At 41.1% G+C, this 58,576-nt stretch overlaps 2 protein-coding genes across 3 annotated transcripts; both read left to right on the top strand.

The window, feature by feature from the left end:
* Window positions 1-4,561: 4,561 nt before the first annotated feature.
* Window positions 4,562-19,331, top strand: UBXN2A (UBX domain protein 2A). Its single transcript, XM_042822657.1, has 7 exons — window positions 4,562-4,632; window positions 7,050-7,102; window positions 8,353-8,488; window positions 9,301-9,410; window positions 10,903-11,043; window positions 16,096-16,260; window positions 18,076-19,331. The coding sequence occupies exons 2-7, from the start codon at window positions 7,071-7,073 to the stop codon at window positions 18,377-18,379; spliced, it is 888 nt and encodes a 295-aa protein (XP_042678591.1). The 5' UTR covers window positions 4,562-4,632; window positions 7,050-7,070; the 3' UTR covers window positions 18,380-19,331.
* Window positions 19,332-22,523: 3,192 nt separating this feature from the next.
* On the top strand, window positions 22,524-57,221 carry MFSD2B (major facilitator superfamily domain containing 2B). Of its 2 annotated transcripts, XM_042829293.1 has the most exons (14): window positions 22,952-23,010; window positions 27,042-27,158; window positions 30,647-30,771; window positions 34,537-34,660; window positions 36,089-36,167; window positions 38,918-39,096; window positions 43,549-43,639; window positions 43,734-43,855; window positions 45,544-45,627; window positions 46,200-46,280; window positions 51,339-51,448; window positions 52,563-52,706; window positions 54,485-54,661; window positions 55,496-57,221. In XM_042829293.1, exons 2-14 carry the CDS (start codon window positions 27,051-27,053, stop codon window positions 55,551-55,553), a joined length of 1,482 nt encoding a protein of 493 aa, XP_042685227.1. In that variant the 5' UTR covers window positions 22,952-23,010; window positions 27,042-27,050; the 3' UTR covers window positions 55,554-57,221. The 2 variants fall into 2 exon arrangements, with proteins under 2 accessions (XP_042685229.1, XP_042685227.1); XM_042829295.1 differs by lacking the exons at window positions 22,952-23,010; window positions 55,496-57,221 and adding an exon at window positions 22,524-22,588 and having other exon boundaries at window positions 54,485-54,665.
* Window positions 57,222-58,576: the final 1,355 nt, after the last annotated feature.

Raw genomic sequence — 58,576 nt, 5'->3', positions numbered from 1 at the left:
CAGATTCAATTTCAAGATTTGTAGTTTGGTCTTGAAAACAGATGGGTAAATGCTTCTGAAAATAAATGCCATTGGGAAGGACTGTGTTTCAAATTGAACCAATTTATAAGGTGCTGAAGCTTGCAGCAGAGTTCAACACCCTTTTATCTCCCGTTATTAGAAAAGAAGATGAAAATAACCAAAACTTATATTGAAAAGAGGCCAGGACATCTGCTGTGGCAGGTACAGCACTGAGAAATTGGAAGACCATGAAGAAGTGCTGGAGCAAAAGAATCCCTTTTGCTCAACAAGACTTGGGGAATTAAGTCCTACTGGGACTCAGTGACATAAAAAGACATTAAAAGATGAGCCAGGATAAAGACGAATGGAAATCCTTGTTTATTCCATAAGTAATATTTAATGTCATGGGAAGTACTTGGAGATGGAAGATTTTGTTATCACCTGTTCCTGTTTTACAAGGAAATCAGGAACATATTATAACAAAAGAAAAAGTGTTTTGTCATTTATGAAGAACTTCTGTAGAGAGCTTCTTCCCAGTAAGGACCAGAGGGCTTTTTTCCAGTGAAATCCTATTTGCTTCAATCATAGGCAATTTATCAGAGATTACTTTGTAATATCTCTGAATAGCTGTAACATCCCAAAGAATGAAAATTAAATCGTCTTTTCAGGACTCTATTTATAAGCTCTTGTGTGCTTCTTTCTGTCATGCTGTCAACTCATCCTGGTTTCAGCTGAATCTCAAAATAAAGGGATTCAGAAGAGATTATGCTTTTGTACATATGCTCTATGTCCTTTCTGGAAAGAATTTTAGGAAACTGAGTTGGAGTGGCTTCTCTCTTGAGAACTGTCCACTATGAAGACAGGCCTTTGGGAAACATCAAACAAGGAGGGTCTGCTGGCCCGGATTGGTCCCACCTTACACTTGATTGTATAAAGTAAGTCCCTCCACATTGCACATGCTTTGCAGTGATATCAAGGTGACCCATTCTTAATAATAATGTTTTAGAAACTAACTTTGAATGTTCAGTTCTAATGTTCAGCTGAATATTGCTTTCCAAACTACAGTGGGTAACATAACTGTAACTTGAAATGGTATCAGAGAGCAGATTTCTTACATGACATTAAATAGGAGCGATAAGAACTGCCTCCTGATATTTCAAAATTAGCTGCACATCACATCTAGTAATCAGCTTCCATAACATGTTTCCTGTTGAGCTAAGGTTACATACAGTAGATGGTCTGATACTAAAAAGGCTGACGACACTGTAAGGCAGGAATCTGCAGGATCTGTTTTTCACTATCATTCTGTGCTGAAAATTGCTTCCATCTTGGAGAAAAATGGCATATCATCTCACTTTGGTGTTTATGATCATTAATCATATGAAAGTAGTACCCCAGACTGTTAGTATGCTAAAAGTAAAGCTTTTTCTATAGCTTTGTCATAAAAAACAGACTCTGTTCTAAAATGCTTACAATAAGCATTTATTAACACATTTGCAGATAAGCATTAGGAGTATATGAATGCATTATAAACATGATTAAGGTCACATGGAGAGTCTATTGCAAACACTATTTGCTCATAAATCTCCCTACTCCTCACACACAATCTTAGCTTCAAAAATAAGTTTTCTCGTTATGCGTCCAAGAACAATGTTATAAATTATGCTACCATATCTCAATTTCACTTGAAAGTGCCTTTGTTTTGAGAATTCACGTCATGTGTTATTTCCAAATGTGCGTTATCTGGTGCTAGCTCAAGCTGTCTTGACTTTTTCATGGCTTTGTACATTCTATGGAATTTTTGAAATTGAAGCTGTATTCACTTTGCTGTGGATTCACACTCCAACGGCCCAGCTGCATGTGTGGATACTTCACTGCGTGGGGGTAACAAACACCCTGTTCATGAATGCTGATTCATGCAGTGCCATAAAACGATGACTCGCTTTCCCGTTGCACTAACTTTCCAGCAACATGAGCTCCCAAAGCTATTTCTGCCATTGTGGCAGCCTGGAGCATTTAACATCCCTGATAAACATTCCTGATCTGAATGTGTGTGTTTGGTGGCCCTGCTAGGCAGGGGGGTTGGAACTACATGATCCTTGAGGTCCCTTCCAACCCGGGTGATTCTGTGATTCTGTGATTCTGTGATCCCTGCAAGGAGCATGAGGGAAAAGGACACCACGCAGAGGAATGTGCTGTCACGTCAACAGCACTGCGAGCACAGAGTGACCTCACTCTGTTCTATTTTACAATCCCTTTTCCCTCTCAGTCTTACAGCTCTACAGATATGTGTATATTACTCCAAAGGCTTCAGGCAACAACTGCTATCTCAAGCAAAGGTCAATCAATATAGCTGATGTGTTGATGTTTAATTATAGGAAGTTGCTGTTTTGCTCTGGCATGGGTTAACCTTGGTTTAAAATATTCCTTCAGTTAGATTTCTTATTGTTTTTAGGTACACCATGTGCAGTGGTTCTTCTACAACCCTGACAGCTGAGTAGTGACAGCTGGAACAGTGCTTTATTTTGTCATCATTGAGATTCAATCCTACATTATAAAACAAGTTCAGGGGTTGTTACTGTCTTCCACACCAGTGCATCTGATCTCTCCTGACAAAGGGGCATGAGATGGTTGTATTCATCTAATGAATACCCTGTTACAGTGTTTTTCAGTGAACTCAGTCCGGGCTGTTTGCTTCTATTCACCACGCTGTAAGAATAGGACCATTTGCTTCTGTTCATCTTGTATACTGTTTCTTGCCAGAGAATAAGCTTTATATAATGCGTAGTCTAAAAGGATTTCAGTAAAAGCTTGATTGTAACAATGCTAACTTGAAAATATCCACTTTTTAAGAAACGAAGATTTTTTATGCGATACTGGAACTGAAGATGGATTTTCCCTTTATTTTCCTTGCTCTCATGCTTTGTCAAGTTTCAGTCCTGAGGGAAAACAGCTGCACTTAGAAGAGCTATTAAAGAACCACTAAATTCACTAGGACACCAATTCCTATTGGAGTAGGTCAGCATGTCTCTAGCTGTACTCTGATTTGCAGTAATAGATCTAATCTTCTAAATCAATACTTGATTGCAGTTGAGAAGCCTGCAACATTACACCAGGTAAAGTCCAATCTTGCCTTTTCCTGTGCTTACCTTGGGTCTAATACAATCTTTGCAGAAAGGGCCCCAAGGCAGGTCTTGCACTTATTATTAAGCTTGTGTGTTCAATGAAATGGAGCAAATGTACTTAAGATATTGAAAGTAGAATACGTTCAGCACTGCAGAACAACTTTATGACATTTTACCAAGCAGAATTTGTAAATTCCTTACATTTCTTCAACAGTGATATGAAAGCCATCCAACCTGAATCTCTGCTGGCACATCCTGAGGCCACAACCTCTCCTCCTATGGAGAAAACAGCTCCCCCCAGCTTCTTACTACCTTCTCTCAGGTAGGTGTAAAGTGATAAGATGTATATATGTCTATGAGGTCTCCGGGGAGACCTCACTATGGTCTCCTCTATTTATATGGTCTCTATGAAGAGAGCATATAAATAGAAGAGGAAGGGCTGTTTACGAGGGTGAATAGTGATAGGACAAGGAGGAATGGTTTTAAACTGAGACAGAAGAGGTTTATTTTAGATATTAGGAGGAAGTTTTTCTTCCTCCTTTCTAACACAGAGGCTGGTGATGCCCAAGGAGGCTGTGGATGCCCCATCCCTGGAGGCATTCAAGGTCAGGCTGGATATGGCTCTGGGCAACCTGGTTTGCTGGTTGGCAACCAGGAGAGTTGAAACTGGATGATCATTGTGGCCCTTTTCAGCCCAGGCCATTCTATGATTCTATGGTATGTGAGAGCTATAAAACTGAACAGAATCACAGAATTGTAGGGGTTGGAAGGGACCTCTGGACATCATCTCGTCCACCCTCCTGTTAAAGCACATTCCCTACAGCAGATACAGAAGAAAGCATTCACAGCAGTCCTGAATGTCTCCACAGGAAACTCCGCCATCTCTCTGGGCAGTCAGTTCCAGAATTCTGTCACACACAAAGTAAAGTTGTTCCTTGTGTTCGTACGGATCTCCCTATGCTTAACTCTCCCCTGCACATTTGTAGGCAGGAGCCACAGTTAGATGTCATCCAGCTCAAACTGAAGGCCAATTGCCTTCAGGTGGCTCGGTGTGATGTAATGTATAGCAGCACGAAGGGGAATAAACTCAGCTGCCAGGGGTCAGGTGTCAGTGCCTCAGAGGTTAAGCATCTCATTTCAGTCATAGCTTTGAAAAATGTCATTTTGTTTGTTACACTTAAGGGACTGCACAACACGTGAAGAAAACACCGGGTGACCTTTGCTTGTAGAATTATCATCGATCGCACTTCACTCATGGATTTCCTATTAATTAAAGCGAATTAGGAACGAGCCGAAGGAAGGCGAATTCCACTCCCACTCTTTCCAACATGGCGCCCCGACACCGCCCTCCCTGTGGGCGGGGCGCAGCCCTGCTCCCCGCCCGGCCCAGTCCAGCCCGGCCGTGGGTGCCCGGGCCGCCTCTGGCCGCGCATGCGCAGTGGAGCGCGGGACAGCGAGGAGTTGGTGCGGAGCGGAGGCCGCGGGCGGTGCTGCGCTGCGAGGCCGGGTGAGTTGGTGCGGTGAGCCGGGGGAGCGGGTCCTACCGAGCCGGCGGCCCCTCTGCTCCGAGCAGTGCTTGAACTTAGCCGCCCCGCCTCAGCGCGGGGTGACCTCAGGAGCTCTAAATATAGCCCTGCGCGGGCTGCCCTTGGGGCGGGTCGGGGTTCGGGGCAGCGGAGGGGAAGGCGCCGCTGGAGGCTTTCCGCGTTTCTTTTCGATATGCGCGGAGTCGCGTTGCTGGCTGGCTGGAGATCTTGGAGCCGCGTTTACCTGGGCGCGTCGGCTTGGCGCTCTCCCTGCGTGCCCGTCTTTCTCCCGTAAGTTATTCCCCTTCGCTGGGCGCTGCGGTGCGCTCAGCCGCGTCCGTCATTTCTGGGCGCTGCGCTGGCGGAGCGCGCTCAGCTTGCGGCTGGAGAAGTTGTGCTTCTGCCGAAGTTAGCCGGCGAGCTTTCCTCTGGGAGCCGCTGGGAGGCTGGCAGCCCCGCATTCCCCTTTATTTTGTTTAATTTCGGCAGCTGGAAGCTCAGCTCTGCGATACGTTTGTCACAAATGTTCCGTACCGAAACTCCCAGCGCTGTGGGTGACGTCTGTCAGAAGTTGGCAGGAGGGAGCTGCTCCCCCTGCAGCACCGCGGGCTCATCTGGTCGCTGTGCCCGAATGGCTCCTTGCTCGTGACCACCAACACGCTGCATTGTGCTTTCCGTGATATTAGCATGTGTCTTTCTTCTGATTGCAACCCAACACCTTCTAAAGGCTGTTAAGCTTCAGTGGGAGCGGCGACTTTCACAGCTGAGCGGTTCTGAATGCTGCTGGTGGGGGCTGGAGGCCTCAGAAATCCTCTGAGCTCCCTCATTGTGCCGTGTGTCAGCAGCTCTGCTGACAGCTCGCAGAGAAATCAACAGAAGCAGGCACTTAGAGGTGGCTCGGGGGCAAAAGATACACGCAAACACAGATTTAATCCAGGAAAATTACTTAGTTGTGTTAAAAGTTAATTTGAGAGAAGCTGATGAACATAAAAATATTAAGCCTCTTCTTATGCTGGTTACAGAAAGTTCCTGTTTTGCAGGGCAGGTGCAGAGTTCCAAGTGCAGCAGTCAGATACACTCATGAGGTTGCAATGTACCGGCACAGGCTTGGCCAACTATAATTTTCTGTTTGTAAGGGAAAAAAAAAAGGCCGTACCACATCTTTTATATGACATGTCAGAGGTATTCTAAGAGTAGTTTTCTGACCTAGCATATAGTAGAAGCAAATAATCTGAAGGCTGCCTGAGCTTTCTCAGAGTAACACAGAGTGAATCTTTGTGGTTGTTAGGAGTGTTTTCTGAAGGCTTACCTACATTTCAGCAGAAAGTGTGTTGCAGAGTTTTGAGATGAAGGAACATCAATATCAGCATCCCAGGAGAACATGAATTAGTACTGAACTGGAAGCTTATGTGTTGGTTGACTGTTTTTTTTTTTTTTATCATTTCAGTGAATTTCCTCTAACATCTCTATCTTTTGTTAAGTTAGATGGTTGGAGCATTTTAAATTTATTTCCTGGGAGCACATGGGCTGTTGCTGCTTAGTTTGATGTTGGTATCTGTGCACAATATGATGATTTTGTCCTAATCCTGCCAGGAGCAGAGCGTGATCTGTGTAACCTGTGTCCAGAAATACTTAAACAGTTGCCGTTTAAAATTTATGTCCTTCTGGAAGCTTGTTTAGTTTTAGGGTGGTTTGGGGGGTCTCTAGCTTTTAGTGACTCTCTGTAAGTTCTCCTCAGAGAGCTCAGAAGATTGGTATGGCATTCTCTGACTTGGCAAACTAATCCTGTAGTATATTTAGTACATCTGAATCCAGGATTTTCTTTCCAACTGGGTGATAGACTAGAAATGATAATTGCACATTATGCAGTTGTTTGAATGCTGCACTAACAAGTTAAGGTACGGTAGGAAGAGGAACCTGACAAATCTTGCACCTTTGGGTAATGTGCTCTGCTGAAGTGAAGGTCATCGGAGTGCCTGCAGTGGCAGTGCAGTTTTCCTGTGACTGCCTCACAGCGTTGCTGAGAATCAGGGGATTTTAAGTCATGCTGATGAGAGAAGGAATGTGATCTCCTTTTCCTCAGCTGGCGTGGCTGTGGATGTGTATTTGCAATTCACGTGATTACTGTGGAACTTATTTCTTTATGTGAGAGTAATTTTCATTTTAAAGGTCTGAAAGCGATGTTTGGTTCGCATGTCATCAAATTAGAAACAACCATCTGGAGACTGGGGGGGATTTGGGGGACAGGGGAAAGGTTCAGATTTCTGGTTAAATTCACTTTCAACACAGAGAAACTTACAGACCGTTTCAGCTTCAGCAGTAGGCAGGAGTGCCAGGCGTGTGGTCTGCTGTTGTCTGTGTGGGTTTTGTTTTGTTAACTGTCTCTTTTCCTAATTAGGAGGAGCACCAGGATGAAAACATGGACAATGTCAAAACTGTGAAGGAAGAATGGTAGGTTCTCATCTCCCTGAGCTGTTTTCTTTTTCCTTCCTATTTTGTCCTATCAGGACTTCTTAAACTTTCTCTTAAATTTCAGAATTCAGTCTTTTCTTCTGTACCTTCTGTTCCACATACACCGAAGTTTAAAAAAAAAAAAAAGCCACAGATTTTTGCTTGAAGATTTCTCAAATACCCAGAGTGTTTCCTAGATGCTAGAAGTGGCATAAATATTTTACTTAAATGGAAAGACAGGGTTGCAGTTTGCTAACTCACTGTGTACTTTGACATTTAGTATGGAGGTGTTCAGTTTTCCAGATATGCTTGTGAGATAAAGGAAAGGCGGCTTGTTGCTTCAAATAATGCTCCAAGTTTGTTTTGTTCTCTGAGAAAATGAATATAGGCATTGTACAGCGTGCTTCTGAAGTCTTTCTTAATGTCACTGAGTTTTTCTTTACCAAAATACATTAATCCTTAGGGATTCCTACTGTTGTGTAGAGGCACTGCAAACAATTCCTTTTAATGCAAATGTAGCTCATTACTGTTCAAGCATTGCTCTCCTTGAATTTATTGCAGAGTTCTTCATAAAACTGGATTTTTTTTTAAGAGCTACATTTTTTTTTTCCTGAATTGCTTAAAATAGACATCTGAATCTCCAGTTGAAATAACTCCTGCAATGTTTGCCAAAACCTGCATAATCCTCTTAGTATGTGAAGAATCTAAACTGCAACATAATGGTTCATTCACCTTGCATATATCTGCATTGTGATTGGTCAGAGTCTAACAGAGGAATAACTGTTACGTATACAATGTTCTACAAAAAGAAGTGGCTGATGCATCTCTTCTTAATATTCTGGCCGTCTTCAAGGTATTAAAATCTTCAGTTTTCCTGTATGTGGCTTTTAAAGCTGAAGTCACTGTAGCCTGTATCATGGCAGTGCTTTAAGGATCTTTCTTTTGGTTGCAGTGGTCTGAGTTCCATTCCAAAGATGCATTCCTTGCTCTGATACCATGTTTAGAATCTTTTCATATATGGGTTTGCCTTTCCTATTGTCGCTTTTTCATTTGTGCTTCTGAAGTGCAAATAATAGCAGTTACAGGTTCCTGAAGCTGCAAAAGGCATGATACAAAGCTGACTTGATGTTTTCTAACAATCAAGTAAGCTGGTGTAGAGGAGCATGTATTTTAATACTGAACTTCTAGGGTAACTGCTTGTCTTCTGTGCTGTCTGGAACATCTTTGTTATTTGTGCATTTGTTCTGCAGGATGTGTAAGTCAAGAACTGATGGCCAGATTTTGAATGGTACAGAACAAAACCATGACTATTTTGTCAATGACCTTTTTGAAGAAGCTCAGAAGATTGGTGCAATATGCGTGTCTCCAACTACAGTCAAGAACCAGGTAGATGTTGATAAAAAAAATACTAATTTAACATAATAGCACTCCAGGAATACTCCAGAAAACAAATGTAAGAAGTTCAGCAGTTTTATCCAATACGCCTGTAGGAAGAGGTATGCAGAAGTCAGACAGCAGTAGGAGCAGTCTGCCATCTCTGGCTGAACCAAACCTGTAATTCTGCTTCTGATACCCAAAAACCACTATAGAACTCTTGTTCTGGGACTTAGCTCATGCACTTCTGATTAATTGCTAGAGAGAGAGAGCTTCTGATTCAGTGCAAGGAGTGACAACTGCCATCTCAGGGGAAGTTTGTAAGAGTTGTAGCCTTTCTATGAAGAAATAGTCCAGGTTTTTTCACTTACTCTCTTTTATATAGTTGTGGTGGTAATGGGATGCTCAGCATGGCTTTGTAAGAGGTTCTGTCCTTTTTATGTATTTCTGTTGCTCCCAAAGATTGGTGGAGGAGAAGCTGGACATGAGCCAGCAGAGTGTTGCTTGCAGCCTGGAAGGCCAGCTGTGTTCTGGGCTGCATTAAAAAAAGGGTGGCCAGCACGGAGAGGGAGGTGATTGTCCCCTCTGCTTGTTTTTGCCCAAAGAAAGCATAATGACTAGAGTGAGGTTTACTTCTAACTGCTTGATGCTTAGAAATCTCACTTCCCCCTTGCTGTCAGTCTACCTGCCAAGACAGGGTCAAAACACATTACAGTGAGTGTTTTTATTCCATGCACTGGATGGTTCAAAATCATAGGTACTGGTTGGTTATATAAAGCTAGTTTTAAATCAGTGTTAAATTGAAAATTGTTCTTGCTCTGCAGGTTGATGTGATCATTAAACTTTGGAAAAATGGATTTACAGTAAATGATGGTGAACTTAGAAGCTACACTGATGTTGGAAATCAGCAATTCTTGGACTCTGTTAAAAAAGGGTGAGGGAGTTTTTTGTTCCTCATCTGCCTGAGTTAACATGCTTTGGATTACAGTTTGCTCATACTCCAAATTTTTGGCATTGCTTCACTCCAGTAGCCCTGCAGGAGCGCGGTCTGCTGACTGTCATTTCCTGCCATGCCGATGATTTCTCACATTCACAAGTTTCACATACTGCAACTGAAAGCAGTCAGACAGTTGCTGATGGAGTAGATAAAAGTGAGTGTTGGTAAAAGGCACAGCAGACACAGAATGAAATAAAAAGGAAGTCATCGTGCCCAGTAATAGCCAGTGCTCAAATGGTACTTCTGCTGGCAGTCTGCGTGCAAGTGGTTAAGCACGTCTGGTTTGCTGGTCTTTGTTTTCCTCTCATTGATGAAAAGCCTTTGGTGGGCGCAGTTGCTGCATTGTAATTCCGGGAAGCTTCAATCAGCCTTCAATTGCAGTCATCTTCCCTTGTACAAACTTACTATTTCACTCACTTGTGTGTGTATGTAGTGATCTTATTTTATCCAACTACTGAAATTGAGCATGCTGGAATGATTTCTGCTAGTGTTTGATGCAGTCTTACTTTAGAAAAGCAGATTGAACATAGAAACCAGTATAATTTGAGCCTTTCACTTGTAGTTTCCCCATCCCATACAAATAAAAGGGAGAAAATAATTTTGCACCATATTCTTTTATAACTCATTTTCATGAATGGTGTAATTAATTCACATACTATTTTTCATCTCTTCTGTGCTTTACAAGCCCATCAAAAACTACTGATTTTACATTTTACCTTATGCGTGTCACCTGCATTGGTTCTAATAGCAGTTGATTGCGTTGTTGAGAGCCCTCTACTTTCTTTGTGGAAGTCAAAAGTTTACCACCTCCCTTTCTCTGTTTCCTTATGGAGATGCTAAGTAACTACCAGATGGTTCCTGCATAATTGGTGATGGTAGGCTAGCACTCAGCACCACCCAGACAAAGGCCTTGTGTTCTGCTTAAGGCAAATAAAGCACTGGTGAGTGATGTTACTCCACTAAAGACTGTAGCTGTTAGGGATCTGATTTCTTAAAGCTGAGTTTCCTGTTTACCAGTAATTAAACACATTGTTTCTAACCTCAGTCTTTCTCCTTAAAAGTTTATCATTGTTTTCTGTGTTTTTTTGGGTTTTTTTTTATTCCCATGAGTTACAAAAAAAAAAAAGAACTTGCTGTGTATCACTGCAGTAATATTAAACCCTCTGCATGTACTTTGGTGTGGTAACTGGTGGGTAAATTTCAGTATCATTCAATGAATTACATTGTCTTATTTTATTGTTCAAGTTGTATTTAATTTGCAGCTGAAGAACTTGGAGTTATTTGCATATCATGCAGTTAGTATGATTATTAATAAATTATTAAAGCATGATCTTTACAAGAGTAAACACAGCTGGTATTAATCATTAATGTGTTTTTGGATACTGAGACAGTATAATAATTCTTTTTCTGATGTCTTTTTTTTCTTAAGGGAGCTGCCTTTTGAGCTGCAGAAAGTATTTGAGAAGGAAGAGGTAGATGTGAAAGTGGAGGACAAAAAAGATGAATTGTATCTGTCATCAAAAAAGCCAATATTTCATCCCTTTTCTGGTCATGGTTACAGATTAGGAAGGTGAGTAACTTGATGTAATCTGTGCTTGAGTAGCTGAAGGAAAGTATACGTATGGTAAGGGGTCGTATAACTCAGATTGGAGGCTACCTCTGGAGTTCTCTAATCCAGGCTTCCCTGTGAAACAGGCTCACGTGTGGGGACAGATGAGATTCCTCAGGCCTTTATCCAGCTGGGCCTTGAAATTCTGCAAGGATGGAGGCTGTGAAACCTGATTCAGTGACCTGACCTCATGAGGGAGAAAGTTTTTCCTAATACCCAATCTGAATTTACCTAATTTCAACTTATATCCTCCGTGTAGAGCCCGATAACCTCCTGTAGGTACTGGCAGGTTGCTGCGAAGGCCCCTAGTACAATTTCTCCCACAGGCTGAACAAGCCCACCTTCTCCATCCTCTCCCCCCAAGGCAGATGCTCCAGCCCAGGCACATCTTTGTGGCTCTCCGTGGAACCCCCACCAAGTTATCAATATTTTTCTTTTACTGGCCTTTTATCGGGGGCCAAATCTGAGTTCAGTATTTAGGCGTGTCTAATGAATGCTGTATGGGGGATTATCAGCTCCTACGATCTGCTGGCTGGGGTCCTGCTCACACAGCCAGGAGTTTAATGACTTTCTTTTCTCAAAATGTCCATGTGAACAGTACTTTCTCAAAGAACTGTTCCCAGTTTCTTTTATTCTGTGACTTAATAAAAAAGCTTTGCTGTTAAAAGTTTATGTACAGTACTTTCTATGAAAAAAGGGGAATTTGAGTGTTGGAGCTGAAGAAGACTATTTTGTATTCTGCTGAAGTTTTTCAGCATTTAACTATGTGTTCATTGCAGTTTGACTTCCCACTCATTCTTTCCTTTATTCTGTGTGGGTGGATAGGGTCAACCAGCACAAAAACTGGACGTGGTTTATGACCATACAGCATTTTGGATATCCTTTGCACAGGGGCAAGCCAGGAGTTCACCTGTATAAATCTCTGCAACTTTAGCTTACTTCTGCTGAGTCATCTTTCACGTATTTCTGTCATGTAAGATTTGCATGCATGAAAAAGAAGATTTCAGCCTTGGGAATGAAACACAGTGACCAGGAACCTACAGGAAACCTTCAGTGGTAGATCTGCTTGGTGACGTGTAGGCTGTGCTGAAGCCTGAAGTGAACAGCTTGTTCTGATGCAGAGGAAAGGGTTTGCTGTTCAGGCTCAAGCTGAGGAAAAGCATCAGCTGGGTGAGGCTGGGGGAGGAGGTGGGTAACAGAGTAAAAGGCTGATGGGGCAAAGAGTGAGTGGTTTCTGGATGCATTAGAGAAGCAAGCATCTTTGATCAGTTTCATCTGTTTCAGTAGCACAGGCCATTCATTCAGTTGCTGTACGCTTGGGTTGATAGGGTCAATAGGGAGAACTTCCCTTGAGAGGTGGATGAGAAATGCCTCAAGTCTCGCTTCTGGTAGCACTGAAATCCTGAGCAAAGGTCAAGAACTGAATCGTATTTCATTTACCAGTAGGCATGTAGATAGCGGAAGCAGAAAGATCTTCAGCATACTGGGTTTCTGCTGCTAAGCAGGGCTAAGTGGCAGGTTGTTCAGTTGCTTGTCGTGCTCTGTCATGCCTACAGCAAGTAATGATCTGGCTTCCCAGTAGGCGCGTTAGGTTCTGGAAGCGCGCTATTCTGTGACTTTCGCTTGAGTGGTTTTGCACACTGAGACATCCCACAACTTGCTCAGCAATTTTGTTCTGTATGAACAGGATAGAATGCGCTCTCCTGCTGTTGCTAGTCTATTCAGTGCTACGGTATCAGAATGTTTTCTTTCAAGACTACTAAATATTTTTTGCTGGTGGTAGAAACATGAGCTGTGAGTGTTTTGTAAACTGGTCCTCGCTTCCTGATGTTAACAAATGTCCATTGCATCCATATGCTACTCTTGGAACAGAAGAGCTTTTTGGGGAAATAATAATACTGTCTGAGATGGACATGCTGTGGTTTAACCCAGCAGTCAGCTTGGAACCACATGGTCTTTTGCTCACTACCCCTTCCTCTCAATGAGCTGGGGAAAGAATTGGGAGGAAAAAAAAGTTTTTATCTCAACCTGCAATTTCTTTTATTTGCTAAGACAGAAAAGGAAGAGAGAAATGGTATCAATGGTGATCACAAGTGTTCACACTTACAGAACAAGTGATGCACAACACAACTGCTCACCACCCACCAACTTACATGCAGCCAGTCCCTGAGAAGCAGTAGCCCTCCCTCCCCCCAGCCAATTTCTTACAGTTTTATTGTTTTTTAAATGATGCCATCTGATATGAAAGATCCCTTTGGCCCTTTGATCTCTTGGATCAGCTGTCGTGGTTCTGTCCGCTGCCAGCTCCCTGTGTCCCCTCATTCACCTCCCTTTGGCAGGACAGTAGGAGAAGCTGAAACGTCCTTGGCCCTGTGTAACCTCTGATGAGGAACAAATGAAACATTGATGTGTTATCAACATTGTTTTTCTCCTAAAGCCTAAAGCATCATAGCATATGCTATGAAGAAAATTAACTCTGTCTCAGCTGAAACAAGGACAACATAACAAGGTTGAAGCTGTTGAACTCCCTGTACACAGTTGCGTTCATGTGCTTAACTAAAAGAGAGAGACAAATGACTGAATGATTTACTTAGCTTATGACCTGCTTACCAGTTAAACTTCATAACAATCTCTGTAGATTTCTCTGCTGATGCTCCCAGGTGAATGAATTACATGAGTGGCTGCGTTATGGAGTCTCACTAGAAGCTGGTCTGTTGACCACCTCATTAAAATTTGCTTGGGGGAAAAATAGAGGAGCTAGAACTGTTTTCATTTGTTATTTTTAATGCAACCCAAATGAGTTTGATCCTCTCCATTTATGTTGTACAGGAGAAACAAAGACTTTGCCAATATACCTCAGGTACCTGCATAACAAATGGATATATTCAGGTTTATTTACCCCACTCAGGTTCATTTAATGGCTTGACTCTCACAAGATTTGCAGCTGAAAATCTCTGTTAAGTTTAACAAGGTATTTTAAAAACAGCCTTAGAAAGGACCTTAGCTGTGCTGTTGACTGAAATCACTTGTAGCAAAATGGATTTGCTGTATAACATTCTTAGGGTAAAACAGTGTGCTTCAAGATTCTTCCCGTTAGTCTGGGTAAGCACTATATTTAAAGAGATAAAGCCCAATATTTGAAAAATTGCCTGGAGACTTTTGTATCTCTTCAATCTTTGTAAGATTATCAAGGGAAGATGTAAAAGGAATGAACTGTTAGAAGGAATGATGATGGTTCGATGTCAGACTCATAGAAGACTTACGTTTTTGGTTTGTGGCTTCGGTCAGAGCTCCCACCACTAGATGGCTTTATCTGTCAGTGTACAGGAACAAATTTAAGTGTGGAAATGCTTTAGAACTTGGTGAGTAGAGTTCTTCGTTCTCTTGCAGCTTAGTTTAATGTGTTGCCTTCTGTTCTGCGTATGTTTGCTGAAAGCTGATCACTGCTGGACTTAAGTATGATTTGCACTTTATTTTTGTTTTTACTTCCATTGCCAAGATTGTTTAACTTTATCTTGCTCGTGCTTAAGGGCTTTTTTTTTTTTTCCAAATCTGGACTGCAGCTAGGGTTTTTTGTTATTGTTGTTGAGCTCAAGCATGACGAGAAGCTGAGTGTGAGATAAGTACATCAATAGGGCAGATGGATGATAGTAAGTCACCTGTATTTGGACTGCAGCCAGAATGTTGTACAGGTGCACATCTTGAAATCTATTGCTATTGCTTCCTATTTCTTGCACCCCACATGGTTTCTGCTTATTGCCTTCATTTGTAGTGAGTATCTCTTATCGTTTGAGATTGCTTAACTTTTTTTTTTTGGTCAAGTTTCAGTGGAAGAAATCAAAAGTGCCTCTACTGGCTGATAGTCTGGGAGTTAGAACACTTATCTGGACATGAGTGGTAGAGAACTCTTGAAATGCTTCAGATTGAGAAGACTGTTAGCTTGAATGTATCAAATCAGTAGATATCTTTGTTTTTAATCAAAAATGACCTGTGGTTGTCCTGCATTATGATTAAACTAACACAATACAAGAACATAAGGATGCTGTTTGTCTGTAACAGTATTGTTAAGATCTGTTGTTCTATTGTTTAGTGAGTTCTCCCTCAAGAAACAATAGGTGATTTTTTTGGTGTGTGGAGTGAGCTTTGTCTGAAACCACTGTGAAGCACTCATGTAGTCAGTAACCACTACAGAGCTCAGAAGAAATGGTAACTCCTTAAATCATTGCTGTTGTTTTGCAAGCAAACATCTGCTCATGTTTATGTGCTGAGGATGTGCCCGATGGATCCGGCCTTAGTGATGACTTAAACAGTACATACTGAACGAGCTTGCTCCTGAAAGCAAAGGAAACCTAAGCTCTAGATGTTTCAAAACCAGTATTTGTGCCAGTAATTTTTTTTTCCAAAGACCATACACTTAACTGAAGCCTTCTGTCAAACTATTTTATGCATCTTTCTTTGCCCTTATGGTACGTTGAGCTGTTGAAAGTGCTTTGCAAATCAAAAGCTAAGTGTATGCACAAGCCTGGGTTTCCACATTAAATCAATTTCTCTAAAGAGTGTCTCTAAACTGAAAGAAATGACGCTGGAGTCTAAATCAAGGCTAACAGCTTTCAGTTAAATTGAATTACTGTAATCACATTGCACTGAAAATTAACATTGAGTATGCAAATTCGAACTTAAGCCCCTTATAGTTTCACCTGTGTGATTAGAGTACAAAAATACACAAAGAATCTCTCTTGTGTGCTTTAATCCTTTGACATGTCAGTTCCCTGGCTTGTAAAATGCTTACTGCAGACAAGCAAATTCTTCAGCACGTTGAAGACTTCCATGTGGAATTATTAGCACAGTTTTCTGTTTTTTTGTTTTTGTTCTAGTTTTTTTAATGATATCAAATCCCATAACCTTTTTGCTCTTTGACACAGGGCAGACAGCTCTAGAAGAAGAGATTTGGACGTGGGTCCAAATCTTACTTATGGGAAGTCTTAACTTGGGTTTGTTTTGTTTTTTTTTCAGTGCTACTCCAAGGATAATCTCTAAAGGAACAGAGGATCATCAAGCAGCTGCTGATAAAAGACGTCTTCCTGTAGTACCCTTAAATGATTTGGAGCCAGTCACTAACATCCAGATCTGGTTAGCGGATGGGGAGAGGATCATTCAGAAATTCAACGTTTCACACAGGTAATGCTGTTATTTGTGCTCACATCTGAATTACTTGTGCTACAACTGTACGTATGATGCGTCCAATATCTGTAACTCATCTACCTCTCCCGTTCACTTAACGTTGCTTTGCTCTTTGGCTCTATCTGGAGTATCTTTTTGAAATTATTTTAGAGAGAATTCATTGTTTTTTAGCAAATAAGTAAGAGGAGTATGAGAGAAACGTGAGCTGATGCTACCAGTCAGCTCGTAACTGAGTGTAAATCAAAATCCATTGAGGAAACTTGGAGGTTTTTAGGTTAGTGGAAGTTAAGGTGTATGAATTGTTCACTGCTGGAAGAAACAGTTAAGTGGATTTATGTGGCTTTTATGATGACAAGTCTCTTACAGAATGACTACATCTGGAGCAAATCACTTACTCAAAAAGGAAAACCTGCTAGTTGTTGAGCAGACAGCAGCTGTTGAGTTTCAGAAAATCCACTTGTATTTCTTCCAGCATGTAGAAGGAAGTGGAGGATGTGACTTTGAGCTGAGCCAGAGGATCATGCAGGGAGGGCCAAAGTTAAGCAGGCGAGCTTATTCACCTGCACGTCTGTCCTGTCAGCATGGTTGGAATAAAATGCATCTAGTGTGCTTAATTCTTAATTACTACAGTTTCCAGTTCCCAAAGAGGCTTATAAATAGGGGTGAAGTCAGAAGGTGTCAGCACGGCAGATGTATGAAGGAACCTTGAGAAAGTAGGATTAATGGCTTAACATTAAATTTTGGAACTGCTGTCTTTAGGGACCATTCTCCAATTTGTAACTTGCTGTCGCAGTACCACACAGTCATGTCATATGCAAAGGTTACTTTGCCTGTGTTTCTCCCTGAATCACTTTAAAGTGATCGTAGGTTTTAACACAACCCAGACTGCTGTCGAGATAAACTGTAAATAGAGGCTGCCCAGAGAGATTTTGGAGTCTCCTTCTCTGGAGATACTCAAAAGCCCTTCTGGATGCTTTCCTGTGCTACCTACTGTAGGGAACCTGATTTAGCAGGGGGTTGGACTGGATGATCTCCAGAGGTCTTACTCCTATCCTGACCGTGCTGAGATTATGAATGGTTGGAAGAAGAGCTCAGGTTTGACTTGTACTGATTTATTACTCTTAGCAGCCTAAAGTATGATGCAAAATGTTGTTGTGATGTACTGCTGAAAGATCAATTGCTATTTTAATTAGAAGCTCCCAAATAAAGGTTTTATCTTTGTTATTCCAAGTTTAACAGGTTTAAGTATATTAAGGAGTTTTTTTCTTTGTGATAAATAGTATTATTTACAACTGTACTTCAACAGGGGAAAAAAAATCCTTGGGAACCTGTGTCTTGCTTACTCTTGAAAGATTCTTTGCATGTTAGCGGGCATCTTGAATTTACTACTGCTCCTACTTTGGGAGACAGAGGCTACTGTAAGACCTAATTAACTAGTTATCCAGGCAAATTTTGCAAAAATCTTTGCAAATTTTGCTTTTTCTTCTATGGTTCTGCTGCATGTACCATATACTAAAGGCTTCCTCATTCTGGCTCTTGGCTATGGAAACATCAAGTAGAGCTCCACCAGCTGGTTAAGAAATAGCAGAGTGGTGTGACAGCCGTCCGTGAGCCATGGTGAAGCATTTGAATCCTTTTTATTTTCTTGCTCTCAAGTGAACCAAGCATTAAGGATAACTATTTCTCCATTTCTGTGCCATCAGCTGTTATGCCTCATTCTGTTCCTGAGGTTCCTTTTTTGTGTGTGTTGTGTTTGTGTTCTGTGTTAAGGCTAGAGCACACTGATGCTGAGTCTTCTTTTTTTCTTCTCAGAATAAGCCACGTCAGAGACTTCATAACAAAGTATCAAGGATCTGAGGGAGGTGTTCCCTTCATGCTGACTACTTCGCTGCCCTTTCGAGAGCTGCAAGATGAGACGCTGACACTACAGGAAGCAAAGTTGCAAAATGCTGTTGTTGTTCAGAGACTTCGGAAAACAACTGAACCTTTTAGACTCTCAGTGCTGAAAGCTCCTGACAATGACTGTAAAACTGCTGCTGCACCTAATGGACGGCTCAGGAATGAGCAAAAAACCGCTATCAAAAGCACAACTTCAGATCAGTTTATAGCTAACTGAAAGCTGCACGCAGGCAGAACTAGACAAAACGTAACCAGCAATATCTGGATGCACTATCATTCTTACCTAGTGTGATCTTAGGGAGCAGGTGTGTGCTGTGCTGTAATTTGCTGTGACAAACATATTTTCAACTAATTTTGGTGATCAGAGCCTGGCTGAATAATGCAGCAGAGGTAACTGTACGACAGGGGTTATCCTTGTGATTTCCTTGGCTTTGCTAGCATGTTCTTTAATGAGTGTACTTAGGTGGAATGGAACTCTGAGACTTAATTACTACTGGTAACACTTTAGGGAAAAACAATATTTATTTTTGCACTTTGGACTAAAGAGAAACTGAACTGATTGATTTAATTTATACTTCAGTATAAGTTGCTCCAGTTTCCCTTCTTGTTTTAGTAACAGGCAATAGATGCTGCAGGGAAGTTCACATTTGAACTCCTCTAAGTATTTTGAAAATCAGTGTAAGTATCATTAGTATTTAATTAGTATTTCATCACAATATCTGCAGTGTGAATGTCCTATTAAGTCTTCACATGATGGTAGGTGCATGTGTGAGAAGATTGAAATTAGGTAGCCTGGTGCATACTGGATATGAAGTGCCTCAAAGTAAGCTCTGAAGGAATTGTTATTCCTAATGGTTGAAGTGTTTTCTGTCTCTTGTGTTCTGCTACAGGTATCTTACAGACAGGGTGATGTTAAACTACCTGGCTCACTAGGATACAGATCTGCTTTTAGCCTCGTCACAGACAAACTTCATTTTTCTGTAGTTTGCCATGTGGCTGTAGTGGCTTAGAGGGACACAGCTGTTTTTATATTACATATCTGTCTCTGTCCTGAGCTAGCCATCTGATGAGATGTCAACAGCATGTAGGCAAACTTCAAAGATATGTAAAATCTGTATTTGAAAACTGAGGCTTCTCCTCTACGCCTTCACCCCGTTTCCATCCAAATCTTTTTTTTCTTTTTTTTTTTTTTTTTTTTTTTTTTTTTTTTTTTTTTTTTTGTCCTTGTGCTTTTGGCATAAGATTTGTACCCAACCATCCCAGGTTTTGCTAAAGGAGGACATTAAGGACTAAAAATATATATATTTTGTACTGGTTGTGTTAAATCACATATGGGTTTGTGTATGGACCTAGAGTCTCTCGGTAAAGACTTTCTTGGGGCCTTCAATAAATGCTGACTTGTTTGTGCTACCTACACAAATGGGTGGTTGTCAGAGTTGAACTTCTTTTGCGTGGTTAAAGATCATTTTGGGCTTCTCTGTTCTTCTAAATAGAAAATTATTTAATTGAAATGACTAATTCTTTCTAAAAGTCCTGTTACTTCATGCTAAGGATGGACTTATTTCATTTACAGGAACATAAAACTGCTAGTTTTGTTCCAGAGTCTCTCTCAGAGTCGCAGGATGGCTGAGATTGGCAGGGACCTCAGAGGGTCCATCTGATCCAACCAGGGGAACTCAAAGCAGAGTGCCAGCACCACATCCAGGTGGCTCTTAGAGATCTCCAAGGAGACTCCACAGCCTCTTTGGGCAACTTTGCAACTTTCTCAATGCTGGAGCACTGAGGACATTTGAGGACAGTCAAATTGAAGTCAACTGCGCAAATAACTACTCCCATGTATTCAAAAATTGAATATCTGTAAGCTATGCAGTACAGTATGCACTGCTTTCAGTACTATAAACTTGCTGTGTTACTGCATCATTCAGGTTTGTGTAGCAAATTATACAATTGCATTTTGTTTGCTCTTCCATTCTCTTTTCCATTACATGAAAAGCCTGCGAAATCTCTAGCTGTAGGAAAAAATATCCAGACAAATTCCTTGATAAAACTGAAGAGACAAGTCACCTGCAGGCATGTATTCTACCCTTAGCTTGAACAGTGGCTTTAATTCATCAGTTCTTTTGGATTAGTCTTAATGTAAAACCAAATGTTAGAGAAATACACATGCTTGATTGTAAAACACAGTTATTCTTATCTGAAAGGTTCATGTAACTTCAAAGTAGCAGTACACTACTCCTGTGTTTACAACAGAAATTAAATGAAAAGATTACAAAGTGTTTATGTAAAATGGAATTTAAAAGGAGAAAATAACAGTGTTTAGGTAGGTAAGGTTGTTTTGCTTATTGTCAGAAGATTAGGTTTTTGGAAAGGAGCTTAATATTTCAACATTGATTCATTCCTGCTACCAGTGTTTTAAGAGATCAGGTAGGTTGATTCTCTCTTGGCTATACAGTGTGCTTTCCAACTCTTTCCAGCTTTGGTAGACTTCAGTGTGTTTGTAGTCTGAAGTGCTGCAAGAAATTGAATGATCTTAATTACAGAATCATGGAATGGCCTGGGCTGATCATCCAGTTCCAACCCCCTGCTGTGTGCAGGGACAGCAACCAGCAGACCAGGCTGCCCAGAGCCACAACCAGCTTGGCCCTGAATGCCTCCAGGGATGGAGCATCTATAACCTCTTTGGGCAACCTGTTCCAGTGCTGGGAACAGAATTGGGAGCAGATATCTCAGAAGTCAGGATTAGTGCAGTCAGCACCATTTAATATTAGACTAGAAAGTACTTTCAGGAAATTTAAAAAAAAAAAAAAAAAAAAAAAAAAAAGAGCAAGAAACTGTGATTGGGTAACACTTCCTAACTGAGAGAAAATGCTTGGAGTGAATACAGAGCTGTTTTAAAGCTAATTGGTTTTGGTCAATTTGTAAGACTAATGAGGCTGTCCAGATACTACGGGCAGCTCATCTGTTGCTCAGTGCTGTAGACACCTATTGTGCTTTGGCCAGGGAGAGGAAATATTTTATCTAGTTTTTCCTTTGTGAATAAGTACGTAAATGTAGCTAAGAAAGATTTCACATATTTTGGATATAATGTCTGAAGTGAAAGAGAAGAACCTATGTGTTGAGTTTGAGCTAAGCATTCTGATGTTAAAAATATTCCAACTTGCATCTAGCTTAGAATTTGTTCCAAAAATACCATGTTGGGATAAGGCACTGAGCAGTTCAGCATCCACCCTTAGCCCTTAAGGACACTTTGGGGTCTAAATGCTTTTAAGTGAAACCTAGTAATTTATTAGCTGGATTGATGAGCTGAGTGCAATGGGATGGAGTTCAGCAAGACCAAGTGCTGGATACTGCATTTTGGTTGCAAAAACTCCATGCATTGCTACAGGCTTGGAGCAGAGTGGCTGGCAAGCTGTAAGGAGAAGGTTGTGGAGGTATTAACTGACAGACAACTGACTGTAAGCCAGCAGCGTGCCCAGGTGGTGAAGAAGGCCAACGGCATCAACGGTAGCAGAAATAGTGTAGTTAGCAGGATCAGGGAGCTGGTGATCCCACTGTACTGCACTGGTCACAGGAACGGACCGATGGTTGGATCTCATTGGTCTTTCCAACCTTAATGATTCAATGAACTTGTGGTAAAGCCAGGGTTTCGACTTTCTGCTAAAACCAACTGTAGTGTTGTGATAGAATGACTTTTTAAAATTCTTCCTTCTTTCAGAATTTTCCTACGTGGTTGTGATGGTCCTTATTACCGAGTGAGCATAGCAGATAATGAACCGCAGCAGCAGCTCTATCTGAAGGGGAAATGCTGCATGCGTAGCTTAGCCACCGCCTTTACGAGATGCTTGTTGGTGTGTTTAAACCCTCTTTGACAAACAGGAAAAGAACTCATCGTTGAAAATGCACTTCTTGCTACGGACTCACTCGCTGAGGGAAGTGCTGTCGGTGGTGAACTTGTACTGCCTAAATTAAGGCAGCAGCCGTCGTGCTTCGCAGTCTTGCAACAGGTCCGAGCGCTCCGTGGCCGAGGAGTTGCTGCCCGCTCCTCAGGCGCGGGGCTCTGAGGGGAGCGGCGGGGCGGGCTCGGGTTCAGGCTCCCTTTGCCGCGGGCGCTCCCGCTGTCCAGCGGCTTCGGGTAGAATAAAGCCTCAGTGTCACCTCTCGGGGCAGAGCGAGGGCGCGTGTGAGGGCACGGCAGGCCGGAAAGGTACCCGCAGCCCTCGCGGGAAATGCCTCCCCCCGAGCACGGAGAGCAGAGATAGCACCTTCGGCTCCTCACGAGCGCTGCGGGCGGGAAGGGGGAGGGCATCGCCCGCGCTGTCCCTCTCCTTCCTTCCGCCCCGGGCACGCAGGTGTCGGACAGGGCTGTGCTGTCCGCAGTACCATGGCGGGGGCTGCGAGGGACAGCCCGGAGCGGGAGGAGGAGAAGGTAAGCGGCTCCCGAGTGGGGGTAGGTGACTGCCGGGTCCCCAGGCGCCGAGAGGTGGTCTGCAGCTTTCCGTCCTCGGCGAGAAGGGAGTGTGCGCGTCGGAGGGGCTGTGAGAGAGCTGAAAGAAGGAATTCTTCAGCTCTTCGATCTCTCCTTCTCTGTCATCGAGATCGATGTACCTCTGATGCTTTCCCTCGAATAGAAGACAACCCTTGCTGTCCCGTTTGGCGGCTGGAGAAAGCACATTCACGCCCTGCGGCTGTCCTTCCGTCTAGGCACATGTGTCTGTAGCAGGAGAGAGCTGCGAGGGCGCTGAGCTCCTCAGGCAGCCGCTCCCCATCGGTGCTGCAGGTGTGAGGCGGTTCCAGCGCTGCCATCCATCCCCGGTGCTCGTGGGGCCAGCAGTGAGGAGCGGTGGAAGGGTGCGTGCAGCCGCCTGCGTGCCTTTGGGGCATCGGGTAAACCTGGATGCTTTGTAACAGTCTGAGGTACAGCCAAACCATGGGGTTCGTCAGCGTTGGATGCTTTGGGGCGTGTGCAGTTCTGGTGTGAATTTAGGGGTTTACAAAGCAAGGGTGTGTGTGTGTGTGTGTGTGTGTGTGTGTTGGGGTGGGGGGTTCACAGAAGAAATTAGAACATTTTGAACAAAGATAAAGCACCTTTGGCTCGCACAGCCTCTTGGCTCTATGCTGCTGGCAGCTTGAAGAGTACCCCAGAAACCTCTGCTGCATCCAGCCTTGGTGTGCCCTTCCCAGTCATCTGCAGTTGAGCCCCATTCCTGCTATTTCCTCTGCTCAAGAATGGGCTGATCACAGACTGCTTTGGGCTGGAAGGGACCTTGAAGATCATCCATTTCCAACCCCTTTCACAGGTAGGGTTGCCACTAAATCAGGCACTGGATCAGGTTATGATGTCTCTAACAAACCAAAGAGAGCATTCAAGACAGCTAACATGAGAGATTAGGGATCCCACCTGTCACAGTGGCACTCCTGCTTTTAAGAGGACGTTGTATGGTCACTTACAGAACAGCAGCTTTGACTATTACAACTACATTGAGAGAAAAGCTGACTCAAAAGCTTCTCCTCGTTAGCTGCATTGTCACTGTTTCTCAGATAAAGCTGCATTTATCTGGGGCTTCCAGGTTTTGCCTTCTCTTCTCGTTACTCTTAAATTACATGTTGCCTTGGTTCTGGACAGAACAGATAAAGAATAGCTTAGGACCAAATGCCTGCAGCAGACCTTTGTGCCTTTAATGTTTCTGAAATATCTTCACGCCATTGCAAAGTGTTTTCAGTGTGGTTAAGACTTTCTTTTTTTCCTAAAGTAAATAAGATGAACTGTTATGCTATTCAATTCCCATTCTGTTGGGGAACAGAAAATGTAAAGCACTGAATTTGGTTTTACTCACAGAAGACTTGAAAATAAAGGAGATACAGTGCATTATTTATTCTGCAACAATATATTTAACTCTATTTAAAGAGCAATATCAAATTTCTCACCTATTACACTGTCTTGGTTTACCTTGAAACAGAGTGAACTTGGATATGACTGGAGCATCTACAAGTACAACATTTTCAAGTTAATCTGAAAATAGAAAATAACATATCTTAATATCACTTTCCTTTCTCTTACCTCCTACCCCATCCTCTCACCTTCCTTCCAAAACTCATAGAAACAATTGGGTGTTTATGTAATTTGTATTCAGCTGCATTCTCACAGCAGAATGTCGAGTACAATCTCTTTGTATTTTTCCCCTTGATTACTGCTCACACATTCAGCTCTCTGTTTTCTGGAGTACTTTAAGCTTACAAACAAACTTACACAGGTGGAAAAGCTTTCACCAGCTTTCCCAGAAATCAGACAGCCTCTGCTGCTCGAGGTAGCAATGCAGCAGGGACTTCGGTCATCAGAGTAACAGAGAAAACCTCCCTCAGCTGTTCACAGCCAGGCTGCTGGTTGCTATCACTGCACAGGTGCCATTTCAATGTTCTCATCCTTTGGGATGAGAGGTAAGGAACTTAAGCTGCACCAGGGGAATGTTAGGTTGGGTGTTAGGAAACATTTCTTCTCCAGAAGAGCAGAGCTGCAGTGCTGCACAGCTGCCCAGGGAGGTGGTGGGGTCCCCAAACCTGGAGGTGTTCCAGAACCGTGGGGATGTGGCAATGAGGGACACAGTGGGCAGTGGGCACAGTGGGCTGGGTTGGGGTTGGACTGTTTGAGGTCTTTTCCAACCTGAATGATTCTGTGATTATCAAGACAATTTCTGGCATCATGCAATCCCAACGAAGGCTGGGGAGGCTCACTCACCCAGATCCTGTCAGCTTTTCTAGTTTTAACTGTTGGCCCCAGAAGTTAGAAGGAACAGTTTCACTCCACAGGTGCAGAGACTTGCTTTCATTCCTACCAGTGCCTCAAAAATATTGAGGCAGAAAACATAATGATTACAGTAAAACTTAAACAGGAGTTTGAGTAACTGGTTGATTATTTACAGTAGGGGGGACCAGGCAGCAAGTTTAAAATGAACCAAGTTCCCTCCACACTACGTGTGATTCGTGTGTAGATCTTCTGTAGTGTGTGTAGGTTGCTCCGAAAATAATACCTCCTATTTATTTCCATGGAAACGACAACAGATACAAGGAGCACAGTATTTTGATAGATCAAATTCTCAGCTACAAAACACTATTTTTCAATATAGTCACCACCATTTGCATTTTCACCAGCCATGAACAATCTGCACCAGTGGAAATGCTTCACCCACCATCTTGCTGAGCTGATATCCACTCTTTGGTCTCCAGACATCCAGGAAGCATTGATTAATGTCAGTGGGTGTCATTTTTTCCACACGTGTGGAACTGAAGTCCACACCTTTGCTTCATGCACACTTCCACATCAGGCCCTATTCTGTCAGTCTGCTCCACTGCTGCCATCACCAATGTGGAGTAGAAGTGAGGTCTGCTGTGGTGTCACCAATTTGCAGTAGTGTCCTGATACTGTTTGCTTGACTTAGGCACAATAATGGGATGCCACCTCTAACAGAAGTGGTGTACGTGTGACTAAGCCAGTAATGAGAGCTGTGATTAGCCTGAGACTTTTTGCTCTTTCTCTATAGATGCAGAAGAAGGGAAATGTCCTGACACTGTGCTCACTTGCTCACACCCACACAGATAGAACAGTTCAAAGGAGAACAATCAGATGATGAGAGGCTCCATCTGGAAGTCTAAAACTGATCAAAACTCTATGATATAGTGAAGGTGATGGCACTAAGTACATTTTATAGCATTCAGAATCAAGGCAATGCATCCAAATATTATCATCATTTGGGATCTCATTACCATATCTCTATTATTATCTTGATCTAATGAAAGAATTTAGGGCTTGTGTATTCAGTTCACAGACATAGCAGAGGCAAGATTAACACGGCTGCTCTCCTGGTTTCTCTTGACAGAAGTCTTTAAGACAGAAGTCTTTAATATGTGTGAAACTTCTCAACACTTGAGTTGGATGTGCTGTCCCTACGAAGGGAATACAGGATTAATAGAGCCACTGGCTTCTGATACTTTGAGTTTTACATAATTAAATTAATTCTGAGATATTTTTAAAAGCTTTCTGGTATTTTTTTTACTAGTGGAAAGCACGGCATTCTTCATTAGAATTTCTATTAGACTGTACATATTTTGTCTTTTAATTAAGAATTTTAAAGCTTCTTTTCAACTTTTATCATACCTTTATTGGTCAGTTTGATTAAAGAATATTCTTGGATGCATGTGGTACTTTTCAAACACATCAAAATGCAGCTGAAGGAGCACAGTTTCTCTGTTATGTCAATTTTCATTGTTTAAAAAAAAAAAGATGATACAGAGTCAAGTTTTTTTCTGCAATAGCCTCACCAGGAACCTGTGGCAAATTGAGGAAGGATTGGGACACAAATCTTTGGAATGTATTCAGTCTACCTTTAACTGTAGAAATTTTCCACCTCTTTGAATGTCATCTAATGATTACAGTAAGAAAACACATATCAGTTATCGTGGTCTGAAAGGTTCGTACAGGAAATTATTTTAAAAGGAAAAAAAAAAAAGGAAAGATCGTGGTGTTTTTAACATTTGAATTGAGCACTCTGGTCCACATCCGTTTTGGTTCTTCTTGCTTGTTAACGGGTTCCTTTTTAATAGCTTATGAGAAGCAGGTAGGCAAACCTATGGCATTGTAGGAAAACCATGGTTTGTTTTTAGATGCTGAATTAAGAAGCAAAACTATTTAAAAAAAAAAAACAAAACAAAAAAAAGAATGAGCATTCCAATGATTGTAGGGGTTTAGGGCACGCGGCTTTGTTAATGGAATACCTGTGAAGCAAATACATGATTTTGGTGCTAGCCTCAGACTTCAACATTCGATTTCTGTAGTTTTTCTGTGTGTACCTTGGTTTTCTCATCAGTTTCTGTTTGTTCTTGCACAGGAACACGGCATGTCAGTTTGCAGCAAGTTATGCTATGCCATAGGAGGTGCCCCGAATCAAGTGGCAGGGAGCGCAGCTTCCTTCTTCCTGCAGATCTACCTGCTGGATATAGCTCATGTAAGTAGCATAGGAGACCCTTACAAACTGTAGGTTTACCTCAGCTCTGATGTCATTTACAGTGTGCCTAGAACTATGGAGGGTAAATCAGCCAATAATGCTTTTGAATTTTCTTCTTAGCCTTGCCTTTAGCTGTTCAGCATACTGGAAGCTGAATAAACTTCTTTGGAAACATTTCTTTATTTTCACTAGTTTCCTTTCTGCCTTGAAGTGGCCAACATTTTTATGATTATTAATTATTCTTTGTAAATAAAACTGAGTGATCCTTCCTGAAGGTTCCCTGCTGCCAGTTTGTGCAGAAGCAGACCTGGTGAAACAAAGCAGTAGGAGTCATCCCATTCATATGACTTTCAGCTGCTCCAGCTAGATTCTGGGACAGCAGGGAAGCAAAGAAAATGATTCTATAAGCATTTTTTTAATTGTTTTGAATGGTCTTGTATGGCTCCGTGGTAACGAGGTGAGATAGATGATGTTTCATAGTGTAAAAGAAAAGACTTTTAAGGAGATGAGGCCAAATTGCAAGGGCTGTGAGAAAGCTGTGGCTTAAACTGTCATAGATTTCAGCATAAATGCCAAAGCTTATGCTTAATGGTTTTCCTATACAGGTCTAATATCAGAAGCTGAGGTTATAAAGGAAAAACTAAATTCTGTAAGTTACTCAGTACAATTGGCCACAGAATGAGATAGGCATGAAAAACTGAGATCCCAAATGTCTGGTTAAGGCTGAATTCACAGGATTTGGAAAGTGGGGCAGATTTGGACAGCAGTGTCAAAGATGTCAAGTGTATGCTGTGGAGTCTGAGGACAGCTGAATGTGGGAGATGCAGCAGCAGGTGGGAGCAGCTCTGACCTCTCTTGATTTTTACTTACATCAAGGATGGCAGTATAAGTCATTGGAGATGATGAAGCAGGAACTGGGTGAGAAAAACACGAATATGATTTTCCCAGCATGCTTATAAATACTGGAATTTACCCATCCTCTGCAGAAACTGGAAATTCTAGAAGCTGGGGAAAACTTTTGTTTATTTGTATTTGTGTACAGTGTTCAGGAAGCTGGGGTCCCATTCTCCAATCTCTGAATACCACCTAAAAACAACATAATTATTTCTGTTAACAAGCTTCTACTGAAAACCAATAATTTTGCTTAACATTTGTAATTATTCTTTTATTACCTCATTAAGAGCCTGAATTATTAAAATCTGATGGTTTAGTTTGTTCTATGAAGTAATTCTTCATAGAACTTTTTCAAGACTAGATCAAGACCTTCCTAAGTCTTTTTTTCCATGTATTTCCAGGGGAAAATATGTCACTTTATAGGCAATAACTGAATTTAAATCTTACCTACTTCCTGGGAGACTGTGCATAAAACTTCATATGTAATCTGGGCCCCCTTCTGAGAAAATTACATTTGTAGTTACTTTCTGTAGCTTACATTTTTTTCCAATTCCATTCCATGTTCCTCCTAAATTACCTGTATAAACTACAGGTTTGTAACTGCAAACCACATGAAATCCTTGAGCTAAATTACTAGAAAACACTAAAACCTCCCATATTAGGATATTGGACTTTATTTCTTTTGAGATGGATGAATAGAACAAGGGGAAATGGCTTCAGGCTTAAAGAGGGTAGAACTAGGTTGGACTTAAGGAAAAGCTCTTTTATAGTTAGGGTGGTGAGGCACCAGATTGCCCAGAGATGTGATGGATGACCCTTTCATTCAGACTTTCAAGGCCAGGCTGGAGCAGGGCCTGGGCAACCTGTCCTAGCTGTGGTGTTGCAGGGGAGTTTGACTAGGTGGACTTCAGAGGTCCCTTCCAACTCTAAGGATTCTATGATTCTATGAATTTAGCATGTTTTTTCTTGTTCTGTGTTACCACTGAGAAGCTGCTGATGTTAGTGCTGACAGAGAGTGTTTAAGTTTAGGGACTAAGAAAATGCAGGTAAGGGATGCATAAGACCCTTGAGAGGATGAAAACAGGGACACCGTGGTAAGACTCAACTCTCCCTATGAGAGATTTCAATTTTCATCAAGGCTTTCTTCCACCTCTTTTTATTTAGTACCTACTTCCTTTCTGTCTATTCCCTTTATCTAAACAAAGCACCAATGAAAAATTCACCTACTTTGATACTTTCTGGCTGTACATCATCAGTGCAGTATTTCAACCACTGTATCTTTCTGACTCATTGCTCTTTTGTTCTTTTGGACACCCTGGGTGTAAGAGGGCACAAGTAGCTGAGCTGGCCATCAGCAAGCTGCTGTGGCACCCAGCCCAGCATCAGACAGTGCAGCAATGGGATACTTGGAGTGCCACTGCCATAACTTGCTAGAACACCAGTCTCAATCCTCCCTAGTTCTTAAGCTTTCTAGGGTGAGCTATGTGTCTTGGAGCTGGCGGTGTGAGGAAGATTGGCTATTCCTGCAATTCCAGCTAATCTGGACTAAAATCTAACAAGTGTGGTTATGGAAATGCATAACATCTGTCTTTACCAAAGTCACTCAGAATTGTTTCTTTTTGTCACTTCTGAGGAAATACCTGCAGCAAGTTCTTAGAGCAGGGAACCAGCTGGAAGTTGTGTGACAGTGCCTGGGAAAGAACAGCAAGCTCAGCAGATAAGCAGGGAATGCTAACTCAAGCTTGGTGTTGCATTAGCTGCATTCACCAGGCTTTCTTCTGAGTTAAAGAACTTCTGACATGAAGGAGCATATAGGTTTTAGTGGCATGAACTAGACATTTCAAGGAGAAATTACGTTTTTTTATCCACTCTGTGATATGAATTCCTAAGGTCTCTACAGATGCAATAGAAAAATCAATTAATTGCCCAGGCTAAACTGTAATTCTATACATGCACTTAATTATGGTCAAACTTCAAACTTGGCTATTTTATTCACATAAAATGCATAAACAGTTTTCAAGTGAGGTTTGTTGGATGTGCGCTGGTAACTTTGAGCAGATGTGCATTATGCAGTTCAGTGCTGAGTGCATAGAATCTGCTGTGCTGCAGCCTCTTCCAAGCCACACTCCACCAGTTGGCAACCTTGTTGGTAGTCTCAGGAGTTGAAAAAGCCCAGATGCATGCAGACATTTATCTCTGCTTATATCTGCTTCAGATCAAGGTAGTGATTTAGAAATGTATGAGGGGTAAGTTACAGAGATGCTCTGTCAGATTTAATATCTAAACCAAGGAATTTGGTTTCCTGTTGGACTCATTTTCCTCATTCTGAACACATCTATAATCTCACCTTCCTTGTGTTTTTCCTCTGTAATCCCATTTTACATGGTGCCTTGTCTCAGTGTTTTGGGTTTTTTGCTATTGGAAACCAGTAGGGTAACCAGTAGGAATTTCTGTGACAGCAACGGGCACGTTTTGTAAATGAACTAACATTACTCTTTAAAACACCAAGGTTCTTTCTGGAAAGTTGCTTTATGCTGTTTCATTGTACTGTGGAACAATAGCTCGTGTTTAGAGTCCTGTGTTTGTATTTTCAGATTACTCCATTTCATGCCTCTTTGGTGCTGTTTATTGGCAAAGCCTCAGGAGCTGTTACTGATCCCGTTGCTGGCTTTTTTATCAGCAAAAGTAGATGGACAAAAATTGGTCGGCTCATGCCTTGGTAAGCAGAAATCTGTACGTGTATTTATACACATATATAAATATTTTGTGTATGTGTGTTTTAAGGCTATACAGTCATCTCATTGAGTTATTTTTTTCCTCGCCTGTTTCCCAGACAACTGTATTATTTCTACATGTATAAAAGCAAAAAGAGAAATTCTCATGTCATCTATTTCCCTTCAACTTGTTCATCCATGGAAAACAACGAAAAGATTTTCTGCAACTGGAGAAACAAACAGATAAAGCCAAGGCACTGCACTGTTAACAAAAGTGGAACCTCATGTGTAAAACCTTCTTGGCGACTGAATTTTCATCCCTGGCTAAATTCCATTTAGTTTGGCTTCACTCCTTCAAAAAGCTGGAGCAAGTTTCTAGTTGTGTCCTAGCCTGCCATCACTTCTCACATCAGCTTTCCAGGAGTTCCCTTAGCTTTAATTGGCTAGGCCTTCCAAATCAGTAAAGGATATGTGCATACGTGTGGCGCAGATGTGACACCATGGCACTGAAGGGCCCAGCAGCTAGCAGTGTCTGACACTGTCTCATTCTTCCTAACAGCAGTCATTCTGGTTCTGCTCCTTTTACGTCCCATGATCAAAATAGCTAACTAAAAAATCACAATGACTTTTAAAGAGGAATTAGGTGCTCTAGGATTTGATCAGCACTTGTGAGGGGGCAAAGGGATGTTTCACTGTGACATGCTTATCCCTTGTATGCATTCTGGCTACTATTGTCCAGCAGAATCTGCACAACAAGTTGCACTGGTCCACGTGCTGCCCATGCACTAGCAGAATCAGTACTCATCTGGGAAGGAACTTGACAGGTGTGAAGCAAAAAATTGGAAATGAGTGGTTTGTGGTAGAGGAACCTAAGCTCATCCACTACAGTGGACATTTAGAAATCATGGAGTCATTTGTTAATTTCAAATTTTACTTTAGAAGTCAAGGAGAGACTAAGTAGTTTGCGAAACTGCTTAGTCTTTAATCACTGCTCTGTCTCATTCATTGTGAATATTGGCACATATTTTGAATTAACTATGAATTTTGAATTAATATAATCCCCAAACTTGATTTGCAACTAAAATCTAAGAGTAAAAATGTGGTATTCTAGGCAAAAAACAAACAAACACTGAAATGTCAAGGAAAATGAGCTCTTTTTTCTTTTTTTTAACTGGTGGTCCTCTTGTGTCACACTACTTTAGAGCTACAGAAAATTGCAGCAGCTTACATCTGACAAATGGCACCTTTATAATAATTACCACTAGATGTATTCTGATGCGTTATTTTCCCACTTCTCTGAGAATAATGTAAATAAGTATGTTTGGTGTTAGGATATCAGTGTCGGGATAACTCCCATCAAGCATGAACTTACAGCTCTTGATGCAATAAACAGACTGCTGTACAGTTTGCACTTAGAGGAAGAGTGCTTGGCCCACCTGCAACAAGCACTCATCAAGGAGCTGCATTCCCCTCTACTCAACTCTTGTGAGGCCCCATCTGCAGTACTGCGACCAGACCTGGGGCTCTGAGCACAGGAAGGACGTGGAGCTCTTGGGTCCAGAGGAGAGCCACTAAGATGATCAGAGGGCTGGAGCACCTCTCCTGTGAGGGAAAGGAAACTGGGCTTGTTTAGCTTGGAGAAGAGAAGGCTCCGGGGAGACATCATTGGCCTTCCAATATTTGAAAGGAGCGTATAAACAGGAAGGGGAATGGCTGTTTATGAGGATGGATAGTGATAGGACAAGGGAGATGGTTTTAAACTGAGATGGGTGGTTTAGGGTGGATTTTAGGAGGAAGTTTTTCCCCCAGAGGGTGGTGAGGCACTGGAACAGGTTGCCCAAGGAGGCTGTGGATGCCCCATCCCTGCAGGCATTCAAGGCCAGGCTGGATGTGGCTCTGGGCAGCCTGGGCTGCTGGTTGGTGACCTGCACACAGCAGGGGGTTGGAAGTGGATGAGCACTGTGGGCCTTTGCAACCCACACCATTTTACGGTTCTGTGATTCTATGATTATTTCCAGAAGGGTTTTTTCTATTTGTCTTCTTTGTAATGGCAATCTTTTCATGAGAATTTGGTTCTTCTGCTTTGGCATTCAGATTGTTTTTATGGAAGGAAAAGAATGTGTCTCCTGCTAGTTAAAAAATATTATTAAATGTTCAGAGTGAAGTGATGGAGTTGGTTCAGTCAGAAAAGTTTGCCTACAAAGCACAGACATTAGTAAAGAGGGCAAAAGTTGAAGTATAGTTTAATGCTGTACTTAACCTGGTAGGAAATCATCAGCCATCACTGATCTCTTGTATATAATGTGTTTAAAACACATGAGCAGACACTGACTTAAAATACACAAACCCGGTCAAATATTTTGTCAAAGGAGTTAACAGCAGTAAATCAGCAAGTTCAGTGAGACTCTGAAACCAACTGAAATTAACGAGGGAAGGAAAACGTGGGAAGAATACTGCTATGAGGGGTATTGCTGAGAAACTGCACAAAAAAGGACCATAAAAAAATGTCCTTGTGGTGACTCTGGACAGCAGCCTTAACAGCTCACACCATTATAGAAGAAGGTGGATTCCCTGACGTGTGTGAGGATTTTACATTGTGTTTTCCATTGCTGACCAGCTGGAAACGAGCTGTGGCCTGAGCACTGGAGAGGCAGAGAATAGCAGAACCTGGCACTTTCCTTGCAGAGGTTCAGCACCCAGTGATGCCATCCATCCCCACAGAGCAATGTGGGAAAGTCATTGTTCTACTGAACTGTTGACACGTTGCTCTTTTGTGTGCCATGGTTTCAGTTCACGACTGCAAAATAATCAGCTGACCCCAAATGTCGGCAGCGCTGCTGTGAAGGGATTAATCTGCTTTCTCTTTTGTGTGTTTGGGTATTTTTTACTGGAACTTTGGTCATCTAATTACGTTGTTTAATATGTGGTTTATAAGGCTGTGGGAGAGCTCTGATGCTGCTGCAGCTCGGACTTTTAGGAAGTAATAGCATTTGATAACTTCTTCCATATTATTGAGTTTGAAGTGTTGTTTGCCTGAAACAATCCTTAGACCGAGTGTATTTAATTACTGTTAGGTGTCTGGAATTGAAGTTTCTGCAGTTCTGTTTTTTAAAACAGGCCCCTTTCCTCACCAGATGATGCTCCTTTCGTGTTTTGAGTGACTAGAAATTTTACTGTTGAGTAAAATGGAGCAAATTGTTGTATACCAGGGTAGATACAGACCATAACCGTGAGCTGTCCGTTGTCTTTTATGCTGTTTCCAGCTTTTTTAAGTACATCAACATATTTGCATTTGTTTGAAGTAGCAGTGAAGAGGCCAAGTTCAGAGGAAGGAGTTAAAATTCGAGCAAGGAATCCTTCATAATAAGTAAGCTCACGTAAACATTGCTGAAGTTTGTTATGACATGTGACAAGAGGGCTTAGCTCTCAGTGAGTCTTTTAACAAAGATGTAGTCTGAGGCATGTGCTAAGGCATGGCAGTGCAGTTATGCTTTTGCAGTGCATGTGCAAGGCAATTGTGTCCATTCTGAATAGGATATCAATTGAAGTATAGCATTTCTCCTTCAGATTTGACATTTTATTCCATTTCGTGGAAGTACTTGCATGCATTTTACGTTAATTTGTGCATTTAATGCTTAGAATCACATCTTTATTGTGTTTTGGAAAAACACATAATACAAACTGCACGATATCAACTCTTAGCAGGAAAACATACTATGCTTTGCCATCGTGATGTGGAGATTGTTGGCATGTGTTCCTTTTCTTTGCAGGATGCTGGCATGTACACCCTTCACAATTGTCTCCTACTTTTTCATGTGGTACCTGCCTCCTTTTGTATCAGGAAGGGTTGTGTGGTACTTGACTTTCTACTGCATTTTTCAAGCACTGACCACAGTAAGTAGGTTACAAGTCATGGTCTCAGCAGTAACTTTTTTTTTTCCCTGTCTGTTTCATTGCATTCCAGTTTAGTAAACTGATGTTACCAAACCTTTTCATTATATTTCAACTTCTAGTATCTTTTAAGGCCCAGACAGATGTCTCTTCATCAAGCTCTCTGCTGGTCAGTAGTTCCTGCCCAGCCTTTCTCTGTCAAATGGCTTGGCAATTCAGCCAGACTGCCTCTAGTCACTTTCTCTGGCAGTTGAGGCTAAGGCAGGGATTTAGTGCCAAGGCGTTTGAGAAGATCATAGAATCATAGAATGGCCTGGGTTGAAAAGGACCACAGTGCTCATCTAATTTCAACCCTCCTGATATGTGCAGGGTTACCAACCACCAGACCTGGCTGACCAGAAAGAGGAAAGGAGAAAGGAGAGCATACTTCCCCTGAAGCTCACTTGGGGAAATATGTTGTCAGAAACCATCTCAGCTTTTTGGAAAATTGGTCTGATGGCCTTAGAACTCAGTTCAGTCTTGCATAAATCCACAGAAACATTTAGATTCCTAAATTGCAGTTAGACATCCAGCTTCTGGTAACTTCTGTTGTCAGGGGCAGAATAGGAGGCAAACAGCTTTGTGGCTCTAATTCTGGATGCTTTGTCTCAAGGTGAAAGGCAAAGAGTCCCAAAGCTGAAATCATCATGATATTTATGCCTGGGTAGAAGTGCTTGAGCATATGAATTTTTGCACTATGTTGCAGTATGTACACAGAAGCCATTATTTTAGAAGGTCCCAGAGAACTCCTTCCATGATTCCATGCGCTACATGCAGGAGTTTATCAGCTGGTTCTGGCTTGTAGCAAATATCAAGGTGAAACAAGGTATCTTCAGTGCCATGCAGTGTCTCACAGCAGGCTAAGGCACCTGCATTGCAATGTAGCAGGATGAAACTTGGTTGAATTTCACAGGACAATAGCTTGAAAAAGGAGTTCCTAAACATTTGAAGAATCACACAGTGAAAGAGATATTGAAATATTTGGGAAATTATGCAGTCTTTTGGCTTTAATAAGGTGGAATGCTGTATTGTCTTCATCGCGGCTCTGTTTCCTGCTAGTTAGCTCAAGCTAGAAAAGTGATTCTCCTATTGCAAATAAAACTAGATGCTTTATAGCCTGATTATAAAGGACTTTTTCCCATGGAAACTGGAGGAATACAGCATAAAGGTAAAGCCTCTTGTCTGCTTGTTATTTATTATTTGTATAATGACAGAGACTATTTTTCCTCATATACACTTTACAAACCAGGAAGAAAAGACAGGTCTTTGTGCTAAAAGATGCAGCATTCTAAATAGGGGAATCCCAGTGTTGCATTAAACCGTTTTCCTGGATATCAATGAAACAAAGCATCAACTCTGAAATGCTTTATGTGATGTTCTTTTCTTGCCTAGTTATTCCAAGTACCATATTCTGCTCTCACCATGTTTCTCAGCACAGACCAGAAAGAGAGAGATTCTGCAACAGCGTACCGTGAGTGTGATATGAGTTACTTCATGAGAAGTGGGGCTGTGTTTTATTTAAAATCATTTGCTAGCTATAGGGAATTCCTGATATTCAGTGTCCCTGAACTGGACTTTTCCTTGAGACTTCAATGAAAAATATTTTGTCCTGTAAAGATGACAATTTTTCTATTTAAATAGGAGACATCAATGTTTTACTGTCTCAAACTGTCTGATCAGGTATGAACTCTTTTCAATTTATTGCAAAGCCAGAAGACAAATTAAACTTACCCAAAGCCATGGTAGGGAATAATTATTTTGTTGAAGGATGGTTTGTGGAGGTAAAAAACAAAGGGCTGATCTCCTTCCATGTTTAATTAAAGAAAGCCTCAAAGTATTTTCTTGTTTATTTGTTTTTAGTTTACATTTCTGTGGGTTTATGTGTTTCACATTGTAAATTCAAAATCCCTTCCTCTGAAACCTCCCAATCTCTGAAAAATTTCTCTGCAAAATAGAACCAAGGCAGTCAACCTCACCAAGAAAAAAAAAGGAATACATGTGTGTGTACGTTCACACCAATTAAAATTTCTCTTTTAAATTTTATCTATATCCATTCAACACATTCCAGGTAGTTTGAAGAAAGGTCTTATTGAAATATTACCAGCACTCAGACTGTGTCCATTAAAAGAGTGACAGTTTCCAGACCACATCTCCAGCTCTTAAAAAATCAAAACCAGACAAAGATTTTACTTTGAAGCAAATTGATCAAATCAAGAAAGTGCGAGGAAAATCTTTTCAAGATTTCCTGTGTAGACCATAAATTGTGTGTAAGAACAGTTTCTTCCCTTACTGTTCTCTTCAGCGCTGTTCTCATGCCTTCTTTATTATGTAACTGCTGTCTCTCACGTCTCCCTGCATTAAGCAAGGTAAAGAGAAGAGAGTGCTGAAACATCACATGAAAGATTTTTTCTCTGTCCCAGCCTGTCCTGCAGTGCTGCTTTAGAACACTTTCTGATTTCCTTTTTTGTTACATCTGTTCTTTCTTCGTGGTGAGAACCCTGTTAACAAACAACGTAATTGCTTGATTATATTGAAAACTAAAGCACAGAGGCTCAGTGATACAGCCGTAAGACCTAAAATTTCATGTCAGAAATTCTAAGCGTAGTATTCCTTGAGCAATACCATCCTTCTGCAGCCACATGGAATAGTTGTAGTCAGCATTATCATCACACAGGTAGTAGTCAGAGGATAGACCTAAACAGCAGGAGATTCCAGTTGTGTTTTATTCTTTGGCAGTGGTTCTGTATCCTGAGTCATCTGGCTGAAATTCTAACTAAATCCACATACTTAGTATTTTCTGTTGTCTGAGTTTATGTCTTCAGAGGCTGTTATCCAAATAAATGTGTTTTCCTACATGCTATTCCAATATAATGCCTCACAGGCATTTGAAATTCGTGCTCATAAGTGCTGTTGACCTCCATGGCTGAGAGACATTTATAACATCATTTTACTGTTCAGAAAAGTGTTTCAACTTTCTGATGTACAGCCCTAAGACAATTCAGAGTGGTGCAGTGAGCCATAATTTTGACTTCTCAAATGTTGGTGTTTTTGTGTGTTTTGAAGTAGTATTTGTAGACAAGTTTTCTTGGAATGGTTATCACCACATATGAATCTTTTAACTTTTTTTTACAAGGACTTACTTAAACACTCTTCTCTTACCTCTACTTGGATTTCATAAAGAATTAATTCTTGGTCATAGACATTTTTGGACGCAGTCTCTTGTTCAGACATTCTTCAACTGCTTTAAGAAAAGCAGCTGTATAATATGAAGTGTACGTTAGAAAAACGAGAGGTTGGGATCAGAGGATGCACTGCCCTCTACTGGAGACAAGCGGAATTGTTTATCATAAATTTTCCCCTATTCCTTCTTGTAAATATATAGCAGAAATACTGGATTCCAAAGTTGCTTTAACATAAATCCTACTTACATTTCTGTGCATATTAAAACCTACTCCAACACATAACCTACTTCCTGAAGGATCTGCTTTGCTGTCTAAGGTGTTATAAATTCTGTTATAAATTCTGAGCACACAAGAACTTTGAAATCTGCTTCTCAGCTCCTGGTACTTTTCAGTAAATAAGTTTCATGTTAGTTGTATCTCTGTTGCCTATAATGAATTTTCTGAGTTTTAGTGTATGATCCTATGATGCTGTTAAGAACAGCATCTGCTGTTTTCAAGAGCTTTACAGCTGCATTATTTCCTACAGAAGCCTGAGGTAAGTATCATTTCATTTTACCATCAGAGAAGCCCAGAGATCTAAGCAGATAAGTGGCTTGCAAAATGTTTCATGAAGTTACTGTCAAACTTGAGATGAAAAATCTCATGTTATGGCTCCTAGCTGTGCTTTGAAAAAGTGGCACTCAGTATTTGATTTGTAGTTCAGCTCTTGTCCATGAGATGAAATGTTTCTGTGTTATCCCCTTACAGCTCTTAATCCCAGCCATACTCATCACACAGCCTGTGTTTAAAAAAAGCTCTTCCCATAGAAGCTTTTAGAAGCTGATCGGAAAACCAGTTATAAAACTCTCTTTCCTTGATTGACTCTATTACTGACCTTCCAGTTCTGCTGTTCTTCGCACTGTTTTTCTGTCTGATCCATGTGAAAGAAAATGGTATTGCTTTAATGAGGTTGCTCTTCAGTGACATACATGAGCAGGCTTGTAAACAGTGGAGGAATCAGGTTCTCATTCTCTGCACACATTTGTGCTTCCTTCTTTAGGAATGACAATGGAAGTCCTTGGGACCTTGGTTGGAGCTGCACTTCAGGGGCAAATTGTGGCCAGCGCTCATCTCTCTCATCACTGCACTTTGAACCCCCCAGTAAACACTACCAGCCCTACCCTCTTCTTGAACAGCACTTCTGGCTTTCCTGAGCCTTCAGACCCCTTGTCTCATCAAGTAAGTGTCTATGGGAGCATGCTAAAATCTCTTAGGGAGAGAAGTGTGTTTTTCCTGTAAGACCACATCATATTACCCAGCTGGATAAGCATGAACATGACTTCCTTGAAGCCAGCAGTGCTGGAGCTGAGGCAACTGCCTTGTTGAAGAGCAAGGCTTCATATCCGTTGTATTTGCAGCCCATTCTCATTGTGACAGCAGAATTATACTGAGGAGCTTTACTGATGATACTGACCTGTGAAGTAACTAGAAGGTGGGTACCTACACTTTGTTTTCACTAGAGGCTGATCTACAGTTTAAAATAGAAACTTAATAAGAAAAAGAGGCTGTAGCAGAATCTTTCAGTTCAGCAAAACTGCTTTTCAAAGCAGTAGTAGGCATCTGCTGTGAAGATTAATGGCTGGTACATGCAAGAAGCTGTAAATCCTACTTGGAATCCATATCCTTGTGAAAGTACAAAAGACAGTTGATAGTAGATGATTGGTAACAGGGAATACGTGGGAGCACTTCTCCATGAAGAAGCCTTCTTTGACCTCAGTTTAATCTCAGCTGCACGCTGCAAATCGGGATGTATGTATTTGTAAAATCAGGATGTAGTATTTGCAGCCAGTGCTCTGCTTACTGTATTTAAATCACTGCTATTACCTCTTTTCAGCAACAGGAAAATCACAAGCTAAAGACATTCCACAAACACCTTGAATTTGCATACCTTGGCACCAGCACAGGAAGGTGACCAACCCATGCATCCCCTCCCCATCTCAGACACTGCTCTCTCCTACTTCTCTTTTTGTTGGCACAGACCATTGGATGTCTTCTCAGATCAATTATTTGAGAAACTGACTGGGGAGATATGAGCTGCTTTTCTAAGTGGCAGTGCCATTTTTTAGATGATTAAAATGTTTCTGAAGCTGCTCATTAGGTAACTTCTAGTGCATGTTTTAACAAGACACAGAACATCATTCTTTTTTCCTTTTTAGTTTCTAGTGGACAATGGCTTGCTGTAGAAAACTGCTGTGCTATTACAGATCTGTGAATTGTGGAGACAAGTAGCTTGAGGAGTTGCAGAGCAAGCTGAATTTCATTGCACAGCAGATTCCTCTGAATTTGCTCTATGCCATAATCACCAACTTCCACTTTCAAATCTCCTAAGTGGTTTTTAAGGAAAAAAATATATATGATTTTGATATATTTTTTTTTCTAACCACATGTTCTTTCCTGTGCTTTTGGACATAAAAGGCAGACAGAGGAAGAAGCTTCACAATGCAAGTCGTTTTCTTTCTTTGGAAAGAGAAAAAATCTCAGTCCGAACTAGTAAAAGTTTGTAGGTAGAAGTAATACTTTTAATTCAACTAGCCCCTAACACTGAGAAACAATGCAGAAGCATTTAGGCAGACAAACATTTCAGATCTGCATTTATTTCAGATCCAAAGAGGAAGGAAAGTAAGGTTGTCTCTCTGTCTTTTTTTTTCCCCCAACTGTACAGGTCGATTTAATTAAAGATACCACCATTTCTAACAAATCTGTTCTTGGTTACCTCCTTTTAACATCATTTCTACAGCTTTAACACTATCCTAAAACACTGTTTTGCAAACTTACTTAATCAAAGGATAAAAAGTATGTGAGTGTTTGCTTAATTCTTTTATTTTACTCATTTCACTTCCCTATTTATATGCAGACAAGTGTTCATTTTTTTGTGAGTTTTTTGGTAGTTTTTTTTGTTGTTGGTTGGTTGGTTTTGTTATATATATATATATATATATATATATATATATATATTTTTTTTTTAATTTTTGCTCTGTTCTACGTGTCACCTTCTCAAGTTTTGTAGATGAGAAGTGTCCCACAGTTGAGACTTGTCTGGAATATGGTGCCCAGCTGTTTTCTGTGGGAAAGGCTCAATTCTCTCCTTGTCTTCTGCTGCCCTTTTTCCCAAAAAACCCTCAGGTATGGGCAGAAGCCATAGTGTGAACAAAGTGCTTTGGCAACCTGCCTCACTCCCTACTGCCCTGTTTTGTGAGAATCCCAATTTTTTGCCATTGCATGACCTGATATCAGCTTCATTGTATTATGAGAGCATGCCTGACCACCAACACACACAAGAGAGCTGCTTTACATGGCACGACAGGGCACTTGCCTTTCATTTGTATGATGTGAGGGATTTGGAGCACAGGCCTTATGAGGAGCAGCTGAAGGAGCTGGGATTGTTCAGCCTGGAGAAGAGGAGGCTCAGGGGAGATCTTATTGCTCTCTATAACTGCCTGAAGGGAGGTTGTAGTGAGCTGGAGGTCAGCCTCTTCTCGTGTGTAACTGGTGATAGAACTAGAGGGAATGGCTTCAAGCTGCACCAGGGGAGGTTTAGGCTGGACGTTAGGAAGTACTACTTCTCTGAAAGAGTGGTCAGGCACTGGAATGGGCTGCCCAGGGAGGTGGTGGAGTCACCAACCCTGGAGGTATTCAAGGAACGTTTGGATGTTGTGTTGAGGGACATGGTTTAGTGAGAACTATTGGTGACAGGTGGATGGTTGGTCCTGATGATCTTGAAGGTCTTTTCCAACCTTGGTGATTCTGTGATTCTGGGATGTGCAAACAGAGCGTGCACCCAACTGGATGATTGACTGGAGACACTGAATCTTGACTGTGTGAGTGGTGGACAATCATTTATAAGTTAGGGAATGGATAGGGTCTATGAACATATATATACATATATTTATATTTAGAAGAGGTGAAATCTTGATGATTTCTCTTAGAGCCATTTGGGAGAATGACCCTAATCTTTTTTGTCACAGACTGATGCCTAGTTGCTCAAGAGCATACCTCTTTTAAAGGCAGACCTTATGAATGACTGAGGTTATTTTGCTCATTATTAAAAAAGGGAACTGAAAGAACTGGTTATTTAGCATCTAAGCTGTCCTGATGTTGTTTCTATATAGAACTTCAAAATGAAATACACAGCTTAGAGGAGCAGATCTTTCCTACTGCAAATCACACATTGATATAGGCTAACAAGTTTTGTTGAGGGTCGGAGAATCTTATTTGGCCCACTATGAAAATCCTTAGTAGTTTGGGTGAGTAAGGCTTGAGTTACACATAGCTAAGACCTGGGAAAGAAAGCATTTAGTTCAATTACTTCAAGCAAATTAACAAATGAATAGATATGAAATACAGAATTCACAACAAATCATTGTGATTATCCTTTTTAGCCCCTTCTGTCCTGTCTAGGCTGTTGGGTTTTTTTACCTTGTTTAAGTGAATTCAAGTACTGGCACTACTGTAGTCTGCAGTCTGTGCAAACCGTAGCCAGCAGTATAAATGTAGTCTGGACTATGTTACAGTTTTGCAATCCAGAATGTCTTTATCCCAAATAAAGAAATACAACACTGTTCTTCATTTCTCCATGTCCCTTTCTGAAATGTAAGTACCCTAACGAAAGTTGTCATCTTGAAAGCTGTCTAAATGAACACTTGAAGATTGCCCAATTAAAACACTACAGTGGTTCATCTCTCTAACTTTGCCTCTACACTGAGTGACTTCATATTTGGGAGTACATTCTTGTGACTGCATGCCTATTTACCATTGTGTTCCTACATTCATAATCCTGCCTTTTGCAACATAGTACTGATCATTCAGAATTCAATTTTCGTATCAAGTAATCTTTGTCAAAAAGCTCTAAAACCAGCACTTATTTTATCTTTCATAGTAAAAACTAAATTATTACAGAAAACTAAAGCAACATAAAATTGTAAAGCTTTATTCAAGAGATGATATAATCACAGTCAGAAACAATAAACATGATTTGTGTGGGAGGTATCCTTGGAGGGCTTTTTCACCTGGCTTAATAGAAAGCAAAGATTTCTGAATTTGCTTGAACATTTCACTGCCTAACTGGGAAAACAAGCATGCAAGCTACTGTTCTCAAAACATCATTAAAATGTGCTTTCTAAAATTTATTAAAGCCTAAAGTAAGATTTTATTATTGTTATGTATAAATGCAGTAACTGTAACAGTTATGTTTGCATCAGCTCAGAAGCCTTTCCCACTCAGAATGAAGACACTTTCAGGTCTGTGTAGGAAGGTCAACAAGATTTGAAATAAAATAAAAAACAATAACCCAGAATCATTCTATGAATGCTGTGTGCTTTTGACAAATGACTGTGTTTGTCTATAGCTGGTCTCAACATCAGCTGTTTTTTTCATATTCCTGTTGCCAGCACAGTTGCCCTTTGTTCACACCTTCTTTTTCTCCTCCTCCTGGATTTATCCTTAAGTAGGTTGTTTATAAATGAATTGCAGAAGTGAAAGTTCTTCACAGAATTAAAGGATAGACAGTTGGCACTGTTTAGACGAGCATTTCTTCACTTGCAGATGACTCACCAGAAAGAAAGACTGAAATTTTCATAATGATTTGTCACTCTCCTGTCACCATTTCAAATATGTCCTTTTTTCTTTTCAAAGGCAAAAGTCTATATGATTGCAGCAGGGGTTATAGGAGGTATATATCTTCTTGGAATTCTCATTCTTTTCCTTGGAGTAAAGGAAAAAGATGGTAAGATATATTTAAACATGCCTAGATTTGCTAATAATTATTTCATAGTTGTCTCTGGAAAAGATTGTTATTTTAAGTATTCTGTTCCTCTTAGATCCTTATGCCTTGAGTTCAGACAGAGCAATTCCTTTTTGCAAGGGGCTTGGACTCACCATGAAGCACGGCCCATACGTGAAACTTACAGCTTCATTTCTTCTCATCTCAACAGCAGTTCAGGTAACTTCAGTCTCTAAGGCTGTATGTTGGCCTCATTCCAGTCCCAGCATGAGAGAGTCTGAAGCAGCTAAAATGCAAATAACCTTTGACTTGTGTCTGGAGGTGATGATCAAGGGGGTGGTACCTTTCCCTAGAAATCAGCAGGGAACCAGAGCCTTTTTTTGGTGCCTGGGATTCTAAGCTGCTGGAGATGGTTCATTCAAACAAGAAGGAAAACCAAAGTCCCGACCACTGAAAGATGGGGTTTTATTATTTTTTTTTATAAGAGGTGAAGAACTAGTCCCAGTGACCCAGACTGGGTCATTATGTATTATCCATCTACAGTCTCCTGTGGTTTCAGTTGCTTAGAGAGTGTTTTTGCTCTTCTGTCTGTTCTGCTGTGCCACTTTAAACCATTGCCCTCTTTCCTTTGCGTAGGTGACTGATCTCAGACAGTGGCTGAACTGGTTCTGGAAGAGAATTCTGTGATGGAAGGCATTAGGTTAGAGTTAGATGTTCAGAGGCAGGTAGTCTTAGCTATTTCAGAGGTAGATAGAGCTGATTTTCAAATCAGGACCTGCAGTAGAATGTGGCTTTCACAAAATGATGCAGTATGTCCTTCCACAGAGAGGAACTGTAGAAAAAATGTGAAGCCACTTGGTAAGAAACTTTTACTCCCTGATCTTTTAAAGATCTTTTTTGTTACATGAGCTGTATTCAGCTCAGCAAATACATAGTTTTAACGTGAGCCTGACACTACCTATAAGTTGAAGTGGCTTTAGTTTGAAAAGCACATAATATCCATGTTTTTGTCAATAGACTCTTAGTCATATGAGCCACACATCACAGCGCGTATCAGGAGGGAGGATAAAAACTGAGCATGTGAGACACCAGTGCTGTGTTCACCAGCAGTCATGGTGAATTACTAAGTTCCTTGCAAAGTCTGCTTGCCAAAGAAGCATTGAAGTCTCCTGCTGGCATGAATTTGGGCATAGTTAGTAAGGTTGTCCTTTAACTTGGAGGCCCAAGTGTGAGAAATGATAGGAGAAGCATTTTTGCTAACATCTGGGAGTTGCAGGCACCAAAAGTAACAGAGACAAAGAAATGGAAGTCCCTTTGGTCTAGGTCCTTCCAGCATCCATTCAGTCAGTATGAGTACAGCACAAATGCAGCATCCATTCAGTCAGCTCCCATCCAGTGAACATTCACCTAACCCAAAGCTGTGCTCCTTAGCCAAAACAGCAGCTACTTTACTACAGGAGGTTGGCATGCGAGCAATTCTAGTTGAAGAGTAACTTGTTAGGGAATCAGAACTTCTGGTGAAAGAATGAAGGGGCCATGGAAAAGGAAGGACAATTTTATGGTGGTCTGCAGCTGTGACTGTGACCATGACTCAAGGAAGTTGCAGCATAGGGAACAGAGTCTTTAGATAGAATCCTCTCATGGGGCAGTTCCTGGTTTGGACATGTTTATGCTGTTAGAATCTGGCTTTCTGTTAGAATCATAGCTTTCCTCCTGCTTGCTCTAATATTGTTGGTGTGTTACTCCAGTGATAAAAGGAGAGTGACTGCTTAAGTTCTTGCATAACTCTTAAATCCTACATTTGATAAATCGGTCCGCAGGTATGTTTGGCTAGTACAGAGTGTGATGTCTTTTTATCTTTTTTTCTCTTCCTTCTTTTGGTGGTGGTCACCAAATATCTTCAACAGCTAGAGCAGGGCAACTTTGTCCTGTTCTGTACTCATGCAGCTGATCTTCGCTATCACTTCCAGTATTTGGTGGTGACCATCTTGGTGAGTTGTGGTTTGTTTTATATTTTTATTTGCCAGTTCAGTCCCACTGCTTTTTAGCACAAAGTTCTAAAAGACAAGAAGTCTTTTCTGTATAGACTGAGCTGGGGTATGTACTCTAAGTGTACTTTAAGATATGTGTATATTGCTCTTCAGCTTTCTTCCTGTACTGTGGGATAGGGCTTAACTAAATGATCATGTGTCAGGTTCAAATCATGAGGTAAAAGACAGCAGGATGAAATACAAATATTTGCAGTATGCTTGGGCTTTAGTGATTGTGTAACTTTAACTGCAGTGGCTTACGTTAGGAAAAGAAAAGCTTGCTACTGTATTTTGATATTTATCTTTGTTAAAACCTCTCGCATCGTTTTCATTTGTAACATATAAGAATGAATCAGACCAACCACTTGGAGAGTGAGAGGGAGCAATCTGCAAGTTTGTCTGCTTTTCAGACCATCATGTACTATGCAAAATGAGATTGGTGAGCTCTGCAGCTGATGAAGACAATGAAGCCTATGAAGTAGCAGTGAGCACGGCACAGATTTTCTTTATCTGTATTTATCTGTTAATTGTAGGTATCAGCAGTTGTGAGCATTCCCTTCTGGCAGAAGTTTCTGCAGCGATTTGGCAAGAAGTGTGCAGCATGTGGGATTTCGGTAAGCAAATCCTTGGAGGAAAGAAAAAGATCTTGTGCTCACTTACTGTGACAAGTGGAGCCATTTCAGGAATTATTTCATGTGTTTATGACCTTAAGGTACAAGAAATTTGCTCAGTTTTAAAGTTTTAAAATTGTTACACAAAATTTTAGGCTGATTCCAAGCTTTCAAGAGAAACTTTTAACAAATGAATAGATGCTTAAGGAGGTCTCAACATTTTTTATAATTATTATTTTCAACAATCTGCACAAGCTCTGCATTTCACTGCTCCCAGAAGTGAGCACAAATGGTGTTTAATAAATTCAGATCCATTTGACTCAAGTTGACAGGCTACCTGTTCAAGTTATCTGTTGTACAAGGCTAGCTTTATGTATGATGCTCAGCTGGCTGCATTTTTAATTCAGTCACAAAGGAAGAAACAGAGGTCTATTCCACATGCTACTCTAGAAGCCTAAGCAGAAGCAGGTGCCCACATCCCTGTGACTGGGAATGGACAGTTATTAGTGAAGTAATGGAAATTACCTGACCCGCCTGAGAAAGGAAGCCTAGTTTTTCTCTGACACAACTCCACAAAGCCACCTCAGGGAGCCTGCCCTCATCTCTGATGGATTATTTTAAATTCTTCACTTAGTGAAGACAGTAGCAATTTTCTGTCATCATCCTCAATGGACCATTGTATAGGCCTGTTACTCCCCATTTTCCCCTGTTTACCTTCAATTACTTATGAAAGAAGAAAAAAAGAAATTGTCTCTTTTGTGTACTACAAAGTGTGAAGACTTGGAAAATCCAGCCTGAAGTTATATGTCAAGTCTGAACAAAGTTGAAAAGTTTAGGTCTGGTGACAAATAATGAATATAGTTGAATGGTTATCATTTTATGCAATTACAATCTGTGTGTTAGAATGACTTTCAAAGAATCAGAAGTAACCCTAAAACCCCTATTCCAAATACGCTGAATAGCAATTTGTCTTGAAGTAGACATCTGGAATCTCAGTCCCATCCTCATTTATTTTTAACATTTGAGCGAAGATAATTGCCAAAAGCAGTATTGGACCATTGGGTGGATCAGGGAATGAAGATTTCCTTCTTAGGAAAACTCCATGTATTTGGCTATGAAAAATGCTTTCTTCAACCAACTTGGCTTTATAAATTTAGTTTAACATAACTGGAAAGCCTGTTGGCACCTCTGCAAACATGGTTTAACTTAATTTTACAGTTGAATTGCTTGACTGTGTTGTGATCTAAGCAAGGGTTGGACTGGAAAAAGCCTTTCACCTTGTAGATATTTCTCAAGGGATCGTGAATGCTTTCTGAGTGCTCAGTGATGGATTTTATGTCTGGCAGTGCATCACAGGAGCTTCCTATACTACCACCCTGTGTGATCTGTACAACTAATCTGTTCTCTCTCACTGTAAAACAAAATCATATCATTCAAAGCTCCTGTGTTGTCACTCAGGAATGTTCTCCTGGAAGGGAAGGAGACAGGAGAAAAGTTTTTTCTCCAAAATCTTACTCATCTTTTAGGGTGAAGTTCTAATTTGAAAATAAGTTTCCAGAAAAAAAGAATTAGAATTTCTCTGAGTCATTTTTCTGTGAAAGCAGTTCTGCATTGAAGAAACTCTGAAAGAGCATAGAAGGCAGGGTAGCTAGATGGACAACAGGAATCTTGGCTTCCCACTCCTGGTATTGTTCTCTTTTCAGTTGTTCCCCATATGACCAGTCATCTGTGTACTGACTAGAAGTTCAAAGACTAGATCTCCTTAAAGTATAGGGTCATAACCAAACAAGATCCTTCCCATGCCCAGATTGGTGCACAGACTAGAAATGTTGCACTGCGGTTTATTGGCTTCTGCTTCCATACGCTTTGTTAAATTTAGACAAACAGTTAGGGACAGACACTGAGTTTACAATCAGTCAGTCTTTGTGGCTGGAGGTAGAATTTTCATGAAAAAATTTGCATGTGGCAACTGTTGAATCATGGTTTTGGCAAGATGTCTAACAAAAGACCTCTCTTTCTCTTTATTTGTGTATTAAAGGTTCTTGAAGATGCTGTGTATGCACACAGATGTGTTTCCCTTTTCTAAGTTTGCTCAACAATAAACCTCACAGATCTGCCTTCCATCTTAGCTAACATTTGCTTTTCATAGAATCACAGAACATCCTAAGTTGGAAGTGACCCACAGGGTTCATTGACTCTAACTCCTGGCTCAACAGAGGTCCAACCAAAATTCAAACCCAATGTTTGAGAACATTGTCAAAATGCTTCTTGAACTGCAGCCAGCTTGAGGCCGTGACCATTGCCTGGAAATCCTGTTCCAGTGTTCCTCTGGCAAAGAACCTTTTCCTAACGCATAACCAGATCCTGCCTTTAATCCTTACACAGAGTCCCTCAGTTGTGTTATCATGAGCTTCATACAGTCCAACTCTCCAATTACATACAGTGCTACTCCTACCACACGTGTCCTGCGTGTCACTTCTGAAGAGCCTATAACCATCCATCGTAGCCACCAGTCGCAGGCTCTTCCCACTAAGTCTCATCTGTACCAGTGTTGCCATAGCTCTGATTCAAGCCAAAGCTTTTAGCTCTTTTTGCTTATTCTTCATGCTGCATACACTGGAGTAGAAACATTTCATATGTGTTACTATGAACCTAGGGCCTTACAGAAGAAAATGAAGGAACTTTTAGCATGCTGTCCCCTTGTTAGCTATGGGATAGGAGTCCCATAGCTCATCACCAGTGAGCCTGATTATTTTCCTTTCCTCCTTTGAATCTAGCTTAAATCTTTCATTCATGCCTGCAAACTCTTGAGCAAAAATCCCTTTCTGTCTTTGAGAAAGGTGCAACCCATCAGGTGCCAACCACTGTGATGCCATGTAGACCATCTCATGATCAAAAAACCCCATCGTTTTGCCAGCAACACCAGCCTTCATAAGCTGATCTGCCTTTTTCTTCCAGTATCATTCCCTGTACCTGAAAGAGTGGAGGGAAATATTGCTTACACTTACATGATCCCTTAGCCAATCATCTCATTGGGCACCTCAGTACAGAAAGGACATGGAGGTGCTGGAGCAGGTCCAGAGAAGGGCAACAAGGCTGGTGAAGGGCTTGGAGAATATGGCCTGTAAAGAGAGACTGAAGGAGCTGGGGCTGTTCAGCCTGGGGAAAAGGAGGCTGAGGGGAGACCTGATTGCTCTCTTCCAGTATCTGAAAGGTGCTTACAGCAGAGCGGGGCTGGTCTCTTCTCACTGGTGACAGGATGAGGGGAAACGGCCTCAAGTTGTGCCAGGGTCAGTTTAGGTTGGATATCAGGAAGCACTTCTTTACAGAAAGGGCTGTTAAGCACTGCAATAGGCTGCCCAGGGAGGTGGTTGAGTCACATCCCTGGATGTGTTTAAAATCCATTTGTTTGTGGTGCTCAGGGACATGATTGAGCGGAGGGCAGTTAGAGGTGGGGTAGTATGGTTAGGTTGAGGTTGGACTCGATGATCTTTAAGGCCTTTTCCAACCTGGGCGATTCTATGATTCTATGATTCTATGATCTCAAAGCCCTAAAGTCTTTTTTGATGGATTCTTCATTGCAACTTCATCACTGCTTCCATGAAAAAGTAATAATGGATAATAATCTAGGGGCCATACTCGACTGAATTTTCTGTACTAACTTTAACCCAGCACCAATCTTCACTAAGCAGAGGGATGTCTAACTAACTTTTTGAGTACCCTGGATCTCTGGGTTTTGGAGGACTTTAAAAAAAACAAAACATTAAGTCCACAAATTTCTCTGGTCTTTCACTTCACCAAACATACACCATTGTCTGAATGCCTTCTATCAGCACTGTTCAGTATGGAAGCATGCTTTTGTGTGAAGCCTCACTGCAGTTTTTCCTGCTCTGCCCTTCATCTTGTGCTCTCACATAGGTCAGCATCACCTTCCACATCCCAGGAGGGTCCCCTGCCATTGTGCTGCCAGTGAATGGATGGAAGGTGCATGTTAACTGTGGGATATTGTTTATGATTCAGTGCAGCACTGTGGCTAGGGAACAGGGTAGCAGAGTATTTTTTGCTTCACAAAGAGGAAGGAAAAAGACACATTAGCTGCTTATTGCATCAGGAATAGTGCCCCCATGATTGCACTAGCATTGCATGAGTCAAACTCTAGGGTGCTGCAGCCTCAGTCTTATGGGTTGTTCTTCTCTGCCAATAGAAAATTACAATTACAATGATTATTATTATTGATCTGTAATTTTGTTTAAGTCCTTTGGTTTCTGAGTGGGGCCCCATGTGGAGCATAAGCCTGTCATAAAATTGCTTATAGGCAACATAAAATCTTGTATTGCTGGAGTGCTCTCTTGTGGTGAAATAATGATTTTGCCACAACACTGGGCTGTCTGTGCTGGAAACATGCTGTCAGGAAAGGTTATTTTCTGCCTCCTTAGGTTAGGAGAAAATGCTTTAGATGGGAAATGCATTTAAAACATAAACATAATGGATTAGACTCCAGGACTCCCAGAATCACTTATCATACAGAACTGTAAATAGCAGTGCTTAAGGGAATTGCTCCCTGTGAAAGCTCTTCTCATACCCTCAGTTTCCTAGCTGTGACCATAGAAGATTGAAATGCTTTATATTAAACTAATCCCCTATCATTAAAAAGCCCTGTAGATAAGCCCCTGGTTCTGGATTCTACATGTGCTGTGCCCATGGTTCACAGGCAGTGGAGATGGAACATGTGACGGATATGTGACAGCTGGGCTGCGTACATTCCATCAGCATTTAAAACAGTGAATTTTCAATCCTGTAAGCTCACTGCCTCAAGTTGAAGTTAAAGAAAACTGGTGGTTTAAAGTACTGCCAGAAAACAAATCCCAAGCAGCCCAAATTAGTTCAATTTTGAGGGTAACCGTAGTGACTTGTGCCACTTCACCATAATACTGAAGCACAAGTCTTTGCTATGTATGATGTATCATTTCACAAGACAACCTTCTACTTTGAAAGAAACAATTCACATACACTTAATAGTGCACACTGTAATTTATATGTACTGTTTCTCTTCTTCCTCAGTGGATGATTCCTTTTGCAGTCATGCTAGTGACCATTCCAAACCCAATCCTGGCTTACTTCGTGGCCTTTGTCTCTGGTCTGAGCATTGCAGCATCTCTGCTGTTGCCATGGTAGGAAAATTTTACATTTGAGGTGGAGACGGGTTGTATGTCTATTTGTATAAGTGTACTGGGTAGAATTTGCCTCTGAAAGGGACATAATTTGGCAAGAGTCCCTTCCAGTAATTTGTTTTTGCTTTTATAATAAAGGCTGTAATTATGCTGTTGTTAATGGATTATGCCTGTATTGTAACTGTAGCTGCTTAAAAGTATCCATATTAATCAATAGCCTAAGTAGTGTTGAAGTCGTGATTACAGTAAATCAGTTGCTTAGGTTTGGTTTCTAATAGAACTACATTAATGATGAAGTTGGATGTTGTACTCAAATTAATGCTTGAGCAATTAAGCAGCACAGAAGGTCAAGCAGTGTATCTCTCTTGAGCAATCCTATGTTATGGATTAAATACTACAACAATATGGATGAAAGAAACTGAGATTTGTTGGTTCTAGGACTGAAAATACGTGGGAAGAATGGGAGATTTCTTTTCCGCATGGAATAATTATTGTTCAGGTCACGTTGACCAGAAAGCAAGACCATTGTTAAGAGCTGTTTTGCACTTCTCATTTGGACAATTCCCTGAAAACTCCAAGAGATCTTGGAAATGTAATGCAATATGTGCTGCCTTTCTGCACAGGTCATAAGCCTTTTATTCCAGCAGCAAATAATGAAATATACTGGAAAAAATGTCAATTTGCAGTTAACATTTGTGCAGCTTTCATTCTTATTTCCGATCACCAAATTCAATACTTCTATTTGAAGGATTCTCTCTTTTAAGAGAGAAGAAGCCCCACTGGTTTCAGAAAATTTTGTTAGCTTGTCAAGAGTTATTTTAATATCACACCTTTTGATGGAATTAGTCAATCTAAAGAATTCTGTCCACTCCCAACAAGGGTCTGATAGTTTCTCTATTGTTCTTATACTTGCTAACATGTGACTATGCATTTCTTACAAGGATTTTTGCCCTCTTGTCTAGCAATAAGACATTTTGAACTGGATTCTCTCAGCTGCATAACTATCTGCACTACCTCAATCAGCTTTTAGAAAGTGGAGGTTTGAGTGTCAGTAAGTTTGGACTTTGAGAAGAGTGTTCAGCTTGAGTTTTACTCTTGTATTGTTTACCTGTAGGTCAATGCTGCCTGATGTTGTTGATAACTTCCGCCTGCAGAATCCCCACAGGAAAGGACATGAAACCATTTTCTATTCTTCTTACGTTTTCTTTACCAAGATGTCAGCTGGAATCGGCTTAGGAATTTCTGCAGCTTGCCTGGAGTAAGTAACACTGTGTTTTCATTTAGTGGATCTACTCTGTAGTGCTCTGCCTTTACCCTGTTGCATTAGTTGCCTTTTGCTCTGAGTCTGGAAGTGCCAGCAGCTCCAGTTGACTGGCCACTAAGGACAGGCTTGTTATCATATAGGCCAGGCCACTGAGCATTCAGCCACTTGCCCTAGCAAGTTTCAGTTCAGAAAGACCTGACTTTCCTTTAGACATTACAGTTCTCAAATTATTTTTGTTAATTGTAGTGGCTTACATGAATAAAGAACTGAATATGAAAGCTCAGCAGATGAAGGTCACCATGAGAGATATACCTTTTCTGAGCAATCTCTATTGTATCTGGGATTTTGGTCTACAAAAAATGAGTCGTTCTCCTCCCAGCACCTGCCTTAGAAGTGAAATTGTGTGAATCTTTATTTAACTTTTGGCTTTGTGTCAGGTTTTGGTAACCAGGCTATTTTGCTTCAAGGCCTGCAGTCAAAACTGCTAAGAAACAGCTGATGCTTTGCTGAACATTTTTGGCCTAGGAGATTTAAATCCTAACAACAAACACCCTCATTTGTAAAAGTTTCTTGTTTTATTTTGACAAAAGTTTTGATCAACATTATTAAGTGTGGAAGAAAGTGTGAAATTAGAAATCACTCTGCAATTTGATGAAGAAGCCTGTGCAATTAGGCAGGTATTTTGGATAGGTGCTTGAAAAGAACAAATATTCACCAGGCACCTCCACCCTACTCCATATGTTTACATTTCTCTAATTTTGTTTCTGCTAAGGAGATCAGTTTATTTGCAGCAGAATATCAGAACCCAGAACCCAGCCTTGATTAAACTGTTTGCAATTGCTGCTCTCATTTGAAAACCATGAAGCCAAAATAACAGAAGGAAGGCTGAGTGAGGCTTACTGCATGAGCTGTTCACGGCTGCTCCTGTAACAAACTTCGACAAAGTTTGTGAAGGATGCCACAATACCTCCCCCCCCCCAAAAAAAAGGGGAAAAAATTAAAAGGAAAAAAACAAAATAAAAAAAGACCCTGAAATCAGACCTGCTAGTTTTTACTGACTATTTAGGAAGAGTTTAAAACGAGCAAATCAGCTGTTTACCAATAAGCCCTTTCATTATTCCACTCCAGTTAGCTCCCAACAGTTTGCCAAGGCAGATGTTTGTGGGAGAACATAGGTGAATATTCTGAGGAATGCAAACTCATTCTGCAAACTGGGAATGGGAACTTGAGTGTATCAGCTCTTGTGGGGCTGCAGGAGAGCTCTGTATCAACACAGTGTAAATGTGTACCTAACTCTCAGCACTTGAGTAAATTTGTCTGTGTTGAACAGCGTGCTTAAGTATGTGTTTAAATTAAGGTTAAGAATTGCTGCTGAAATTGGTAGGATTATTTGCATTTTTTAAAGCTGAGGTTAAATACTTTGCTGAATATTAATAGGAGGCACAGATCAGACCAATTTCCTTGTTTGGGATTCCAGCCTCCTCTTAACAGTTAAATGTTACAGTACAACAATGAGAAAATACAGAAATAATGCAGCTATATGAAATGGCAGAAAGATGAGATCTGAAAAACAAGATACAAAACATGTAGGGAAGAAGAGGAAAAAGAGGGATATTAAAAAAAAAAAAAAAAAAAAAAGAAAGACATTAAAACGGGAGAAGAGTCTTCAAGAGCATTGGCTGAAAGGAGTGATTCAAGCAGGAGACTTCCAGATGAGCAAGTGTCTACAGGTTTTGGACATATGCACACCACTGTAATTTCCATTGGTTTAGATTTACTGGGTACAAGCCAGGAATATGCAGACAATCCAAGGACGTGATCCTCACTCTGAAAATCCTCATTGGAGCAGTTCCTGCCATCCTCATCTTCGTAGGTTTACTTATACTTCTCTTCTACCCAATCACTGAAGAAAGTCGGAAGGAAACAAAGCTTGCACTTGAAGTGTTAAGGTAGGTTTGAACTAGCAAAAAATAGCAGTGACATCATTACAGCAGCTTTTAGTCATACTGGGGAGAAATTACTAGCTACCAGTGTGTATACATTTATATTCCTCAGAAGAAAACAGAACAACATTCTATCAGTTGAATTATTAACTGAATGATACCATTACATGCTCCAGTACCTTATTTTTGTAGTGTTGTACTGGCTGTTTAGTGGAACATTTCCCAGATATATATCAGCTGCTATATTTTAGATCTTTGGGGTGGCACACAGAGCACTGTTATTGCAGTGTTTCAGTGCACTCATGGAGAATCTTCTAGATACATTAAATTGCTGAAGAAAATGTGAATAGTTGCAATTTCCTTATATATAGAAGAAAATAGGATTATTGACAGCGTTCTTGGTGTTTATGGTGTATAAGAAACATCCAAATCATTTAGGGGAGCAGGCAGAAAAGACCATGGGAGAAAAAGAAAGGACAACTTTGAGCACTCTTTCCATTTTTCCTTGTCTCTGACCCTTCATCCTCTTCTTTCTTCTCTATTCCTCTATAAAGAAAATCTTGTGTAGCTCAAAATCATCCATCTCTGTTAAATGAAAGACTCGTATACTGAGGGCATGCATAAAAGCAGTCCATCCTACAAGACTGGTAGATTCAATTTCAAAATATTTCCATACCTAAAATGTCACTCTCCCTTCAGCATAGGCACGACAGTCACTGTCCATAACAAGCACATCTTGGTGGTGGTTCTATGTTGTATTAATTGTTTGAGACTGCCTACCACTGCTGTGGCCTGTCTAGATAACAATACAAACCATATCATTTGTCCTACTTTTAACAGAAGGAGCCATCAAAGCACAGAGAACCTGGATGACCACAAAGAGGACACCTCAGTCTGAAAGTTCTGAATACAAAGACTTCCTAAACTCACATCCTGCACACAAACTCTGTGAAAGTCTTCTGGGTCATGTCCATGCTCCCATATTGTCAGAAAGAATAAATAATGATTCCGAAAGTCGGTAATGAAATCAAGAGAGGGACAAAAAGTAGGTATAATTCCATGCACTGTTGTAAAAGAGACATTACAACCATTCAGGAATGCAAGCTACTGGAGATATGGGTTTTTTTGTTTCTTTGTTTTTCAATGATAACATAAAGCTGTGATCTTTTTGCAGCAGAATGGTCTATGAACTTGTAGGCCAAGGGAAAAGCATGTACATTTGGTGTACTACCCAAATTTTAACATCTGATATGTATCAGCCTCAGAGGCTGGGGTGGTTTCTGAACCTATAAACCTAATCTCTGCCTATAAATTGCACACCGGTGTGTTTAGGAAGCACTTTGGAATCCTGATGTGTCCTATAAACATTTCGGATTTTGTTAGTTTTTAAATGAAACAAATCACAGATGTAGACATGTTTTGAAGATTTTCTCACAAAGAGTAATTCTGGAAGAGGCTTTGATGCAATTTAACATTGTAGATTTCATTTGAAACAGAACATTCTCACATTGGAGTTCCTTGTTTCACACACCTTTGAACTGATCTTTGCCAGAGTGTGAGCGCTTTATTTTACAAACAACATCTCTGCTCGAGGTACCCCAAATCAGTTGTCTCTTCCAAAAATTAGAGTGTGCCATTCAACTTTATGTAACTTTGGCCTTTAAGCAATTGCTGTTTTTCATTTGGTATAGTTTCATCCATACAAAATTCCATGGCATCACTGCTAATCTCTGCTTGCACACAGCGTTTAAAATAACGAGGCTACGCCTGACTGGTGATCCTGTTCAGTTAGAGATCCCATCGTGCTTTAGATACATTATCAGAAACCTCATTTCTACTATAGATTCACTCGCTGAACACATTTTGTTGACACAAGGTGCAACTAATGGCTGGTGCTTTGGGGGGTAGTTAAGTTCAGGCCAAGTCATTTGGGGCTTGAGGAGTCGGTGAGAAACAGACACCTCCAATTCAGGCTAATACGACTGGATGTGAAGGAACATATCTAAATTGGAGGGCGATGAACCCAAGACCTGAAGGCTTGTTCTCATGAAGAAATTAGCACAGTGCAAGACAAGACACAAATTTACAGTTCACTTTCTTTGCTTATGCACATATGGGACGGTGCCTTAATTCTGTACTGGAAGTGCCTTTGGACAAGCAGCACACCATACTGGGAGGTGTCACTGGGGGCAGTGATCATAAGGAGTTTGCTCAGGGCCATCTGGGGAGGCAAATCATGGTGCCAGGCCTGAAAACTGGGAAAGACTCTGTGAAATAAACCCAGTGCATCCACAGAGTGTCTCATGAAGTTTAGTATGGAAACCTAAAGCTTTTCAGGCAAGTCTAAGGGCTAACTGTCCTAATTTGGTAAAGTACTTAATCACAAGTGAGTCTTTAAGGATGTATTTTCAGTGTGTGTAGGTAAGAGTGAATGATGTTGAAGACTTGTAGTGAACTGACATCTGGGGATGGGTTTTTTTTCAGGTTTCAGCTCCTGAACAAACCAAGATTTGTATTGCCTGGGGCATATGTGTTTACAACAATAAAAAACAAAGTCTGTTTTCAATTTTCAGTCGAATCGAATTTGAAATACAAGATATACTTCATTTTGATGTGGATGATGTACTATTATACATAGCTCCTAAACATCATAGAAAACAACCTGGGGGATTTGATTTATTCTGTAACATTTGTGTCTGTCTGAATGGTCTCCTTTAAAAGCATTCAGAAGTCCCAGTAAAGCCTATTAATTTTAATAGGTTTTGCTTTCAGCTGTTATGAATCTGTAGATACAAGGTAAAGATTCCACATCAGCATACTTGAACCAAAATCTTAGTCCAGTGATAAAGAGGTTGCAGAAACTCCTGGCTGATCAGAAAAACTTGAATATGGCCTCAGATACTATTGCTAGATCAGATGTGGAATTGCCTCTAAACTGTGTAGCACCACCATTTAATTTCTTGCACGGTAAGCTAGGTTGATTGACCATCAACTGTAAAGTTTGATCATAAACTGGTAAGTTTTTTGTAATTTTCTTTTTTTTAGAGCTTATTGTTGGTGCCATAAAACAAATGAACTTTGTACATTTTCTTCTGAGTTTTAAAAAATGTGTACTTTGTATGCATGCTCAGTACATGTGACCAGAAGAAGCAGATTCTCTTATTGACATCCATTCATACAAGAGTCAACTGAACATAAACCTTCTGCCTCTCCTGATCGTCAATAAGAAGGGCCAGGCCCCCTCCCCTGGGCTGTCATTCGAGTAATACCCAAAAAAATTTTAAGAACATGGGAGAGTGGATTAAGCTAGCTGGGGGTCTGAAGGACAGAATGCCCACCTTTGTACAAACTGTTCCAATAAATGGATTTACACAAATAGAGGGAGAAAAGGACAAGAGAATTAACTGTCCCTGGGTAGTCCTCTGTAATGTGGACTATGGCCATTCCCAGGTATTTATACAAACTGGGAGAAGATCTCCTTGATCTGTGGAGATCCCAAGCCCCATGGAGAAGGACTTGGGGGTCCTGGAGGACGAGAAGATGGACATCAGCCTGCAGAGTGTGCTTGCAGCCCAGAAGGCCAGCTGTGTTCTGGGCTGCATTAAAAGGGGTGGCCAGCAGGGAGAGGGAGGTGATCGTCCACCTCTACTCGGCCCTTGTGAGGCCCCATCTGCAGCACTGCGTCCAGGCCTGGGGCCCCCAGTACAGGAAGGACATGGAGCTCTTGGAGCGGGTCCAGAGGAGGCACTGAGATGATCAGAGGGCTGGAGCACCTCCCCTATGAGGAAAGGTTGAAGGAACTGGGCTTGTTCAGCTTGGAGAAGAGAAGGCTCCAGGGAGACCTCATTGTGGCCTTCCAGTACTTGAAGGGAGCGTAGAAACAGGAAGGGGAATGGCTGTTTACAAGGGTGGATAGTGATA

Source organism: Centrocercus urophasianus, unplaced genomic scaffold, assembly GCF_019232065.1.
Source record: "Centrocercus urophasianus isolate 14NV4802_14NV808 unplaced genomic scaffold, USGS_Curo_1.0 seq_10, whole genome shotgun sequence".
In the NCBI taxonomy this organism is placed as follows: Eukaryota; Metazoa; Chordata; class Aves; order Galliformes; family Phasianidae; genus Centrocercus; species Centrocercus urophasianus.
This window is presented reverse-complemented; position numbering and strand designations above follow the sequence as displayed.

Excerpts from the sequence above, each read along its gene's own strand:
- UBXN2A (XM_042822657.1), top strand. The coding sequence starts at position 7,071 with ATGGACAATGTCAAAACTGTGAAGGAAGAATG. Across the intron at positions 7,103-8,352 it reads AAAACTGTGAAGGAAGAATG|GATGTGTAAGTCAAGAACTG; the intron begins GTAGGTTCTCAT and ends TTTGTTCTGCAG. Across the intron at positions 11,044-16,095 it reads CATGGTTACAGATTAGGAAG|TGCTACTCCAAGGATAATCT; the intron begins GTGAGTAACTTG and ends TTTTTTTTTCAG.
- MFSD2B (XM_042829293.1), top strand. The coding sequence starts at position 27,051 with ATGTCAGTTTGCAGCAAGTTATGCTATGCCATAGGAGGTGCCCCGAAT. Across the intron at positions 30,772-34,536 it reads ATTGGTCGGCTCATGCCTTG|GATGCTGGCATGTACACCCT; the intron begins GTAAGCAGAAAT and ends TTTTCTTTGCAG. Across the intron at positions 51,449-52,562 it reads GCATCTCTGCTGTTGCCATG|GTCAATGCTGCCTGATGTTG; the intron begins GTAGGAAAATTT and ends GTTTACCTGTAG.